Source organism: Chenopodium quinoa, unplaced genomic scaffold (assembly GCF_001683475.1).
Source record: "Chenopodium quinoa cultivar QQ74 unplaced genomic scaffold, ASM168347v1, whole genome shotgun sequence".
NCBI classification, from domain to species: domain Eukaryota; kingdom Viridiplantae; phylum Streptophyta; class Magnoliopsida; order Caryophyllales; family Amaranthaceae; genus Chenopodium; species Chenopodium quinoa.
The window spans coordinates 3,828,420-3,900,508 of record NW_018744026.1 but is presented as its reverse complement, the minus strand read 5'-3'; the positions used below and the strand labels follow the sequence as shown (position 1 = coordinate 3,900,508).

Below are 72,089 nucleotides of genomic sequence, written 5' to 3'. Positions count from 1 at the left end.
TCATTGTCATCACCCAATGAATCAATCCTCACAAAAAAAAACATGAGATACCACTTCTTATCAAACGCTTTCTCCAAATCCGTCACTAAGGGGTCAGTACCATCCTTCAAAAAAGCCCAAACCGACCTTTACCGCTAGTCCTAATTGTGTAAGGATAGCACAGATCCCTTACATCCAGTTCTATGCCTAACTTCGCACTCAGCAAATCAAGAATTCGCAAAACTCTCCATGTTTGGGGCAATAATTGACAACGCAAAACCCTAACCCTGGATAGAAATTGACGAACAAGATAAGAAAAAGGGAAAGTATGACCAATTATAAAATGGTACTGAAAGAAGAACACCCAACCAGGGGCAGTCCAGTCCGCCCTCTCCCTAGAAGATGGAATTTTCACCACCACACCATTAGGGAATTGCGCAACAGCGGCGATTTTTTGAACATCCTCCTTCGTCATATGAGAAGTGTAGACGTCCTTAGCAGGGAAAACATTACGGGCAACAAAAGTCGGCTTCTTTCCACCCTCATCAACCCCAGTAAACACTACTTTCACTGTATCACCCATCGCAAAAACACAAAGAAAGCAAAATAAAGAAATAGAGAAGAACAAAGAAGAGAGAGAAAAAACCTGAAGAAAATTCGAATTTGGGGCAAAGAAGTGAAGTGATTTGATGTAAGCCTGTACACCCAATAAATACTGCAAAGGAAATAAACCCGCCCTTCACAGTTATCGAGGCACTTGCCTTAAAACCGTCACCACGTCCCTTATTTTTATTAAACGTTGAAATAACTCCCAAAATTCGAATATCTTTCCAACGGATCCCTCTAGGTAATTTTCATCTTCAATGCTTGAACATAAAAATTAGGGGCAATTGTTGGGCCTATATTGCCAAGCAACCCATTACGTTTAGGGCATCACCCAATGATCAAAGGATACATTAAAACAAACAAGACGACCTGATTGGAATAAGTATGGCAAGCAAGATCAGAATATCAATCATGAAGATACTTGCCAAGAATACACCTACTAAACAGAAAATAGAATAAAATCAAAGAAGATCTTCTACGTTTGAATATATTCGATATCTTTGTAATCCTAATGGCTCCTAGGTATAAATAGCAAAATTAGACATGTTAACACTCATGTACACGCACATATACATCAATATAAACGGATTATTTTTCTTATGCTCTCGGAATCGTGTCTTTGCTGAACAAGGAAGCCTATCCTTACTCAGTATTGTATCTCTAATCTTATTCTCTTTTAGTTTAATTTTCTACTTATTGCTTTGTCATTGCTCTTGGTTATTGCAATCTATATTTGTGGTCTGATTATTATTACCCCCAAATCCTTAAGAAAATTCCTAGATGTCCTTACTAAGATTTGCCTAAACAAATATTCTATTAATCTAGCATTTAACAATCACTAGTAGAAAAATAGCAAAGGGCACCGGTTCAAACCCGGCTTAAGGCACCGGTTTGAACCGGTGCCTATGTGGGGGGTGCCAATTACCCCCCTTTTTGGCACCGGTTCAAAACCGGTGCCATAAACCGGTTTTGGCACCGGTTAACCGGTGCCTTAAATAGTTCCGCGAAATATTTTTTTTTTAGTGGAAGCTATTTTAGTCACCGGTTAACCGGTGCCTTTTTGGTTTTTTTTTTTTTTTACTTTTGTCTTGCAATAATAAAAAAAATAATATAAAAACAAGCCTCAGAAATACAACCCATACCAAAATAAATGGCAAAATACGGAGTCTTGAAATTGTTATATTCAAGATCAAAACGTAAATCACATTATATTCAACCAGTAAAATTTTATTGTACAATACAAAAAAAAAAAAAAAAATTACAATGAATTATAATGAAATTCAACTCAGAAATTGATATTGTAAAACAATTAAAAAAAAATTACAACATCAAAACAATATTCCAAAATCATAGTCTTTGAATCCTTGTTGCATGAATTAACACCTGCATCAATTAAAACCCAGAAATTATTAAAACTAAAAAAAATTGGCTAATGTAAGTAGAGATTATGATGAGCTGAGGGTCTGGATTGAGGAGTTCCCTCCTTCTGTTGCTGCTGATGTAGCATTTGATGTAACCTGATCTTTTGCTCCTTTTAAATAATACTAGCAGCTTTCGTCAAAAAATAAATAAATAAATAAAACCCATAAATTATTAAAACTAAAAAAAAAAAGACGAGAAACAATAATTTAACCCAGAAAACTCATGCATGAAAGAGAAAGAGAAATCAACCCAGAAAACCGCATAAACAATGAATTATAATTAAACCTAAATAAATCAATCAAAACCCAGCAAATCTACAAACTCCAATTACCCCCCGAAAATCAATCAAACCCAGCAATCAATTAAACCGAGCAAACCCAGAAAATCAATTAACCCCAAAACTTTCGAAAATCAATTAAACCCAAAAAATCAATTAATCCCAAAACTTTCGAAAATCAATTAAACCCAGAAATTTCGAATAATCAATTAAGTGCAAAAAATGACAAAATTAATTAACCCAAATAATTCCAAGATTAATTACACCAATCAATTTCGAACAATATTACAACAATATAACCCCAAAAAATTAAGGCATATAACATAAAAATTAAACCCAGAAACCCTTCCCCCGAATAATTAAACCCAAAAACATTCACTAACCTCATGCAACCTAGAAACCCAGAAAAATAAGCGGACTTGGTGGTGGCGGTGGTTAGTGGCGTCGGTGGTGGTGGGAAGAAGACAGAAGAGAGGTTGGAGTTTGAGACAGAAGAGGACAGAGAGGGGAGAGAAGACAGAGAAGAGAGGTCGCAGAGAGAAGAAAGGTCGGAGAGAGAAGGATGAGGAGCGCCGTCGAGATCAGAGGAGAGAAGGAGGAGCGCCGTCGAGAGATCAGAGGAGAGAGAAGGAGGTAGGTTAGCTTAGGGTTTATATATAGGAGAAGGCCGGTTTTTTTTTTAGGGGAACCGGTTCAGTGGCACCTTTTAATTTTTGGCACCGGTTTGAGATGAACCGGTGCCATTGTTCTTGGTCTAAATCCCCGCCCAGTTTTTGGCACCGGTTTGGTTTGAACCGGTGCCAATTGGGGGTTGCCTTTTTATATTTTTCTACTAGTGAAATAAAACAATGAAATAAGCTAATGTATTTGATAACATTCATATTTATTTCTTAGTTTGATTACACAACATTAACAACACAAGCTCTTCCATTATTTCCAAAGGAGGTTTTAGTAACCGTGATACTAAATTATCCTCGTCTTAAAAAACCACAAATACTAATCTCACCCAATGTCCCTTCAACATGCACTTTGTAACTTTCATTTATCTTACAGTTTCAACATTATATAATTTCATCTAACCACATTGCCTTTATAATTATACTAATAACAATTTATATATTATTTAATACACATCAAAATAAATATCGCAAAATTGAGAGGGCACCCGCGTGGCAGGTGCACTCATAACTAGTAGGGGCAAAAAATACTCAAAATTGATTTTTCAATTTTCCCGGTGACCTGTATTGCCAGAATCTTTCAATAACGGCGCGCTTTGCTACAACCACCATATTAGGTGGTGTTTTGGCTACTACGTAAAGTTCATAGTGTTGAGTGCAATTTTGCTATAATTCAGAGTGTTGAAGCCAATTTTTCCTATATTATATATAAAAATAAAGTAGGCATTTTTCAAGAGCACTTGGAGTACTTGGAGGGCCATGTAAACAATATATACTTATTTCGACCAATGATAAAAGAGATTTATATTTTAGTTTTGAATTAACAAATTATATCGCCACCTAAGTAAATAACGAAGTAAAATTGATGTATCTAAAATTTTAATGACACATAGATTCAAAATCACGAATAAAATTATTTTATAAATTAAACATGTGTAGCTTAACAAACCCGATTCATTTTTCGTTGACTGTCCGGGAGGCAATGGCAAGACATACCTTTACACTGCATTGTATGCTGCTTTTAGAAAAATGGGAAAAATAGTTCTTCCAACACTAGAATCGCTACCTCAAACATAGTCACTAGGAGGACAATCCATTCGGGTTTTAAAATCCCTCTAGATCATACGGCTTCCATGTCTTGCAATGTGTCTAAACAAAGCAACTTAGCTGGTCTTCTACGAGAAAGCTCCTTGATTATTTGGGATGAAGCATCAATGACAATCAAGGAAAATGTAGAGTCATTAGACTTGATGCTTAGGGATTTTATGTGATAGTCGTACAACTAAGGTTGTCATCTTTGGTGGGGACTTTCGGCAAGTATTGCCTGTGGTACCAAAAAAAATCACAAAAAGAAGTCGTACAAGCAAACTTAGTCTCTTCTTATCTATGGCCTAGTTTCAAACGAATACGCCTTAGTAAAAAATGCAAGCCCGGACTGATCCTACATTCTCTGATTTCTTGCTTGCTTTAGGGAACGGTTGTATGCAAACAGAAGAGATAGCTGACATTCATCTACCAAGACAACTGGTTGTGCCATTTGAGGATGAAAACTACTCTCTCGACTAGCTTCTCAGCCAAATATTTCAAGAACTAAGTGTAGGTGGTTTTTCCAACATCTTCGCTGAACATGTAATCTTGACTCCCCTGAATGATGATGTTGATGATATAAATACTCTGCTAATTGCAAAACACCCTAATGAGGTTGTAACCTAAAAGAGTTTTGATGTCTTGATGAAAATTGCAAAATTTACACAACCGAATTCCTAAACACTTTATGCCCCGGAAGAATGAGTCCACATGAATTGCTTCTCAAGGAAAATTGCCCCGTAATTCTGTTGAGGAACCTTGCCCTAGCCTCTGGCTTATACAATGGGACACGACTCATATGCAAAAGGTTCTACCCCAACATGATTGAGTGTGTAATTGCAACTGGCCATCATACTGATGACTATATATTTCTGCCACACATTGAATAACAGCCCTCAGCCTCAACTAATTACCCGTTCCAGTTCCAACGAAAACAATTCCCAATCAAGCTTTATTTTTCTATGACAATCAACAAGGCCCAGGGACAAACACTCACTCAAGTAGGGATATACCTTAGACAACCTTGCTTCTCTCATGAACAATTATATGTTACCCTTTCTCGGGCCCAGAATTCTAAACATGTAAGGGTACTCACAAAGCCTACAACTGAAAATCACCATGTGTACAGTGAAAAAAATGTTATTTCGTTTGAGATCTTACTACGAGCAGGTGTTACGCAGCAATCTCCTTCAAGGTCAGTATAATTTCAGCCTTTTGATTTATTCTATTTTCAATAATGTATGTCGTTCACCTAATGTATATTTGCTAAATTCAAACTCATTAATTTATGACGGAAACAGCTAAAACAAGAATTACAAAGCTTCGGTCTGCTTATCTGCACGATGTCCCCTAACAAAAATTTCAGTCGATTTTAAATTTTTAATGGAGGAGAATGTTTCAATAAACTTAGTTCAGCTTCAAATTAAACAAAATGTCTGAAAACAAGTCACTTTTTAGTTAAAATTTAACTTTTTATTTGGCTACTAATTTTGGTGAAATAGAATCATTGTGGTAGATAAGTGAGATCTTAATAGGGGTGGCTGAATTGCCACTCTTAAATGTGTATTAATAAAACGAAGATGAATTCTCTTTCATAAGCTGAACATCTAATAAAGGCGTTGTTAGAACAAAAAGATGGTTTGGCACGTAGAAATTAAACAAAAGATGGGCATGACAATTCATCAGTGTTGCAAGCTATAGATGACTTCATATCCAAGCAGCCAAGGATATGTTTTCATCAGCTAAATTGGTTATTTATCATACTATTTAAAATGAGTTGTTTTCTAGCTAAAAGACTTTCGATATTGCAGGTTGTAGGTGACACTAGCGGTCCTATTCTTGGCACAAATCTTGGAAACCTTTTAGACAGAGCCAGAAAACACAAGAAATGGTTGATGATTTTCCGTCTATATAGCATTTGGTTTTCGCATTTCATTCAAATTGAAGGTCTAGGAAGCAATTGTTTTAAATTTTCTAATTACTTGGCTCTTGTGGTTCAAGAAATTTCTATATCCGGATAATTATCTTGCGCATTGAAGGAAAGAGAAGCAGAATTAAAACAGAAAGAAATGAAGGATCTTGCCAAAACTGAACTAGTTGCAACGATTGCTCGAGGAAAGTCAGCGCAGATTGAAAAAATGGTTGAAGCAAATTTAAATGTATGTAACCGGATTTTTGCTGCTGTATTTATTCTGCTATATTATGTAAATTTATTGACACATGAAGATGTTTTAAGGTACTGATTCAATGATGTTAGTACATGTGCACAAAAAGTATGTCAGATGCGATTTTTTATAGCTATTACAGAGCATTATTTTATGTTAGTTACACTCATGACAGTACTTGATATGGATAAAAACCAACATACTATGTAATAAATTTACTGATAGACAATTTAATTACTTCTGAAAAAATGGAAGTTGTTCTTCAGTCTTATAAAGAATTTTTTGACCTAGTTTCTTCTTGCTCCGGTAAAAGGAAGATCTATTAGATTTATCTGTATGTTTTTTTAGTTGTAGATCTACATCTTCAGAAGACAAAGTTATCTTGGACTTCTAAATAATGGTGTTTATTACGATATTAATGTATTGGAGACTCCAAGAAAGTCCTATTTTGGCAGTTTTAAATTGTAAAATAGGCTTCGGAAACTCTTTTGTTAAGTTGTTAGTTTGTTATTGATGTGCATGTGGATGTATTTTTAGTATGTAGTAATTTCTGCATTAATTCAAAGTACTTCTGAAATGTGTAGTAATTTCTTCATGGAAGTCAAAAAGTTACAGATCAGAGTATATTCTTTTAATTGTTCTAAAATCAGAGCACTATAATTAACATGTTAATTTAACAAGTAGTGTGTCTCTTGTTAAGATTTGTCTTTGGAATGATATCTATATTATATGAATGTTGTCTTGCTACAAGATTACCCCTTTATTTCTTTCAAAATAATTTCAACATAACAGGAGTACAAGATTTTGGTGCAGGGCAGATGATATAAGAAAAGATTCCTCGCAGTTGGGTCGGGTTGGGACGTCCTTGCGGCCCATCATCTTACTAAACAGATCTGTCTCTCAAATATTCTACGGTCAGTGACAAACTTTTTTTGGGCAATGTCAGACAACCAGAATATAAGAATGCGAACAAAATAAACCATTAGGGTGTTAAATTCAGAGGTTATAATACATTTACTACACAACATCTTCCGTTAACAAACAGTCACAAGAAGCTTCAAACTATACCTAAGAATAATTAGCAATAATTATTCCTAATTACAAATAACTACAGCACTATTCTTTTCAAATTTTGTGCATTAAGTTCCTATTATAAATACAATTAAATTATAATTAAAACCAAGCTCAGGAAGTGGAAAAGTTTGAAACTGAAACATTGGTCTTAAACAGTAATATATATCTATATATATATATATGGTTTGTTCTTTGTCATTTCCACCAACACCATCCAAAGTCTCCTTCACTTTTAAAAAAAAAGGTTAGTATTGTTCAATAACCAATTATTATATCACATTGGTCATATCCATATAGTTTCTTAACTTATCCTTTCTGTTTTGCAATGTACATATATGTTGATGCAGAGTTTAATCATGAAGACTAAACAAACTTCACTCGGGAAACTAACTCCAAGCACCAAAGCTTACAAAGTACGAGCCAAAGTGATAGAAAAATCACAGCCACAACAATCACCAAACAAGAAGCGCTACCAACGCCTTGTATGTGAGGATACCGAGGTATGTTTACTTTCTTACTAGGCACTTAAAACACTGATATAAAATTTACAATTGCTTGTAATTCTGGTATTGTACATAAAGCAAAAAAAAAATGAGGAAATAAAATATCTCATTCACAGATTCAATCAACAAAAAAATTAAAAAAAATAGGCAAATAACAAGAATGTGTATAAAAAAATTTCTGTAAGCTGTGCAGGGTAATCATCTTGGAGGTACACTTTTTAGTGATGAAATAGACACTTTCAAGGACATCCTGCAACTAGGGAAAGAATATGAGATCGCAAATGCTCCACTCAAACCAATAGATTCAAAGTACCAAAAAAGAGAAGATGATTGCCGGATGACATTTGGCGGACAAACGATCATCGAAACCACAAGACCCAACTATAGGTCCTGTTCTGCTAAGTTATATCTCCATCAACTCAATTCCAAAAACCATCTTTAAGAATGAATGCTTTTGTAAGTACAGTGCTAACCCACTTCAACTTTATTTGTAACTACACTTTAATTATGTGGCAGTCACTAACCATGTGTAACCTGTGACACAGATTTTCTTGTTGTTGTCCTTTACATAGAAAAGGTCAGGAAAGTACCAACATCAGGAGGAAACTTGATGGAGTACGTGAAATCATAGTCACTGACCAAAGGTACATAAACAATGACAATAATAACCTAATGTAACAACGTATTCCACCATTTATACAAAAATTCCAAAACTAACCATGACTTAATATGCCATGATAAACAGAACTAAACAGCCGGTCACCATCTCAATGTGGGGAGGCCTTGCAGTTATTGATACTGAGAAGCTGGCAGGTTGGGTGCTAAGCCCAATAGTAGCAGCCTTTACACACTTACAACCAACCACATATAAAGGTAGCCTATTTGTAGACACCCGATTGTGTCTCCCCAAAACCAAACCAAGTGATGAATACCTTTCACGTCATTTGATTATCGAATGAAGTGAAAGTGTGAAAAGTCTAGTAATGTGGATGTTTTAAAAAATGTTTCTTCTATCACTATATTTATGAAAATAGCCAGTCCAATTTGGTTTGGTCCATGGTAAGGGTCCAATAATAGTGTAGTTGGATTGGGTTTGAAAAGAGCTTTCCAACGATATATTATAAGCCTAATTCCGATGAATAAAGAGGAATTTATGGATTAAATTAGATTTGGCCAAAAATGATTTTACATGTGGCCCAATGATCTAGAGGAGGGTCGTTTAATTATTATTCCTAAAGTTGTTAGGATTGATTTTAATCTTCTAGAAATATCTAGAAGGTTCTTTTAAATTCTAATGAGATTAGGATTGATAATTATATTTTAAAGAGTTTTATTTTGAATAAAATATGTGATTTAGCACGAATATGATTTTAATCTGCTTAACACGGAATTAGCTGCTTAATCGTATTAAGAAGATGATTCCACGTACAAAGCGTGTTTTAATTTTGACTTAGCTCGAGACGACAAAGCTGTTGCCTGGCACTACTCCTGTCGTCTAACGCTAACTCCTGTCGTTGGCAACATGAGGTATTTTATTCCGAATATGACTTGAATTGATTCCGAGTTATTTTTTCTATAAATAGGGGTTTTTTCTCCCTGTTTTTTATCATCAAAAATCATATAATTCTATTCTCTCCTCTCTTAAGCTAGAAGCTTATTCTCTCTCTATTCTTTTTCTAAAACTTCACTCAAACAAAATTCCACATTCACAATTTCTAGACACACCTAGCCAAGTTCGAAGTTGCCTTCGCCCTAGACGTGAAAGGTTGATAATTTATGAAGGTTTGGTCCCAAATCTCTATTTCATTTATTTAATTTAATTGTTTGATTTATTCTTTTCCTTGAAGTTACTAACGCGTGTATTTTTTTATTAGAAAGAGATACGAGGCATCCAAGAAAGTTATTTTAATTGCTCTTTTGATATAGAAATCATGCTTGTATTATCTTAATTCCTACTATCTTGTTAGGATGTCTTTATGATTCCTAGTATCATGTTTAGGGTAATAACTAATATTTCTAATATCATGTATGTTTATATGATGCTTCCTATTTTCTTTCTTCTATCATGTTAGTATAATGTTAGGGATGAAGCTTTGATCTTTAATGTTTAGTGACATGCTAGGATTTGTTATTAATCTTGTTAGTATCATGCCTAGGATCTTGCTATTATTATTACGCTTTATTGAAGATAATATTATGATTGTGTTGCTTGATATATTATTCTTATTGCTTGATCATGCCTTTTATGCATGTTTAAAGGGAATTTGTACTTGTATCACGCTTAATAAGATAATTAATAATCTTATTTAGGCTAATATGATTATAATTCAAGTGATCTCCAATAATATATTTGTTTGTGCATTAATGTTCAACCAACATAGATTAAACAAGTTTAGGATTAATCTAATGATTGTATGTTAATCAGAAAGCGCACATGAATACGAGAAGAATAAAGTAGAGGCCTATTATTAGGGCAGATTCAATCTCTTTTAGGTTGGATTTGTGTCTTCATCCCCAAACTTCCATTCATGGTTCCAGGCCTATTGGAGTTAACGATCTTTGTAAGGAGGGTGATCCCATCGTAAGGGGGCCTTCCTTAGATGCCCATGGCCGTTTAAAATCCTAGGACTTTACACTTGTTAAGGTGTAGTAGAATTTGAATTCTTGATTGTTTGGGGGGGGGCTTGAATTAGAATTGATTATGTCATTACGCTTTTTTATAAGAAACAAGGAGTCGCCAATGAGTTTTAGGAAAACTCATAAACCTCGTTCATGCCTTTCTTCCATGTGGAATTCATGGATTAATTAGCACGAATCGTAAGTTTATCCATTCCCTAATTGGTCTACATAAACCAGAAATGAGTTCGGGAGCGAGGGTACTAAAATAACGTCCCCTTTAGGTGGGAATCGCTACCCTAGCCCTAGTACGACCTCTACTAGCTCTTCCTTTTTTACAATTTCATCACCAAACAATATATGCAACGCGGTACCTAAAACTAAGTTAGTTTATTTTATTTACACACATTAACTCACGTAGGAATTACATTGCAACGTCGTTACTCTTTATTTAATCAATTTCGTGAAAAGAACAAGAAAAATAAACAATATTCGCCTTGGCTTAAGTGATCAACCAACAATTAATTATCCAATTCTAATCTTTATTTAACGCAAGATACTACGTGGAATTAATTAATTAGTCCTCTTAAGGTGATCAAACAACAATAATTAATTAATTAAAGTTCTTTTAAACAAGAAAAATTAATATTATTTATCTAAGTGCTTGGGAATTTACCACTTCTCTTTGCTAGATCTCTGTTTAGAACACTTATGGACACCTTCTTGTTGGGGAACCTCCACCGTAGTAACAAAATATCAAAGGGTGAGTGTTTAGGACAAGAGGAGTTAGATAGCACAAGTTCACAAGTATTCCGCCAGAGTTCTAGGTTATTTTTCTGTGTGTTTAAGCCTCGGATTAAGCCTCTATTTATAGGGAATAGGTAGGTTTAGGGTTTTGAACATTCTAGCGCAGCAAGTGTCGCGCGCAACAGAATTAGTTACGCACGGCATCCCAGCGCAAGTGATTGGGTTGCGCTGCTATGGGCAGCGCAACTAAGTGTCTTGCGCGCGGCATTATGGTAAGATTCGATTCTATGTTTTCATAAAATTCTGAATCTTCCGCGAGCGCACCTCTAGAGGTTGCGCTTAATGTCGAGCGAAACTGAATTAGTTGTGCGCGCCTGCCCAACGCAACTGATTGAGATGCGCGCGGATTTTCCTGCGGCAGCATTAAAATTTAACCTAGGCGCTCCTAAATTCGTCATTATTGGGTTTTAAGCACGGGCTTCAGCCTAATATTGATCAGATTTAGTTAATTGGACCTTGTTTAGCTTTGTTTTTTGGTTTGGGCTAGTTTTTTGTGTTTTGTGGCTTAACTAGTTATCCATAAGCATTCTCCACTTCAATCCAACACGAAGATGGTTTTATTTATCGTCATTGCACTACCTGTCGGGACAGGAGGCCAAAAGTAGATGTCTACAGTTAGCCCTCACTTTGATCTTGTTTAGAATAGACGATATCAAAGTAGTCAAGGAAATAAATTCGAGACTCATTCTGCGAATTTCTCAAGGAGTAGATAATCTTTCAGAAATGTTAAGGATGTGGAAACGATCCTTGGTTTGCTTAGTGTTCGAAACAAGTAGCTATTAAGGCTAGGAAAACTTTTTCCTAGTCTTAACGCGCTAAAGAATCTAGATTGATCCTTTGAAATTGTAGAACGCTTTTACAAGTAAAGGTGTTCGGGGTGATGTCAAGTCATGAGAAGAGATCGATTATAAAAAAGAATAAAAGGGGATGATTTCCTCTCAATCGTGTCATCGTTGGTCTAAAGTCCCTCGATATGTCATTGAAACTTTAGCCTGACTTTAACAAAGTAAAAAGATGAAAAAGGTGTTTTCGGCATTCGAGCCAAAATGGTCCGGTATTCGAGCCGGATGTCCACAAGATAGAAATACATGTTTTAGGACTGGAGACACATATCCAAATCCAGTGAGAGGGATGAAAGTCAACAACTCTCTCAGTAGTTTTGTCCACAAGATGAGTACACATGTCTCAGGACTAGGGGCACATGACTACATAGGCGCGACATCATCTCGTCTCTTCTTTATACAGGGGGTGGACGGACACCCTAGCTGTCCGGTAAGCTAGTAAGCTCACTACCTATCGTATTTGCTTCCAATCAAGAAGTGTTTGTTCCTGATGGTTCGGCGCGCCTATTGACTCGTGAGCAAACGCCTAAAGTAATCCTCTACCTTTTATTTCCGAGAGATAGATCTCGCAAAGCTTGGGATGAAGTGAAATTTTATGCAACACTTACGCCGTACAATTTTGCGCCGTTTGGTACGCCTTTTGCATTTTTATGCTGCATGACAACACCTTCCTTTTTGCTTCGGACGTGAAAAAAGAAGAAAAGCCGGACATTTGTAACGTCAGTACATTAAAATGACAAACCTATCTATGGGTGCTTTTACGTAAAGCACCGTCACATAACGTTTTAAGACACTCTTACGAAAAATGTTCAAAATGTATGCTTAACGAAGGCACAAAGAACGGTTTGCATGCAATAATGATGCAAAAAAAACTACCAAAGAAAAAAACAAACTACAAAATGCAAAGCAATTTAAAAGATTTTGATAATTTGTGCGCCATTACTTCTAATAACGAGCAAAAACCGTTGAAAAATGATCAAACGGATCAAAATCAGGATTCCGGCTGTTTTAGTGACCATTATCTGCGCACAACTTAGTGGGTCACGCTAGCCAGGTGCGCACATCGTTTTGAGTTGCGCTGTTCTATCACGCGCAACAGATTCAGTTGTGCGCGACATTTAAATCAGCAAAAAGAAATCGCTGAGCGCGATTTTCATTTCGCACTCTCTTTCTTCTTCCTTTGCCCTTTTTGCTCCTCTCTTTTTCTGTAGGAAGCTCGGATTTTCTTGTTTTTCGAAGCAAAAGGAAGTAGATCTCGCCCCTTATTCATATTTGCTATAATCCAATGTAAGTCTTTTGTTAAATTTCGTTTGATTTTGGCTTAATTGGGACGATTTTCAAATCGTTAAACCCAAATTTTGAATTTGGGGGTTTTTTATTTGGTCCATTATTCATGAAATTGTTTGTTCTATGTTTTTATGAGTGTTTTGCAACAAATTTCATGAAAAACGGTTAAATATTAAACCTTATATGAGCATTTCTTTGTTTAAGTTTGTTCTTGCTCTTTTCCTTCGAATTTTGCTCGAATCCATTGCTTTTTCCTGCTCATTTTGGTTACATTGGTTGATTATAAATTAGGTTGTAGTAATGGAACTAGTATTACTTTCATAATTCACATTTTGCGAACTATAAATTTTTGAAAAATGGCGCGAAGCATACTCTTAGCCTTTTTTTTACCATTTTTAAACCTCAAAATTGTTTGGTAGACGATAATCATGTTTTTTATTGTTGTTATTCGTCTAAGAGTAGTTAATTCTTTGGGATTTTGAAATACAATCCCTTAAATGCTAAGTTGAAACAGGTATAGGATAGCTTTTTTGGGTGTTAGAAGCCCCTATTTACTGAGTTGGACTGCAGATATCGTAGCCCCTAAGTATGAGTGGCATTCGATTTTCGTGTTTTGCCCTATTGACAGCCGTTATGCTGCCGAAATGGTTCTAGAATACGTATATTAGCTTAGTTTTACAAAAAAAAATAAACTAATAAATAAACTTTATCAATCATAGCATGGACTCGCCTCCATTCGTCGATGCTAAGGAGATTCTAGAGGGTCCTGACGAGGCGGTCCGCCCTCGAAAGAGGGTGACCCGTCCTCGAGAGGAGGTTCGAGAGCGACGCGTCGCAGCCGATTGACGTCGCCAGGAAGATGTGGTTTGGGAGGCTCCTCCCAACTGGGACCCTAGGGTCCTTAATTGGGACCCAGACCAACATGTCTCGATTAGAGAGTGGCGCGGCATCGTGAGTTCTTTGCACCTTCGTTTTTCTCTTTTTTCTTTGTTTTTTCTCCTTTTCAAACCATAACCGTTTTTTATTTCCTTAGAGTGAGCCTAGCATGAGTCTATACGGCTCTGGTGACCTGCGAGCCCGTTTTGCGAGTTTGCCCAAGGTAACAAAGGAGATTGTGGAGCTTTCGGGGATCAGCTCCCAGCTGGCTGCTCTTCGGGATTTATCGTGTCAGCCTGCGTTGTCAGCTTTCCTCCGTCGATTGCTGGAGTTTGGATCTCCGGATTCCACCAACACTTTCCACTTTCAATGGGGAGAGATGACAGTTACCCTTTTGATTTCTCTATGATTACGGGTTTTCCTTTTGGTGGCAAGCCCGTAGCCATAGATATCGTTAAGGGGTCAAACGAGAGACTGCGTGACCTTGTGGGGGACCGTCTCGCGGCGGCCCTTCACGTGTACGCCCAGTCTTGTCTGTACTCGGTTCTTGCTGACGAGTTGTCGGCTGACGAGTTTGATCGGCATTGTACACCTGAGCAGCTGGCTTGGATATACATTGCTCACGTCCTTTTCCGTCACTATCTTGAGTGATCGGGGAAAACATTTTGCTATTGGGTTACTTATTCGTCTCACTGATTTGAGGCAAGTAGGTAACCTGAGTTGGGCGGAGGTGTCGTATGCCAGTATGCTTATAGCTATGGCAAGGCGACCTGGGTGATGGATTCCGCGGCAGCTACAAAGGTGCCTCGGATCTCCCTTACATGGCATGGTCGTATCCTTAAGGTACGTACTTTAAGCTTCTTTCAATTATTATTTTTGCTTTTCTCCTTTAAGCTTATCATTTTTTGTAGGCTTGGGGATACTCGTACTTCCCCAAGGATGGTTGGGGCTGCTCGTTTTCCTATCGGCCATCGATTGGTCACGATTGAGAAGAGACGAGCCACTTCAGCCAGCGACTTTCGCCAGAGGATCCTTTCGGTGACTCGTGCGTCGGTGAGTATTCCAACTACATGTGCATCTTTTGATTTATTTTTTATTATTAATTTTCTGATGATTTTTCATGTGGTTGTGTTTATAGATTGATCTCCATCCTTGGAGTTTGATCGTTAGAGTCCCTGAGGCTATCCGGTCTGGCATGATTTGTTGCCGTTTCCGGGCCCTTTATCAGTTACTTCAGTCTTCCAGAGAACAGACGCTTTGTTTTTAGGCGAGCATGTTCTCTAGCAGTCTGCATTTGAGGAGCCTAGGGTTCCTGTGGATCCTCCGATCCGGATGTTATGTCTGGATTTGCTGTCTGCCGAGGATCAAGCTTAGGCAATCCTAGGTTATCCAGCGGAGCGGCTGGTGCTGCCGGATGCATCTTATCCGACTTTCATTGCATCCAGGCTGACTCCTTTCCCAGCTTTTGTTCCGGTTAGTACTTTAACTCTCTTTTGTTATTCATATATATTTTGGAACCTTAACCCTTTTATTGTATTTTTTTAGCGGGTTGAGCTAGGTGGTTGGGTGCCTCCTACAGCGGAGATCATGTATACCGATGATGTTGGGTTGGTAATTCGTGAGTTCCTTCCAGGAGCGAAGGATGAGGAGGGGATACCGTTTGTTCTTCAGACGATTATGCATATGTATTTATATATATATATTTTCATATACATTTTTTGCTAACTATCCTTGTATTTTGGAACAGGTTCTGCGAGAGACCGTGAACGGCACGGTGAGGACTTTGCGTGCTTCCCGAGCTGCTTATCGGAGGGCTCTCATCACTTTGTTATGCCGTGATCATCAGATGGTCGTGGTAAGTTTATTATATAATTATTTTTCTTTTAACGAAGTTATCACACATTTTATGTATTAATCTTTGTTTGGATTTTGCAGGATGTGCAGCAGCCGTTTAGGAGTCGCCAAGCATCCGGACCTACTATGAACACACATTTATTTTTATTAGGAAAAAGATGTATATTTTTTTTTGTCGTACATATGACACGTTTTTTTGTATATATGTCATTTTCTTTTGTTTCCATGTGTAAACTTTTTATTTTTTTTATTTTTTTATTATTTTTTTAGATATATAATTTTAGGATTTTTTTTATTTTAACCACCAAAAAAATCGCAAAATTGTTTTTTACTACCAAAAATTTTAAAATTTTTATTATACCACCAAAAAAAATTAAAATTTTTTTTTAGCACCTTCCGTCAAAAGCCTAACGGAATATTTTAAACTCTTCAATTTTTGTGCCAAACACAACATTGTTAGGGATTTTGGGGGGCATTATGGCCCTTTGGGTCCAATTTGAGGTCGGAATCGACAAAAAATGATCGAAAATGCTTCTTTTTGTGCATTTAAAAATACCTCGGTTTGCTTGAAACACACAAAACGAGGCACTTTCGATCATTTTTTGTCAATTCTAACTTCAAATTGAACCCAAAGGGCCAAAATGCCCCCCTAAACCTATGAACAACATGTTTTGTGCACGAAAAATCGAATTATTATACCATATTTTTTAGAATTTTTTTTTGTTCCTCCTGCTGGTGTGGAAGCAGGTCTCTTCTTTCCTGATTGAACAGGTTTTTCAGCAGGAGCACTTGGTTCCTTTTGAATAGGTATAATATGTGCAACAGTAGTCCTTTTCCCCCCTATATAAAAACAACATACATGATCATTTTTTAAAACATAAATGTTCATTTTCAAAAAGTATTATGTTCATTACTTTTTTACACTGGTGAAAATAATCTTATATAAAAGGAAAAATTAGAAAAAATAATCCCAACTTTTATAAATTTTGGTAGAATAATCCCAACTTTGGATTATTCTGGAATAATCCGAACTTTGGGGGGTGTTATTTTTCTTCAATCCCAAATACCGGTTACCGGTTGAATGGGTTAAATTTTAATTTTTTTTTAAGTGATACGTGTCACAAATTAATTGGCTAAAAATATTTATAAAAAAAAAAACAAAACAAATAATCTTTCAAAAAAAAAACAAAATAAATTAAAAAAGCCATCAACCAAAGCCCCAACCACCCAGCCAAGCCGGAAACCGCCCAGCCTACCCACCTCCCTCGCCGTATCGCCGGCCTTCCCCCACCCCTGGAGTCACCGTTCGAGCCAAACCACCACCCCAGGAGTCGTCGTTAGAGTCAAACCCCTAAAACATCAACCCCACTCTCGAAAACCCCAAAAACCGGCGAAATCCCTCAAAGCCACCAACCCACTCCCGAAAACTACCAAAAACCCCTCCCCAACCATCAAAAACCCTAGACGCTGGTTTCGAGATGAGGGAGGAGTGTTTTGCGGTTTCGTTGTTGCGATTTAGGGGTTACGGTGGTTCCGTGGTTTTGGGGTTGGTGATTTCGGTGGTTGTGTGGGGCAACGAGGAGAGGGGAAAACGGCAAACGGCGATTCAAGGGGTGGGGTGGATGCGGCGGCCTAAGCTGTGGTGATGGAGGTTAGCTTAGGTTGGTGGGTTAACGGGCTAGGCTGTGGTGGTGTGCATAAAAAAAATGGACCAATCAGGACTTGACACGTGTCAAGTGACCTGATATAATAGGTCATTGACTTTGATTGACCGGTTTGGGATTGAAGAAAAAGAACACCCCCAAAGTTCGGATTATTCCAGAATAATCCAAAGTTGGGATTATTCTACCAAAATTGACGAAAGTTGGGATTATTTTTTCTAATTTCTGCTATATAAAATATATTGAATATTTACCTTTTTTAACTATTTTTTCAGCAGGAGCACCTGGCATCTTCTTAATGGGACTAACACCTTTTGCTTACCCTTTTTTCTGACCTTTTACAGGAGTTCCAGATTGTTTTGCTTCTTTAAGAGCAGTTGCCTTTTTTTTTTGTTTTGGTGAAGCTTCCTTGACAGCAGGTTATGATTGTGAAGCTTGAGATTGGACTTTTGTAACATTTAGATAATGACAATTAGATAATGACATTTTTAAAACTTATTATGTACAGAAAACTATATAAAATATATACCTTTATCTTTGCTTCTTGCAATTCTTCCAATTGACAGCTCTTCTACTAAAGGGCTATTTTTTTTTCCTCCCCTTCTTGCAACCATTTTAAAATTATTTTTTTTATCTTTGTTGACCCTTCACTAGGATCAATTGAAGCATTATCCTCAAGATTATCTGTTTTATTTTCTTGATTAATGAGGTGAGTCTCATCCTCAATAAAGATCACATTCAATGATTTGTTTGCTGCATTTATTTTAGCACGTAGTTTAGTACTTAAGTCAAATGATCACAAACAGAACATAAAATGAACATTTATGTAAAAGCAGATAACATGTTCATTTTATGTGATACTATTGATCATTTTACATATTAAAGATGAGCATTTTACTTTGATTATTTTTAACATTTTCCTTTGGAGGGTCTTTTTCCTTTTCATGGATTTTTTTCTTTTTCAATCCCAATCTTTTTTGTTGTTGCATCTCCTACAATATATTAACATGATCACATATTAAAAGTAGACAAATAAACAATCCCATAAACAATGTTCATTTTACTTTCTATATATGAACATTTTACCTTGAATGTCTTTTTTTTTTCTTGCAGCTCCCTCTTTTTCTAGCTTCTCTTTATGTTGAGGTTTTTCTTTCTTTCCCTTTACTATTTCAGAAAATACATATATAATTATATGGTATTCATATAAAATATTCTACAAATTATAAATAAATATTATTTACATGTTTACCTTCCTCAATTGATTTCTTTCCATCATCAACCTTTTCATTTTTCTTTTTTGTTGTTTTAAACATCATATTCTTCTTTTGAGCTTTTGAAGAATTTTATGAGTTGTTTTTGCAAACTTTGGATTATTTCTTGCACTATGTTGCACTGTTTCCATTTTGTTGTATTATTTTCAAATAATATCACAAACATTAGAATTCAACAGCATAAAAATTGAAAAAGTTGATTATGATGTTGTAGAATGTATACCTCTGGATTGTTTTTTGTTCTGCTTCAGTAGTACTATGTACATTAATTGATGAATCTCTGAAATTAGGTTGTACATATATATATGTCAATATAAATAATATTGAAAAAGATTATATTATATAGTGATAATGAACATTTGTTCCTCTATGCATACTTACTCCTTATTCATGGGATTTTCTACATTTTGAGTAATAATAGTTGCTTCTGTCTTTTCCTCAACACAGAAAGGCAAAAATTTTTAATAATATTAAATCAATCATTTGTATTTATGTAATTGATTATTTAATAAGTTCAAAATGAACATTTACCTTTTCAGTGACTTATCAACAGCAGTTGACTCCTCAACAATTGTTTCTCTACATTGTTTTTAAATTCAATTGTTATAATTAAAATAGGTTGTAATAGAAAATTTATTGAGAACAATGGTTATATTTTATATGTTAAATTCTGAAAATAGTATTAAAATTTAATACCTCATTGGTTGATTTGTCTCTGGCCTTGATTTTGACATTATAAAAGTTACCTTGATTTTTTTTTTTTTCCACTAGAATTTTAAGAATTATTTTAGAAAAATGACATGTATACAATTATTGATATAAATAAATAAATTACATATACATTAACTTACTTGGGGTCTAACATGTTTCTTTCAAAATATGGTTCCCACCAACTACTATGGTCTTCTTTTTTTTCATTGGAAATAATTGATGGCATAATCTCTTGTTCAATTTTAGGTTCAGAATTTCCATCTCTAAATTTCATCATGTGTTTCACTTTACATGGTTCAACACTACAATATCAAAAGTTACCATCAATTTATTAGTTTGCATTCATTTTATTAAGTTTTATAGCATAAATTGTAATTGATCATTTTATCAAATATAAATGTTCATTATTCTTAATGAAAATGATTTGCATATTTATAGAAAAAAGGATCATATTAATATACTTCTTCATAAGGTTACAATAAAATGAACAAATCTATATATGTGATCATAAACGAATATGTAAACGTTCATAAGTTTACAGTAAAATGAACATTACAGTAAAATGAACATTTATATATGTATACATGTACAAGTTCAAACCTATATAATTATGTAAAATTAAAAATCAACAGTCAAAATGTACAACTTCACACAAGTATATGAACATTTAGTAATTCATAATTGATCAATATACCTTGGAATTGGAGACATTTCTTTTTCAACAGGACCACTGACATTATTATGTCTTTTAAAAGTTTAGGATCAACCAAAGGAGATACAGGTTGGCGCTTTATTTCATCTTTGTTTGCATATTTTTATTTTTATTTTTTCAATTTACAAATTTAATTAAAATGCATGATAAATAACTTCAGAAGTTAAACAAAATGCATGATAAATCACTTAAAAATTTCGAAAAGAAGTAAGGAATACTTACGAAACTGCGGCATCTTTATTTTCTAGAACCTCCTTCACCTTCTGTAGTCTACAAAAGACATTACACAAATTAATACTTTTCTTACTTGTTTTTGAACAAAATTTTAAAAAATTAAGTGTTTAATTCTTAAAATTGTTCACTTACAAAGCTTCAGTATCTTCTTTATTGTCCTTTGGATCTTCGTTTTGTGTTCTACAAAAGAAATTAAACAAATTAACTTACGATTGAATCAAAAACTTAGGGTTTAATTGCAAAAAATTGCTCAAAAGTACTTATGATTATGTTTTTTCAGTAGACTTTTGTTTTTGTAGTGCATGTTCTTCTTGTAGACTACTCATTTTTTATGAGATTGTAACTAATTTGCAGAAATTACTAGGAATAATGCTTGTTCATAGGTTTTTGAAATTGCGAATTGAGAGAAAATGGAGAGAGAAATTGCGAATGAACAATGTAGAAACTGATCAGTTTTTTGATTTTTTTTTTTAAATTTGTATATATATGAGTGGGTGAGTGGGTGGTAACTTGCAGTTACTTGCAGTTACCGTGGTATATTGGTGGTAACTGTACAGTAACTGCATGGAGTGTGGTTAGTGGGTTTATCGTGGTTATTGTGGTGTGGTTAGTGGGGGTAAGGGTTTTTCGGTAATTTCGTGGGGGGAGTAGGTATCACTAGCTAAAGTGGGGTGTAGTGAATAGGATTGTATTCATATTCACGTCATAATAGATCAATCTTTACGAAAGGCCCAAGTCGATCCGCCCCCTATTCGGATTCAGATCTATTTTAGTGGATTTGTATTCCGACTATTAATAAACGGATTCAAATTGATTATTTTCCTTCCAATTGAATCAAACTTGAATTGAATTGTCATCCCAAAAAGTTTGTAGTAGTATGCTCTCCATGTATCTCTCGATATTAGATGATGACGTTGTACGAATAATCCATTCATGAGGCTAAACCACATCTTAACATGAATAAAAGTCTTACAACCCGTCAACCAGTCCATGTAATAGTTTTTTTTTTTTTTTTTTTTTTTTTTTTTTTTTTTTTTTTTTTTTGAAAGGAGTCCATGTAGTAGTTTTAAAACTCCATACTTCTTCCTTTTTTTGCTAACTACTTGAAGCTGAAAAATCCAAGATACATTGTACGATTCTCCATCGACCTTGCCACTTTTCTTAGAGAACTCTTCCTTTGGACATAAAACACTCCACTACTTCCTACACGAGTTATAGACCCTCATAAAAACATATCAAGGGCGTTAGAGTGTGTCGCATATTTAAATTGAAAGGGAGAACAATCAACGCACAAGAGCTATGCCTTGCTACCAATTCTGCAAAGAGTTAGTGTAATTCTCTTAGGAAAGATATGGAAAGCTTTGTTCCAAGTTACACAGCTTATAAAACTACAAAACATATAGTCCGATATATAAATGTAACCAGTAACCTGTGAATCTGTGATACAATATATGTGGCCACACAACATTTATCAAGAACAAAAATGAGAGTTTTTCCACATAAGAATTTCTAATTGGAATGATCAAAGGACTCATACAAGGCTTAGACAAAGTAGTCAATATATGTACAAGTTTTTACAACACGACATAGTGATATAGATGCACACAGAGAACTTAATATATGTTACAGTATCTTTAATCAAATGGATCAATCCTTGGGTCATGCTCACTAGCCATTGCCATTCCTGTACAGAGACAAGTAGGGCACATGACCTACAAGCCAATTCACAGTTAGACTCCAAAAGTCACTATTGCAAAATCAAGGAAGTACAACATTATCAACATAACTGATATGGAGCAAAGTAAGCAAAATATAGTGGTAAAAAGATTGCTCAATTTCATGAGAGATGTTCATCAATTCTTTGAGTCAGCCAGAATACCCCGTTCTTGTACATTACCAAGCCAATCCATACTGATTGTACTCTTCTATTAAGTATCATCCGTCCAGACAATGATATGTTATCGTACTCAGCACAAGGCTAATAAACTATTCAAGTTAAGTCTTATGAGCTAGTCTTGGCTAAGATTGTCTCCCAATCCCCCTAAAAACTAAGGTGTCAAGTTGTCAACCCTACAACAAAATGAGTCAAACTAGTGATTCCAGTCTCACAACAAGATATCGCATGGCTGTTACACAAAACTTTTCCATAAATAATTAGCTTAGGTTTGTTACATAAACAGTATTAAACTCCAAATAAGACAGATAGCCAAAGTAAAATAAATTATATTTGAATTTTGATAGAGTTATTTCCATGGATATTATTCAAAGAATTCAAAATTCCTCAATTACTCTACATTTTATTAAAATTCCCTACATACCGTCCATGTCATCCAACCTCTTAAATTTTGAATTTTTTTTCCTAGTTAAGAGTAAAACCGCTAATTCAATTAGCGGTTTTACCTTGCATAAAAGCGCTAATTCAATTAGCGGTTATATGTTATATTAAACCCACACTTTTTGTAAGGTGATTTTTTTTACTAAGATAAACCGCCAATTGAATTAGCGGTTTTGTTCTCCCAGAAAAAAAAGGTAGATGACGTGGGCGGTATGTAGGAAAATTTTATAAAAAATAGTGTAATCGTGGAATTTTGATTTCTTTGAACAATATTCATGGAAATCACTCATTTTGATAGCCTATACGCATACAATGTCTTATTCTAAAACTAACCTTTCTGGATCCTGAACAATTTGAACATCTCTCAGTCTTTGGTGGTGAAAGAGGTTGATCACTGCCATAAACCGTAGCAACAGGCTCAATAAGAACAAGAGATCCAGTGTTCGAACAGCGAGCACATGCTAAGTAACCTTCATAAAGTAATCACAAATAGAAAATACAATATTAAAAACATTGGACATCATTTGCAGTGCAAGTTAAATTAAATAGCGTACACAATACAAGTATTATAACAACTAATTTCTCTATAATAGTTTTGTTCATACATTCAAACAAAGTAAAGTTTGATAAGATAATAAGTGGAAAAACATAAATATGCAGTCTTTTACTGACCTTGTAAAAAAAAGAACAATAACTTATACGTATATATTTTATACACTACTATATTACACAGGACACATCCCAAATAGAGAAAGACAGGTCTATTAACCGTCTATCATACTTCTGTCACAAAGCATAGCACACATGTTCATGCAAGCTTATACCTTCATTTCTGAAATTATAACTACATCATAATTTTATTTTTCTCATCAGAAATCTATATCATAATTCAAGAACAGAAATCCTAAGCCTTTTTCTAAATCTTCTCTCTTTGAACTGAAAGGCATATGGAGAATGGGAAAAGTTCAATAACTTGGACACTGTCTAGATCATAGGATGAGCACATGATGTGACACCTGAAAAATTAGTTCTCTTGAGATGAGCTTAACACTTACCACAGCGACCACCTTGAAGAAGAAATCAATAGTAATTACTTCCTCTATTTTGAAGATGCATCACTTTCTAAAAAACGGAAGTTTCAATTTAGATGCATCACTTTTCTTTTATAATTAAGATTAATTTGTTAAAAAAAAAAAAAAAAAACATATTAAATGCACCATTTTGCGAAAAAATACCTTTTAAAAGCTTTTTCGTAAAAGAAAACCCGAAGTTAAATTTTTTTGTTGAAGACAACCTATGCCTCTAATTCACTTAATTAAGCTCTAATTTTTTCCTAATTACCCATAAACTCTCACTTAGCCATTTTATAATTAAATTAATTTATAAACAAAATTAAAAATAAAAACCACCATCCCTACAACAACTCCACCAGCCAGCCACCTAGGCAGCAGCCCCCTCCCCCCAACCGAGCCACCACCCTAAACCGCCGGCCGGCCTCTGTCCCTTTCCCCTTACCCCCGCTGCAACTCTCACCCCCTTCCCTAAACCCTAACCCCGACCATTCACCTCAACTCCCCCCTTCCCTAAACCCCAACCCCGACCATTCACCTCCCCCCTTCTCTAAACCCTAACCCTGACCATTCATTTTCCCCCTTAAACAACGATGAGAAAATCAGCAGCCCCCCTCATAGATTTTGGCGACGCGGCGGCGAGAAAGAGAGAGAGAGAGTGTGAGTCAAGTAGAGAAAAGGAAGAGGGAGAAGAAGCGTGCCACCAGACCAGAAACACCCATTAATTGCTAGGTTTTAGGATTTAGGGAGGGGGAGGGTTGCAGTGGGGTAAGCGGGAAAGCTAGGAAGGTTGGTCGAGGAGGGTCGCCGGGAGTTGGGGGTTCAAGGCGGCGGCTCAATTGGGGGGAGGGGGTTGCTGCCATGGGAGAGGGAAAGGGAGGGAGTGGCTGGCTGGTGGTGGGGGTGGTGGTTTTTGGGGTTTTTTTTATTTTATAAATTAAGTTAATTAATAAATGGTTAAGTGAGAATTAGATGATAATTAGAAGAAATTAGAGCTTAATTGAGTGAATTAGAGGCATTAGGTTGTCTTCAACAAAAAAATTCCACAATCGGGTTTTCTTTTGCTAAAATATTAAAAATCGGGTTTTCTTTTGCCAAAAAGCTTTTAAAAGGTTTTTTTCGCAAAATGATGCATTTAAAAGGTTTTTTTTTGACAAATTTGCCTATAATTAATTAACTCTCCCTATCTCTCTCCAAACACATGGGTCTTACTTTTTTCTTTCTATGTATCTTTCTCATCTCCAAAAATTGCCTGGAGTCCATAATGTTTCAAGTGAAGCAACTAATAAGAAACGGAGGGAGTAGCTTTTTGTTGGTGTTAAGTCAAACAACAAAAGTTTCTAGACCTCAAAAATGAATACCAGCCAAAACCTTCTTCGTGAAACTGGCACTCCTGATATACAGCATATGTTGTCTGATATTGGCTTCATTAGCATTCAATCTAGACAGTGTCATTTGATATATTGGAAAGAAGTCTAAGCACAATAGTGGACAATACATTACACAATTCTACTCCGGCTTCATATCATATTACTTTTGCAACTATCATAACTCATATTTTTCCTCTGTAAAAGATGTGTCAAACACGTAACATAAAAGTACTACAGCATCAAACCAGCTTTAGTAAACCGTAGACCACTTCTTTACCACCAAAACATTTTATTGATTGACTAACCTTCTAGGAATACACTAGTTCAAGGTGGCTGTTTTGTTTCCAAATAGATCACCAACCAGAAAGCAATTTAGGCCCATTGCCATGGTTCATGTCTCATGGCTGGGAATTGAAACACTACTATAACAGTTTGGAATGTCTAACAGATATTATAAGAGTCAAACAGCCAACAAAAAAAAAATAATTACAAAACCCTGCTTAGAACTTTACCTCTTAAAGCAAACTGTACTTTCCATTCACCCTTGTGGAAAAAAGAAGCAGTCTCATATACCTGAAGTTGAGAGCCTTTCTCAACTCTAGTTTCTTTTAGAAGTATCCTTTACAGTTCCAAATACAACCCACAAACCAAATGGGGTTTAGCACTCCTCCTATGATTTATTTCTCACTATATATTTATTGTTTGGTTTTTATTCAATGTCATCACACTTGAAACACTATCTGGATTTGAAAATTGTCAAAAATTCCCACTGCGACTGGAATTTACCTGTGATGATCATCACTTTCCGTTCCTCTACTTATACTTTTTTGACCTTACCGAAAAGGACAAAAATAACTTATGCTTAATTTATATTTATATTTCTTTTCATGTACCAAAAGTCAAAACATCAGTAAAGAAAAAAATGGACAAAAACAAATGTTATATTATATTTCAGAATTTTGATTCAACTAGAACAAAAGAATAAGATACAGAACCTATTTCAAGAATATAGCAACACAAGGCATTCTCATTCGTACCTCCTTGGTACAGGTTCTCTTTCATACAATTCCAGGTTGTTGTACCAAAAATGTGCCTTTTGTTGTGATAGCACTCACAGCTCTCCATAAAAAAGTTAAACTTCTGGTTAGATTTCTATGATATATTTCCTTACAAATGAATTTTAGGTTTTACTACTTTGATCTCTGTAGAGTGTATTACACTTAAATTCATTCCACACCCTGTTTTGTTGGAGTCTGAAATTAGATTGTTTTTATTATTATATCAGCCACCAACAAGATTCTTGGAATGCATTACAAATACACAAACAGAAAAATATCAGAAGAATGTCTAGCAGACTAGCACAGATCAATATTTAGCATTTGCAAGAAACTTTTGAGTTTTGAAACAACAAAAAATTTAAGTCAACGACATGATGACATATAGAAAAGAAAATACCCACCAGTTCCAAGGCAGTATTTACATCTCTTATGTTCTTGTTGCTTTACATTGTTTATTTCAACTACCATTAGTGCTGAGATCACACCGACAGCTCCCCCTGAAAATGAAGCTACTATGGGGTCTACCTGACTGCATTTTGCAAGATAACAGTAACAAGATAATTACATCTCCAGCTTAACCATGCTATACTACAGAAACGTGTTTAGAAACTAATAGAAGCAAGGCCATTTGACTACAGAAATTTTAAAAAAATAATAATAAATATAAAAGAGAGAGAGAGAATAAATCAATTATATGACAAGCGGTAAAGCCTTAGAAAAATATATCATGATTAAACAAAAACAGATGAAAATTCTTTTGTACACTGTTGTTTGGGACTTTCAACGAAGCCAAGAAGTGCACCATCCATCCTAGACGTACCCAGAATAGTGTCAATCATTGTTTATCTAATATTTCTCAAGGTTTATACCCAGTTATCCAGTAGCAAAGTATAAATGAAGTTATAAGGACAATGTGCAATTACAAGTTAACTGACGACGAAAAGCAATTTAGGAGACGCTGATGAAGCTGAACTTTTGTGTTAAGAGGTCAGGTAGGTAAAGCAAGACACCTGCACAAGTTTAAGTCTCTTGGTTGAAATTTTAATGAAAAGTGGAATGACAGTTAGTTTGGTATGACATCAGAATAATACTCAAATACATCTATCATGATCACAACAAAGTATAAACCTATGATCTACTAGCCTGAAACAATCCTTAAGGCAGGTAAAACATTTACACGATTGGATTTTGAAATTGCAACTCCATTAATCTTGCTACTTGGAGTAGCTAACAGGAGAGGTAGAGGATGGCAAATTTTGGAAAAACAGTACTGTTTTTGCAAACTATTCTTTATTATAACATATTTACATTAGAATCAATATTTTTTTTGGAAGAAGAAAGGGGGGGGGGTGGGGGGGAAGATTCACGTCCTAGTGATTTTGACACTTTGTGGTGATTAAATCCGCAAACTCCCCACTTTGTCCATGTCTTATTAAGTTTCAACTAGGAAAACTCGCAAATAACTGAATAGCTTCACTAGCAGACATTAACAATAATTTTGATTCACTCTCTAACAAAGATTACAAGATTTAACATTTCTCTTTCCCTCAATTGTTCACGGCCTGATTATTAGATACTTTTAGAACTCCAATTGGACACCTTGCCAAGCAACGAAGGATTTAAAACAAAGGGGAGGTGAAAGAAGAGAACTGCAGGACAAAGCAGAGGGATAGAACAAAAAAAAAAGGGACTATAAAGAACGAGAAGAAGATCAAAGTAAATTTGTGAGCTAGCAGTAGATAGGAAGTGGCAGAATAACTTCCGTGTTTTTTTTTAAGGTAGGCCAGAACTTTTTTCACTATTAATCATTCTTTGGTTGGAGCGCAATCTAAGGTATAGATTTGTTACAACCCTATGTAAATTAAGACTGATATTTGAAAAAAATAATATGTAAAAAACAATCAAGGTTGTTCAATAACACAATCTTGTTACAACCACTGTATAAATTCAAGCTAATCATACACTTGAAGACATCAAATAGTTAAAAATGATGGTTAAAAACAGTAAGATGAAAGTAGAGGGGCATGATTGATCTTAGAGATCAGTCACTGGTGAGTTGTACAATATTGAGCATTCTCTCTTCCTTCGTTTTCTGTTGCAACTAAGGAGATATATCTGCTTCTGTACCATTGTCTACAAGGTGGTAAAGGCATAGTGTCTCACACCCGCTTGGAACTAGCTTGAGGCATATCCCTCATTGTGCTTTTATACCTTCTTTGTGCATTTATTAACTCATCCTTTATTACAAAGTGTATGTGTGATGGATCCGAATTTGGGCCAGCCCATTAAGGTTTATCACCGTAGGGCCAAAAGGGGTCACGTGGCACAAATGGGTCAAGCTCCCAGGCAAATCGAATTCAACGGTAACCAAGAGGAAGCTGGGACTGAATTAAAGAAACGGGGGAAGCAGTAGCTTTTGTCAAGCAAGCCAATTCAGGAAAGAGACAAGCTTGAAATGGAGGAGACAAAAGGATTGAGGATTCCAATTTGTAGAAGTCAACCGTAATTAGTTAGGGCAAATTGTAGTGCTTGAGTATAAATTGTAAGGCTTATAGTAGTAGCCACTTATTCAGAAAATTTGTGAGAACTCATTGGAGAGTAGAAGCCCAAAGCTGTCACCTATCATAGTAGTTGTAATTTCCTTCTTAATTTAATCAATCAAAACTCAAGCTTGCCGTTAAACTTGCCTTAATTATTAATTAATCATTGTGTGAAACTCGGTTCCTTACAACTTGGTATCAGAGCGGACGATCATGGCGGGGGACCATCACCGTCGTAACGTGCCGACGCGGTGGACAAAAAATGGGAGGACGTCGAATAACGGCTTAAATCGATAGAAGAGAAAATCACCGGCAAGGACATCTCCATTGGGCGTGCAGTTGCCGAAACGGTGAGTAAGGCCATGGCAGAAACTCAAAAGGCCATCACCGACAATTTCGCAGCCTTGTTTGAGACGGAGAAGAAAAGGCAGGAAGAAGATCGAGTGAGCATGGAAGGGAGGATTGACCGTTTCCGGAGGGACTAGGAAGTACAGGCCAATATAGTAGCAAGGGAACTGGAGAAGTTCCGGGACGAGCTACGCGTCGCCCTGGCCGCGGCCACACAAACCTAACCGGTGCAACCACCACCCGAACGGCCGGTAGACGGCAAGAACAGTCAGAATTGAGGTTCAATCGCCCATTGGAGGTGGGTATGGAATGCCTTATTAGAGAAGAAGGGAGCCACGAGGGTGGAACGACACGGCGGTGGCGACGGGAATCGGTGGAAACACAAGAAGTTGGACATGCCGGTTTGAGGGGAAGGATCAAGATAATTGGGTAATGAGGGCCAAAATGTACTTTGATTTCTACCGAATTTCCGACGAAGATCGAGTCACGACGACCGTGGTGGCGATGGATGGTCTAGCCCTCCAATGGTATCATTGGGAAAATCGGCGACGCCCTTTTGTTCACTGGACTGATTTGAAGAGCCGTGCGTTGAAGGGGCCGACGAATTCGGGGTCGTTACAAAAGCAGTGGCTGGCCGTGCAACAAACGGCAACTGTAGAGGAGTATAGGAGGAGGTTTATCAAAATGTCTTTTCCCCTTGAAGATATCCCGAGGAGATAATGAGAGGCCAATTTATTAATGGCTTGAAGGATGACATTAAGATCGAGCTAAGATTGTTGGATCCGGCCACGTTGGAGCGGGCCATGGACCTGGCAGAAAAATAGAGGAGAGAAACCGGGTTAGTAAGGGCAAGTCTAGTGTAGGCCCTTGGCGGAGCGGGCCCAGTCCGACAGGCCCAAGTACGGGCGGGTCCAACAATTAAAGAGGGGGGCTCATATCTAGTTATGGGCTGCCCACATAGAGTTTGGCCAAGGCCGATGAGTCATAAGGTTCAGTAAGTCTCAACAGCCAGGCCAGCCAAAGCTCAAGGTCCATAAATGAACCCTGAAGGCTTACTGAAGTAGAGCTGCTAGATTGTAGAGCGAAAGGCTTATGCTTTCGTTGTGACAAGTGTTGGGGAGTTGGGCATTGGTGTAAAAGGAAAGAGTTTAGTGTGTTGATGTTGGCCATGGAAACAGAGGAGGGTGAAACTGAGAGTGAAGGGGAAGAGGAGGCAATGCAAGTCTCATTATGTTGCGTTGTGGGTCTAACGAACCTGAAAACAATGAAGCTCAAGGGTCTAGTACAAGGCAAGGAAGTAATAGTAATGATAGACCCCGAAGCTACTCACAATTTTTTGTCACTCCGAGTGATCGAAGAAGCCAAGATACCTCTAGAAAAAGGAGGCGAGTTCGAGGTGTCCCTTGGCATTGGTGAAACCGTAAGGGGGAGCGATGTATGTAGGGGGTGAGAATCAAACTAAGTGGGGGCGTGATGTTGATCGAGGATTTTCTTCCCTTGGGACTAGGCAATGCCGACGTTATCTTGGGTGTGCAATGGCTTGAGAAGTTAGGAGTGGTAACCACGAATTAGAAAACTCATGTTATGAGTTTTAATGATGCGGGGGTGCCAATTACTTTGGTGGGGGATTCCTCCCTCGACAAAACTCAAGTGTCCCTTAAGGCCATGATATGTAACCTTTGTAAAAATAGAGGAGGGTTGCTTGTGGAGATAGAGAGTGGGCTGAAAGAGGAGGTTGTGGTTCCGAAATTCTTAAGGGAGGTGATTGATAATGTTGAGGGGGTGTTTAATATGCCCAACAGCTTGCCACTAGGCCGAAATCATGAGCATGCCATCACTCTAAAAGGGGGTAGCAGTTAGTGCAAGGCCATACCGCTATCCCTAAGCTCAAAAGGATGAGATTAAAAAACTCATCCAAGAGATGTTGGAAGCTGGTATCATTAGACCATCTACTAGTCCTTTAGTAGTCTGGTCTTAATTGTGAAGAAGAAATATGGTTCTAAGAGGTTTTGTGTGGATTACCGTGCCTTGAACAAGGAGACGGTGCCAGATAAATATCCGATTCCGGTGATTTGAAGTCCGACTATCACCAAATTCGGGTGAAACCCGAAGATACTCACAAAACGGCATTTAAGACTCATGAAGGGAACTATGAGTTCCTTGTAATGCCCTTTGGGTTAACTAATGCTCCAGCTACGTTCCAATCCTTAATGAATGATGTATTTCGGCCTTTCTTGAGGAAATTTGTGTTGGTATTTTTTGATGATATCTTGATCTAGTGAGGAAGAGCATGTAAGGCATGTGAAGCTTGTGCTTGAAAAGTTAGCCGAAAATAGCGTGTATGCCTGAAGAAAGGCGACTTTGGGCGTGCCGAGGTAGCCTACCTTGGACATGTAATCTCGGTACATGGAGTTGCCAAGGATGGAGAAAAGGTAGAAGCGATTATGAGGTGGGAGCCGGCCGGGAATTACGGGGATTCCTTGGGCTAATGGGGTATTACTGCAAGTTTGTTGCAAAGTATGCTCAGCGGCACCCCTTACCTCCCAACTTAAGAAAGATTGCTTACTTTAGCAAGCTACTAGGGGTAATGATGCAAGGTGGGAGGCCCATAGCTTACTTTAGCAAGCTACTAGGGGTAAGAGCAAGGGAGAAATCAATTTATGAGAAGGAGCTCATGGCTATATTTTTGGCCATTTTGAGGTGGAAGCACTACCTTCTCGGGAGGACTTTTATAGTGAGGACCGACCAACAAAGTCTTTGTTATATCACATAACAACGAGAGGTGGGCGATGAATACCAAAAATGGATGAGAAAGTGGGGTTCGATTTTGAGGTGCAATATCGATCGGGAGCGTCAAACTGGTCGATGCCCTTTCTCGTATGGACCAAGCAAGAGTGCAATTGAGTGCACTGATTCATTCTCAAGCTGTGGATTGGAAGGAGTTGGAAAAAGAAATTAAAGCGGACGGGTGGCTAGCCCAAATCAGATTGGGCCTTGAGAAGGGAGAGGAAAGCCCAGTAGGCTTTCACTTAGAAGGCCAAAGGGTGATGTTTAAAGGTAGAATTGTTCTACCTAAGGGGTCCAAATTTATTCAGATCTTACTCCATGAATACCACAACACCACAACTGACGGACATGACGGAGAGGTCAAGACGTACATCCGCCTGGCCAATTGGTTTTAGGTCGGAATGCGGCGGGTCGTGGGGGATTATGTCCAGAAATGCGATATGTGTCAGCGGAATAAGGCGGAATAAGGTGAGTCAGAGGAGTCCGTTGGGGTTATTGCAGCCGTTGCTGATTCTGGTGGCCAGGACATTTCCATAAATTTTGTGGAGGAGCTGCCATTATCGAAGGGAATTGACTCGGTGCTTGTGGTGGTAGACCGACTATCTAAATATAGCCATTTCATTGGGCTAAAACACCCAATCAATGCGCTCAAAGTGGCTGACTATTTTGTGCGAGAGATCGTACGTTTGCACGGGTTTCCTTCAACCATTGTTTCGGACCGAGATCGGGTTTTTATGAGTATCTTTTAGCGTGAGCTTTTCCGGTTGCAAGGTACTCACTTAAAACGGAGTACGGCGTACCACCCGCGATCGACGGTCAAACCAAGATCGTCAACAAGGGTTTAGAGACTTACCTCCGATGTTTCATCGCTGAGAGCCAAAGAAGTGGGAGAATCGGTTACATTCGACTGAGTACGCCTATAACACATCCCCCCATTCCGCTTTCAAGCTCACACCTTTCAAGGTGGTGTACGGCCATGACCCTCCAAAGTTGTGGCGGATTGGGAATGGGCATACACTGGTCGACCGATTAGAGGAGGTGTTGAAGGAACAAGATGAAATGCTAGATGAGTTAAGGGTGAACATGTTAAAAGCTCAGCAAGTCATGAAGGAATATGCGGACAAGAAACGTCAAGACGACCAGTTCGACGTTAGGGATGATGTGTTCTTGAAGCTTCAACCGTACCACCAACGTTCCCTGGCGCCCAAATGAAAAGCTAGGGGCACGGTTTTATGGGCCATTTCGAGTGCTTGAGAAGGTGGGGAAGGTAGCCTATAGGTTGGACCTTCCTCCAACTTGTAAGATCCATCCCGTGTTCCACTCTCAGAAGCATGTGGTGGGGTTGGCGTCGGTGAACCCTACTATTCCGACTCAATTGTCCGCATAAATGGAGCTAATGGTGGAACCCGAAGAGGTGTTAGGAGGTTCGACCACCGGCAGCCGCCACCACGGGCGCTCAACCGGAGGTCCTAATTAAGTGGCAAGGACTGCCTCCTTCGAAGTTACATGGGAGGACAACGCCACCATTACACAACGATTCCCAGCTTTCCACCTTGAGGATAAGGTGAATCTCGAGGCGACAGGTAATGTGATGGATCCGAATTTGGGCCAAAAGGGTCACGTGGCACAAGTGGCCCAAGCTCCCATGCAAATCGAATTCAACAGTAAACAAGAGGAAGCTAGGACTAAATTAAAGAAACAGGGGAAGCAAGCAGTACCTTTTGTCAAGCAAGCCAATTCGGGAAAGAGACAAGCTTGAAGAGGAGACACCACTTTAGCAACTATGACAAAAGGATTGAGGATTCTAAGTTGTAGAAGTCAACCGTAATTAGTTAGGGCAAATTGTAGTGCTTGAGTATAAATTGTAAGGTTTATAGTAGTAGCCACTTATTCAGAAAATTTGTGAGAACTCATTAAAGAGTAGTAGCCTCAAAGCTACCCTTGAGATTGATAGCCCAAAGTTGTCACCTATCTTAGTAGTTGTAATTTCCTTCTTAATTTGATCAATCAAAACTCAAGCTTGCCGTCAAACTTGCCTTAATTATTAATTAATTATTGTGTGAAACTTGGTTCCTTACAGTATGTGATCCATACACTTTCATGCATGATAACCCACAAGCCGCCGTGGCATATTTCATTTGCTGGTTTCTTTTACATCTTTACCAGGATCACTATTTACACTTGTTGCAAAAATAATATATATATGGATTTTGTAGACCACTAAATACATATTATTGACGGGTAACTAGTACTTGGGTCAAGCAAAGCCCCCGGTCATTACATGGATATAGCAATTATACTTTAGTTCATGACTAAACCTTATCTTAGTTAATTATTATTCGTCATATTGTCCTTCATTACCTTTTAATCTTTTGTTTGCCAAAAAAAAGAAAGAAAAACAACAACATGAAATATGACATTAGTAGTAAGACATCTAGTTTTAAAACATTAGATTACATGTTCGAATCTTGTATAGACCAGGGGCGGTTTTGGCTGGAGCGAGGTGGTCGACGGAACAAGGCCCTCAAATTTAAGGGGCCCCAAAATTCAGATATATATAATTAAGTTGGGTATAATATCATAAGATTATAGTTAGAGTAGTGGTTAGAGCACTTTTGCTTTGAATATGAGTTCCGGTTTCAAGCCTTAGGGCCAGCATTTTTTTTTTTTTTTTGGGAAATAAAGTGTACAGCTGTATGTCGGTTGTGAGTGTCAGTCAAATACAATGAACTAAATTTCTCTAGAATCCTCCGCCCAAACCTTTCCTCTTCTCAAATATTTTTCTTCAAAAAAAATTTCAATCTATCATTTTAATTCCCAAAAAAACTTTATATTTCAAAAATTAATTTCACACTTATATTAAAACATCTTGTTTTCAATATTTCTAATTTACTTTTTATTAGTATCTTCAATTATTCAATTAACCTACAAACTTTTCATCTTCCAAAATAATTTTGCCCATATTAATTCATAATAAATCTTCAATTTTAAGATGAAATTAATTATTAAACCGTTGTTAATCCCCCAAATTTTTCTATATATGCATTTTACTCGGTTTTTTCAATTTTACAAATAAAAAAGAAATCTTTAAGATAATATTAATTCCAAAATTATTTGCAAGTACTGTGAATACTGAGTATAGCTAGTAATTGGAAAAAATTTCATCACAAACCTCTTTGGAATCGACATTGGATATGTATACGCCTACGGAGTACGGTATGTGTTAAATCTGTGTTTTTTTCTGTTAAATCTGTTAATGTTAGATAATATTATGCTTTTTAATTTTTTATTTTTTTTTGTCAAATTTTGGCAATTATTATGTATAAGTTATTGATATGGTTTTATTTTTATTTTTATTTTTTTATACTGATTACAGCGGTTAATGAATGGTTTTGATGGAGTATTGGAATATACATAGCAATTAGCGATCTCGGATTTGTTGAATTCAATCATTGGCTTGTTACAAGCTTTTTCCGGTGATATTTTTCCTCTCTATCAAATATTTTGTGTAATTGTGTTTAATATGTTTTGAAAGTATCCATCTCTGCATGAAAAACGCAATTAAAAAAAAAAAAAAAAAAGGAAGATCAATTCTTTCAATCACAAAAAGGTGTTTTAGATAAAAAAATTTTAAAAGTGCCACAATCAAGTGAAAATCCTACTGATTCAGAGTTAAAAGAAAATAATGATAATGATAATGTAGATGTGATTAATGACAATGTTAATGTTGATGATAATAATATTAGTGTTGAGCAAGAAGATGTGAATCTAAATAATGTTGATGATTTTGAACAAAATGTGGAGGAAAATTCACACCATAATATTCACAATGTTCAAGAAAATGATTTTGTTTCTCGTGATATATATGATCCAAGGATATGGGAAGCTCTTTATCAGAAGTCGATTGATATTTTGGCTCTCAATGGCCCTAAAAGAGACTTAACCATAGTGAAAGGCCCTAAAGACAAAGTATCTAGGAGATTTACTTCAAATTTATATACTAGGTATTTGCCTAATGGTGAAACTTGTGATAGAGATTGGCTTGTTTATTTTAAATATATTGACAAAGTATTTTATTTTGTTTTTGCTGTAGGGAAAAGGCAATTTGGTAAATGAAGGGTATAATGATTGGTTACATGTTAGTCATAGACTTAAAAGAACATGAAACGAGTGTTGATCACGTTTTGAACATGGGTGCTTGGTGTGAACTAAGAAATAGATTGAAAAATAATGAAACAATAGACAAAGTTGCCAAAGACCAATTTCAAAAATAACCTTGCATTTCGTAGGAAACACGAAAGGTTATATCAAAGTAGTAATGGAATTTTTTTAGGTTTGATTGAAATGTTTGATCCTGTGATTATTGAGCATGTTCATCGTATTGAGAATAAGATTATTCATCATCATTATCTTAGCCATGATATTCAAAATGAATTGATACTCTTACTTGCTTCTAAAATCAATAATGCTATCATGAAGAAAATAAAAGCAAAATATTCTTTTGTGATGTTGGATTGTACACCTGATAGCATCAAGAACAAATGACTTTAATTTTAAAGTGTGTTGACAAATGTTCAAATTCTTATAAAGTGAAAGAATTTTTTATTGAGTTCTTACAAGTTAATGATACTACTGGTCTAGGATTGTTTAAAGTGTTAGAAAATGTGTTAATATCTCATGATCTTGACATAGATAATATCAAGGGGCAAGGATATGATAATGGTTCTAACATGAAAGGTAAACATAAAGGTGTGCAAAATAGACTATTGGATTTGAATCCTAGAGCTTTTTATTCTCCATGTGGTTGTCATAATCTTAATTTAGTTTTGTGTGACATTACAAATGCTTCTCCTAAAGCAAGGGAATTCTTTGGTATAGTCCAACGTATTTATACTATATTTGTTGGTTCTACCAAGAGATGGCATATTTTAAAAGAAAATGTTAAAGGTTTAACTCTTAAATCATTATCTACCACTCGATGGGAAAGTCGTGTTGAAAGTATCAAAGCAATCAAATTTCAAATACCAGAGATACGTGAAGCATTACTTAAAGTAGTTGACAATGATCATAAACTTCAAAGTGAAGCTAGATCTTTGGCAAATACTGAACTTGGTAGTTTTGAATTTTTGCTTGCTACAATCATTTGGTATGAAATTTTATGTGCTGTAAACTTTGTTAGTAAACAATTACAATCCCGATTGATATCGCCATTGGTGAGATTAAAGGGTTGATTTCCTTTTTTAAAAAATATAGGGAGAATGGTTTTTCAAAGGCCATGGATATTGCAAAAAAATTAGCTATTGAAATTGGCATTGATCTTGTATTTCCTCAAAGACGTATAATACGTAGAAAAAGACAATTTGATGAGATAGATGGTGATGAAACACTATTATCTCTTAAGGAATCATTTAGAATCCAATATTTTATATACATTGTGGATCAAACTATTGCATCATTGGAAAAAAGGTTTGAACAATACGAATCGCATGAGAATATCTTTGGCTTTTTGTTCAATCTGATAAGTTGCATTCAATGGATGATGAGAAACTTTTAGCTTCTTGTTTAGCTTTTGAAAATGCTCTTAAGAAAGGTGTGGTTTCTAATGTAGATGGAGAGGATTTATTTGCTAAGTTAACATGGTTTAGAGAGTTTTTACCCAAGGAGAAAATGGGAGCAATTGATTTTTTGAATTTTTTAAAACGGTACTTGCTTCCCAAAAGCAAATTACTAACAATTCCTAATATTGTTGCTTCTGCGGAACAGAGGTTTTCAAAGTTAAAATTGCTGAAGTCGTACTTAAGGACGACAATGTCACAAGAAAGATCAAATGGACTCGCTTTGATGACTATTGAATCTGATCTTTTAGATGAAGTCGATATGGAGAATGTCATCGATGACTTTGCTACAAAACATAAAAGAAGAGCTACTCTTTTTAAGTTATTTCTAGGAATTTTTAGGATTTCACTTTACTTTTAACGAATTTTCTAATGTAATGAATTTTTTTATCAAATAAAAATTAGGTATTAAATTTATGAAGTAGAAGCCCCATTTTAAAAAGTTGAATAGGGCCCCAAAAATAATTTGCAATTTTAGCCCCAACACTGGTATAGACAAGATTTGCAAATTATTATATGCAAGTTGATAACATAGAATGAGAACCAATGAGTGATGGAGAGTGCCATATAGCACGTAGACTTCCTTTGGTACCATTTTTTTTAATATAAAAGTATAGATATAAATATAGATGAAAATAATAACAATAACAATAACAATAAAGAGTATAATAATAATAATAAAGAGTAATAAAAAGACACCAAAAATGTCATTCATTGTAACGGATACAATGCTCAACAAAGGGCAGTGACTTGATTACTTATGCAAGAAGGAGGAAGAGAGGTCAACAAATGGGAATGTCAGGAATGGACAGCAGGGCAGTCACCAAGCAGAGCAGTCACCAAGCAATCAGGGAGGAGCCTTGACAGCTGCAGTAACAACTTTAGTTGTTTTCCTTCTTTTGGCATATTATGTATATATAAGAAAGGGAGGGTAGGATGTGCTAGTTAGGCAAGATCATTGTAATTCCTTAGAGCTAGAGAGTGGTGCCCTAAAGGTGCTAAATCTGAGATTAGTAGCCTCAAGCTACTCTTGTGCTTGTTATTCCATTTTCGAATTAATCAAATAGCTGCCTTTCTCCCCAAGATTGAATCTTTATTGCTTGAACTTATTCTATTACATATAAATACTCACTAGAGTGTTACAAGTGGTATCAGAGCGGCGGTCCTGCGCCTGTCGGTACCGGAAACCACCACTCCATACTCTGCTTTCAAAAAAAAAAAAAGAGAGAGAGAAACATGGTGGCCTCTGCAACTCAGAGATGCGATAACTTGGATGAGCAAATGGCCGGAGTACAGACGCGGTTGGAGGCAATGGAAGCGGCGATGAAAACACAAGAAGAAACACTCAAGAAGTCGTTGAGTGAGGCCAGCCAAAAGCTCGATAACCTGTTCGAGCTGCTAAGACAGCAACAAGAAGCCCAGACGGCAGCAAACGCCACTAATCAAACCCAGTTCTTCGAGGAGCTGCGGAACTTGGTTAACCAGAGGAACCATGAACAAGGGCTAGGCTATACACCCAGAGCCCGCAACTGGAACGATCAGAACGGCGGTGGTGACCACCGTTGGAAGCCAAGGAAACTAGATATGCCCTTATTCGAAGGAACGGACCCTGATGGCTGGATACTTAAGGGAGAGAAGTATTTTCTCCATTACCGCCTCATGGAGGAACAAAAACTGCAAGCGGCGGTTTCGGCGTTGGAGGGCGATGCGCTGCGGTGGTTTCAATGGGAGAATAGGAGGAGGCCGATTGCTAACTGGGAAGGCATGAAAGCTCGAATCTTGCGGCAATTCCGACCAACCCACGCCGGAAGCCTCCATGAGCAGTGGCTGGCCGCCAAGCAGGAAACCGAATATCGCAAAAAATTCACCGAGCTCTCAGCACCATTAGAGGATGTTCCTGAAACCATTATGATAGGCCATTTTATAAATGGGCTCAAGGATAACATCAAGGCTGATGTCAGACTCATGAATCCATTCAATCTTGAACAGGCCATGGAAATTGCGGGTCGGGTCGAAGAATGAACCAGGTCGGTGGGTTAAGAAAACCACTCGGATATTACGGGTCGGGTAAAAATCTTTCCAGCACATCTAGGACCATCCGGATCCAGAACCTCAGTCGGGTCGGGTCTTATTAGCACTTTTGGAACCCCGAATCAGCAAGCCACGACATCCAAGGGGTGGCCAAAGGCACCAGGCACCACCTTCGAATCGCAGGCCTCGGTTAACTTCCCAAAATCAGCCACCCAATCCACGGCGAAGTCCGGTGAACCGCGGCGGCTAACCGACTTCGAGCACAAAGAAAGAAAGGCCAAGGGCCTGTGTTTTAGATGTGATGAACGGTGGAGCGTTGGCCACCGATGCAAGAACCGGGAGATGAGTGTCCTCTTAGGCGGTGCGGCCGACGACGAGGCTGGGCCATCCAAACCACCTGAATTCAAGTCGAGCGACGATGAGACTTTCACCACCACCCCTGGAGCGAGCTTTGCTCGGTGGTGGGAATTTCTAACCCCCGTACTATGAAGCTAGAAGGAAGGGTAGGGCCGAGGGAGGTGGTTGTCCTGGTAGATTCGGGGGCCACGCACAATTTTATTTCCGATGTGCTAGTGGCAAAGGTGGGAGTGCCGGTGTCAGGGGACCGCGAATTTGGGGTTTCCTTGGGCAATGGCGATCAAATCTGGGGCAGAGGGCGGTGTAAAGGAGTGAGGTTAGTTCTCAACGGTGGATATGTGGTGGTGGACAATTTTTTGCCGCTACGACTTGGGAACGCCGATTTGATTCTTGGAATCGAATGGTCGGAGAAGTTGGGTACGGTCACTCACAATTGGATAACTCATAAAATGAGTTTCATGGATGGCGAGGGGAGCATCACCCTTGTTGGAAATCCGACATTGGAGCGCACCAAGGTGTCACTCAAAGCCATGATTCGAACCTTGAGGCACGAATGAGGAGGTCTTTAGGTAGAAATCAATCGGGTGGAGCAAGAAAAGGGGGAAGGGAGTTGGCAGGAAGGGCTCTCAATCAAAGTGGTTAAAAGGGGTGCTGGAACAATTCTTTGAGGTGTTTTCCGAACCTAAGGGTCTGCCACCCAAACGAGGCCACGAGCACGCAATTGTTTTGAGGGGAGGGAGTAACCCGGTGAGTGTTAGACCGTACCGTTACCCCCAATTCCAGAAGGACGAGATAAAGAAGATGATTAGGGAGATGATGGCAGCCGGGATTATTAAGCCCTCCGTTAGCCCTTTTTAAAGCCCGGTCTTGTTGGTGAAAAAAAAAAAGACGGCTCGTGGCGGTTTTGCGTGGATTACCACGCCCTCAATCGGGAAACCATTCCGGATAAATACCCCATTCCCATCATTGACGAGCTACTAGATGAGCTCCATGGAGCTTCCATTTTTTCGAAGCTTGATCTAAAATCGGGCTACCATCATATTTTGGTGAAGGAAGAGGACACACACAAGACGGCCTTTCGTACCCACAAAGGGCATTATGAATTCTTGGTGAGTCCATTTCGGACTCACCAACGCCCCCGCAACCTTCCGATGAATGAAGTGTTTCGACCGTACCTAAGGAAGTTTGTCTTGGTCTTCTTCGATGATATCTTCATATATAGTCCAAGTAAGGAGAGTCATGTGGAGCACATGAAGCTAGTCTTGAATGTGCTCAAGGAGCAAAGCTTGGTGGTGAATTTTAAGAAGTGCGAATTTGGGGCAGCCTAGAGTAGCATATTTGGGACACGTCGTGTCGAGTGAGGGAGTGTCCGTTGATATGGAAAAGGTTAAGGCCATGGTGGAGTGGCTGGTGCCTAAAAATTTAAAGGAGTCGAGGGGATTTTTGGGATTGACCGGGTACTATCGCAAGTTTATAAGGGGGTACGCTCAAATTGCTAAGCCCTTAACCGAGCAACTCAAGAAAGACAACTTTGGGTGGACTATGGAAGCCACGGCAGCCATAGAGCAGCTCAAAACTGCTAGAGCACAGCCCCCTGATGATGCCTGATTTTCGCAAGTTGTTTGTTGTTGAAGCTGGTTTGGCTTAGGAGCCGTGTTGATGCAAGATTCACGGCCCATTGCTTTTTTCAGCAAGTTGTTGGGCCCAAGATCACAAGCGAAGGCCACTTACAAAAAGGAGTTGATGGCTATTTGTCTCGCCGTAGTCAAGTGGAGGCATTACCTACTCGGGAGGCACTTTGTGGTTAGAACGGACCAACAAAGCCTTAAATATATCATGGAGCAACGTGAAGTAGGAGGTGACTACCAAAAATGGGTGAGAAAATTGTTGGGCTTTGACTTTGAGATTCAATTTAAGCCGGGAGCTAGTAACCGAGTGGCCAATGTGCTATCTCGAAGAGGCGGTTGTGAAGGGGAGTTGGCTGCCATGGTCACGATTCAAGGAGTGGAGTGGGAAGAGCTTGACAAAGAGGTGAGGGAGGATCCCTTAATGAGCAGAATTGTCACTGCCATAGCAGCGGGACAAGGGGGCTATGTGGGATATTCACTTGAGAGGAGAGATTGATGTTTAAGGGAAGAGTAGCCATCCCTAAGGGCTCCAAATTAATTCCCAAGCTCTTAAGGGAATATCATGACAAACCCATAGGAGGACACCAAGGGGAAACGAAGACATACTTGCGTATTGCGGCGGAGTGGTATTGGCTTGGGATGAGAAAGGATATTGGAGCTCATGTAAGGCAATGTCCGATGTGCCAACAAGCAAAAAATTCTCAATTGCAACCAGCAGGGCTATTACAACCCTTGCCAATACCCGAGGCAATATGGGAAGAGATATCCATGGACTTTATAAAAGGTCTTCCCATGTCCAAGGGTATGAATTCGATCTTGGTGGTGGTCGATCGACTTTCCAAGTATGCTCACTTCGTGGGTTTGAGGCACCCTTTTAGTGCAGCCACGGTGGCAGCAACGTTTGTGAAGGAGGTAGTGAAATTACATGGATTTCCTACATCTATTGTGTCGGATCGAGACCGCATATTTATGAGCATCTTTTGGCGTGAATTATTCAAGTTACAAGGCACAAAATTGAGGAGGAGCACGGCATACCATCCTCAAACCGATGGTCAAACGGAAGTGGTAAACAAGACCTTGGAAACATATTTGAGGTGCTTTGTCAATTGGCAGCCTAAAACTTGGGGAGCATGGCTTCATTGGGTTGAATATTCGTACAACACAGCCTCACATGAGTCAACCGGGTTCACTCCTTTTAAAGTGGTCTATGGAAGGGACCCTACAAAGTTGATCAAAGTGGGTAAGGGTCAAACCCCGGTGGATAGCTTGGACGAGTGGTTGCAAGAAAGGGATTGGATCTTGGAGGATTTACGCATGAACTTATTAAGGGCTCAACAAAGAATGAAGACCAACGCTGATTTGAAGAGAAGAGAGGAGGAGTTCCAAGTGGGGGATTTGGTGTACTTAAAACTGCAGCCATATAGGCAGAGGTCTCTCGCAAAAAGGCCTCATGAGAAGCTTTCACCACGATTCTATGGCCCATACAAGATAGTGCAGCGGATTGGGAAGGTGGCCTACAAGTTAGAGCTACCCGATTCATGCCGTGTTCACCCTGTTTTCCACGTTTCCCAATTAAAAAGAGCATTAGGAAATCAGGTGGCTACAGAGGAGTTGGAATTAACCGTGGAACCGAAGTTGGTATTAGATGTGAGGGCATCTAAGAACAATCCGCAAGGGAAGGAGGTGCTAATTCAATGGGTGGGACTGCCTACACTCGAGGCAACTTGGGAGGATGCATCCTTGATCAACGAGCGCTTCCCTTCCTTTCACCTTGAGGACAAGGTGAGTCTTCTAGGGGGAGGGAATGTAACGGATACAATGCTCAACAAGGGCAGTGGCTTGATTACTTATGCAAGAAGGAGGAAGAGAGGTCAACAAATGGGGATGTCAGGAATGGACAGCAGGGCAGTACCAAGCAATCAGGGAGGAGCCTTAACACCTGCAGTAACAACTTTTGTTGTTTTCCTTCTTTTGGCATATTATGTATATATAAGAAAGGGAGAGTAGGATGTGCTAGTTAGGCAAGATCATTGTAATTCCTTGGAGCTAGAGAGTGGTGCCCTAAAGGTGCTAAATCTGGATTAGTAGCCTCAAGCTACTCTTGTGCTTGTTACTCCATTTTCGAATTAATCAAATAGCTGCCTTTCTCCCCAAGATTGAATATTTATTGCTTGAACTTATTCTATTACATATAAATACTCACTAGAGTGTTACATTCATACACAACACGATGGTTAAGGACAAAAAAATCTCATGGCTTCAAGCCGTAATCTTAATTAGATAAGTGTTCTTACTTCTTAGTCACATGACAAAATTAATAAACAAGCATTTTCAAGCTGTCATATTTGGACTACTTAAGTGCTTGCTTACAAATTTGTAACGTTATTATAATCAGTGTTGCTGTTATTTTTATGTATGTATTTAGTTGGTTCATATGGGTTGTCTTTTCTCATTTAAGACATGAAACTAAAGAAGATATGGCTGGTGGTGCTTTATGAAATTCAAGAGTTTCTCATTGGGATTCATTGAACAGGTTGAAAAGTTGAAGACTTTTGAATTCCCCCCTCCCCCCCCCCCCCCCCCCCCCCCCCCCGCGTGAAGTTGTAATGATAGTCGGCTTGAAAAGTTGAAGACTTAACATTTCTTTGAACAAATCACTCTTAGTTTCCTTTTCTATAATTGATGAAATAGTTGTGAAGGGAATGTATGGGGTTTTATTTAAGAATCTTACATGAAATGTAAGCATGCCTAAGGCCTATATTAAAGTGTATTATGAACAAATTCAGATTTGGTTAATTTAAAAGTGAGTTCTTACTTTAGGGGTTTTGATAAACCCAAACAACACTTTGGCGACTTGTGTTCATCATCTAGTCGTGGCTAGGAAAGACCTTCTCTATTTTTGGGCAACACTCTATATTACTATGAACTATCCATAAATTATTCCACCCTTTCCTTTTTTAAAATCACGTCCATCTACCAAGATTTTAGTCCTTATATTTCTTTAAAACCTGTGCTTGTTTACTGTTTACGATTCAAGAATGCAAAAGCTTGATCTCTTCTTAAAAGAAATAATTAATAATGAGAAGAAATCAAACAATTAATACATAAGCAATTTTCTATCAACGGATAAGCATATTGCATATCTAAGTAAGAAAGCAAAGATATGTAAAGGAGCTAATGTACTATAAAGAGGCAAGAAAGGTGACACTCATACCTCAACTGCATTGGCAAATGCATACTCTTGATGAAATCTTCATATGATGTTCCCCCCAATCCTAATTTAAGCTCTAACTGCAGCAAAACTGTAGAATTAGGGGTTTGCCTCAGTTCAAAAACAAGAATATTGTATAAGAGATTTTTAGAACACTCCCATGTGTTGTCTAGTGCAAACTTAATTTATACATTCGAAGTATGACTCAGTCAAGCAATAAAAAACTTGATCGTGATAGTATTATGTTAAGTTATTAACTAAATCCATAAGGATTTAGAAATATGCCTCGGTATTGGTGATGAGTGGTATTTATGCCACGATTAAGGTTCATTTTGATGGTCATTTTCCCACATTTGCGGCTTGTTTGCATCCTTTTCTTTGCACTTAGTTCCCTTTCCCTTTATGCATCTTCTTTCCTAGGTTTTTCCCTTTTTCCTACTCTTTCCTTTGATTTCCATGCTTATGCTTTGTAGGAACCATCGGGGTTTTCAAGAGGAGGAAGCTAAGCTCAAGGAAAGCCGAAGGAAGCAAGATTCAGAAGAGATTCAGCCGAACCTCCTAAAGGTGTGGCCGAACCAGGGTGTGGCCGAACCTGCTGAGTGGTCCGGCCGAACGTCGAGGCAGAGTCAAGAAGCAATTTGGCAATTTTGCAGGAGTGGTCGAACCTCAGAAGTTCGACCAGACCAGGATCAGGGAGGTTCGACCGAACCTACCCATGGTTCGGGGGAACCTGTAGTCCGGCCGAACCTACCCAGTGTTCGGTCGGACCACTCTTTATTTCAGCTGGCTCTGTACGGACTATATAAGTCCTATTTTAGAACGTTTTGATGTAATTAGATTAACTTAGTTTTAATTTTCTGCACATTTTTAGATTAATCTAGAGAGAGAAACACTAATGCTTTTTTCAACTAGCCATCATCCACAAACGGATGGTCAAACTGAGGTGGTGAATAGAGTTCTTGGAACATTGCTGAGTGCCTTAGTGAACAAAGGAGGGAAAGATTGGGATCTAAAGCTAGCTCATGCTGAATTTGCTTACAATAGAACTCCAAGTAAAACCACGAAATACTCACCATTCGAAATTGTTTATGGGGTCAATCCTTATGTTCCTATTGATTACATTGCAATTCTTAAGGAAAAATTTGTTCATGGGACAGCCAAGGAGCATGTTGAGTTCATGATTAATGTTCATAAAGAAGTTAGGAAGAACATTGAGAAAGCTAACGAGTCCTACAAATAGTCTTCATTTGGTACAGAGAGAAAGTGTGGATTTCTTCATTGATGAACTTGGATTTTGAAGAAGAAGCTTGTTTAATCTTTTGTAGATCTTTAACTTCAATTAATGAGCAATCTCTTACTCTTTCTCTTTACTTTTGCATTTAGTTTTGCTTGTTTACTTTGATTTTCATTCTTTGCTTATTAATCATGTTGATGCTTATTGATTTGATGATTGATATTGTTCTCAACATGATTTGTGAGTAGTCTCTTAGCCAAGGGTGTGGGGATGGTGTAGTTGCTAACTGTTCATGCTTATAATATTGGGATTAAGTTAATTGTGATTAAAATCTTTGCATGCTTGATATTCTTTGATCTTCTTGCAAGTGCACATTGTTAGTTGATTAAAGGTGAATCTTTGATAACAAGAAACGGAAGTTGACTTAGTTAGGATTCATTACTATCGATTGTTCTTTGATTGCACCTCCCAATATATGATTCTAGTGTGGAAACATAGAGGCTATGTTAGGATAAACCGATTAACCCCGGAAGGCGGTTAGATTGAACCTTATATCGATATTCATGCATGTTTAGTTCAATATTGATTTGCTTTTATGTTATTGCATGATCAAGCGGCATCTACATTTACCCATCTCCCTTGGTGTTTAGCTATATTGATTTTAACTCGTTTTATCTTTAGTTTAATCTCTTAGTCATTCCTATCCTTTGTCCCGAGATAGCTTAAAGTCTAGTGATGAATGCGGTGTTTATGTGCTTCTCCCTGTGGTTCGACCCCTCTTCTTACCATATACTTGTATTAGGATAAGTCGAGTGTTAAAAATTGTATTTGATTTAGGTGTAGTTGTCTAACGACGCAATTATTCCTCTATCAATTGGAATATAAACTTTTTGGTTGTGGTTATACGAAAATACTAAGATTCACTTATAACAGCATTTTATAGAAGATTATGAAGGAACCGGTCCAACAATCAGTCCAGGCCTTCTATACAATTTACATATGCTCGCAAGAAGGTTAAACCCTCGGTCTTGATGGATGAGCTGGAATATTCGGATATGGAGTTTGTTAACATCTTGGTCAATTTAGTAATTTACTGCTAGTTTATTATTTCCCTAACTCTGTTACTTTGTTGATAGGAATCTTGTAATAAATAGAAGGAATGCTAGGTGGGAAGTTATGTGAAAATATTGTAGTATACACTTTGGGAGATTGTATTGTTGATTAGACAAATAGGAAAAATTGCCCGGAATAATCCCACCTTTAAGCCATCCGCTAAAAATAATCCCACCTTTGTATTATTTTCAAATAATCCCTCCTTTGACCCCCGATCTTTTTTAGTGGTCCCATTTTACCTGGAACCGGTTGTGTAGGTAATTTTTTTTTAAAAAAAGTTTAATTGACACAGGTAGCTAATTGATTGGTCAAAATTTAAAAAAAAAATAGATAAAGAAAGTAGATAAAAAAATAAAAAAACCAGCACCACCTAAGCCCCGCCAACCCTAACCCAAACCCAAACCCTAACCCTAGAATTGAACCACCATCCTACCCAGACCCAAAACCACCGCCGCAGCGCTGACCGGAATCCCCAGCCAACCCAACTCCAAACCCATTAATCCATTAACTCATGACCCTTTGAAAACCACCAAACCAATTCCGAAATTGGGCTCGACGTGGAATCAAGCAGGGGAGTTCGACGAGGCTGGAATCAGGGGATGTCAACATGGACGGAGGGAGACGGGGAGGTCGGCGCGGCGGAGGGGGATGGGGGATGTCAGTCTGAAATTGGGGGACGGGAGATGGAGGTGGTCAGCGAGCTTGAATAGGGGGATGGGGTGGTCAGCAAGCTTGAATAGGGGATGGTTGGATTTGTAGGACAACCAGCTTCCTGGGTCAAGGGCGGTCGGCGCACGGGATCAGCGCGTGGCAGGGGAGGTCGGGGCGCGAGATCGGTGCGTGGCAAGGGTGGTCGGGGCGCGCGGGATCGGTTGCAGCCTGCAGGGGAGGTGGTTTGGCTGGTTATGGTTTATAAAATTAATTAATGTTTTTTTTTTACTTTTTTTTAATTTAAATTATTGGACTAATTGGGTGCCGACACGTGTCAAGTAACTTGCTATTACAAGTCAACTGACTGGTTAAGACCATTAAAAAAGAAGGGGGGTTAAAGGTGGGATTATTTAAAAATAATCCATAGGTGGGATTATTTTTAGCGTACGGCCCAAAGGTGGGATTATTCCGGACAATTTTTCCATACAAATATCGGTTACTTAGATATATTCTTCTCTGTTTTTCTCTGGTATTCTCTGTTTTATTTCAAGTCCTAGCAGATTCAACCTTTATTTGAAAGTCAACTACCAGGATCTCTGGATGAAACTTGGCTACTGTCTCCATATCCTCAAGAATTAAGTGATATCTGAGTAGTGGAGGGAGATTGTAAAGGGGAAAACTGAGGAATGATACCAGTGTTTCAGCAAAACTAAATTGGAGTTTGGGATTCCTAACACAATACCTAGGGAGTTTTCAAGAGGGACCACCTTGCCCATAAGCCCGTTCCTTAGCAGACAAGAAATAGGGGACTCCCAAAAGAAAAAAATAAATAAATTTTAAAAAAAAAAATACAATGTGCACAAAATGCATTTAGCCACAGATTTTTTTTTTTAAATGTATTCACAGGTCTGATGACAAAAAACCATTCAACTGAGAAATCTATAGCCAATTGTAGACCTGACAAAGCTTAAACAATAGGGACAAAAACAGTCCAATAAAAATTATGTTGCTGCAGTAGAAGTCACAATTGAGCTAGAATACTTACTGTAGGTGCCAGAAGGCCTCCGAAAATCATAATGCCAGCGATAAGGGAGAAACAAGTGGCATAGTATTGTTTGAGGTTAGTTGAGCTCTGAAAGTGGATGAATGATATTAAGTAGACAATAATGATAACTGGAAACAAGGATTAATCACAAACCAAATCAAGGAACCAACAGATGTCATATACAAAGAAACAAGTATGCAGTAATGACATGATTGAAAATATGCTCCAAATCACCAGAAAGCTTACCAGAGGAGGCAAAAATGGGATAAATGACGGGAAGCTTGGTAGTTCATTTTCTTGTTCCTCCTTTGAGATACCTAGCTCAGCACTTTTGATCCGCTGTTGTATCCGTAGCCTACGAAGCTATAAGACAAAGATTTTGAAGAAGTGAGATACTTTCATAGAACAAAAATGGTACAAAATAACTGTATTAATTAGTTTTTTTTTTCCTTTTTTTTTTTTTTTTGTTGTTTACAAAGCCACAAGGATGGGTCATGATTTTAGATCACATGAGCCCTGGAATTGGGAGGGAAGCTCTTACTAACTGAGCTATCCCTCACTCTCTTATTAATGAAATATTGTGAGTACAACAGTTGAGGACAAGGATATAATGCACCGAACACAATACCACATAGCAATTCAGGATATTGATCCTCTAAAAAATCCAAAAACTATCTAGACTATGAAGAAGACAATACTTCATACTTCAGAATTTTACTAAGTTAGAAAACTTTTTGGTCCTTTTTAGCTTTATCACTACTTCTAGATTGAACCTAAACTTGAAGAATAAACGATATCCTTGTATTTCACACTGAACTATAATTTGAAAAAAAAAAAAAAAAAAAAAAAAAAAAACACTTGTGAACCATGTACTCAAAGTTGTTGTAAGTTGAAACTAAACAATGAACTATTTTTATACTAACCTCTTCCATAAGCAAGAAGATTTTATTACGGCGACTCCGAATATTATCTTGAATTTCTTGCATTTCCATTTTAGCAAAGTCTTGAACGGTTTCAGGACCTTCTATAATACAAAATCTGCAAAAGAGCATAACTATTAAAATCTACCTATCCTCAAAATATAACAATAAGAAACCTATTTGTTAGTTAAGTGCTGCTTATCACCAATTCATTATCTACATAAAACTACGCGTTAGACAGGAAGTATAGAAACATAGCAAATCAAACCGAGGGATTCCATTTTACAAGCACGTAAAACTAATTATTTGTTTGCTTCTCCGCTAGACTCCTGCCAGTGTAGCCAAACCCAGTGATCTCCTACACATAAGGTCGATAATGCATACAATACTTAATAGAATGCATGAAATATCCTTATTTAAGCAAGGTAAGCATATAGACTATAATTGTTTAGGGTAAAAATACCCCCAACACGTGGCCCGATTCCATAGTGACACGTGTCCCAAATTTTAGGGCGACAAGTGTACCTATAAAAAGATGACACGTGGCCAATACAAAGAACACCTAAATGAGATAAGGTCTCCTTACATCACTGGGCCCAATTCCCGTGAAAACCGCAAAACGGCGCCCCAAGGGGATACGTGTCCTCTCCTGATTGAGCCAGAGCACGCCATCTTATGTCACTAACTCTAAAGGGGCAGAACTTCTCACCCTTATAAGTACCCCAATCATTTATGGTGGGATGGATGGATTGTGACATGACATTAAAAAGAGCATTAAGAGCTTCAACTTCTCACTACTTTCTCTCTCTAATTTTTCCGTTTCCGATGACTAACTTAATCGTCGGAGGCGAATATTCCTATAAATGGAATATTCGTTGTTTTGCGGGTGTTTGAGCCCATCTGTCCGAGAGCGCGACCAGTATCTGGAGGTAATCACAAAAAACCCCGAAAGAATAACCATAAATCAAGCAACATCAAAGTTTCTCCCGTTCCATTTTGCAGTGCCAACTTATTATGGTGTTAATACTGTCATAGTTCAGCAAACTAGTTACTTCCATTTTCATACAAATATGTCTGAAGTCTAAACCCTGTGGCTTGTCATCTTGAACATTATAGGCGGAGGATTCATATAAAGATTGATTAATACACCAAAATCTAAGGATTTTCTTTCTTTTTCCTGATTATTAGGGGAAGAATTTAGCCATCACTACTAGGAAGATATTTCAGAATACATTTTGGTGCATAGTCTTCCTCCAAGTGCATAAATTAAAAATACCTGTATTTCAGAAAATTTCAACACTTCTTTCAGTGAGGGAAATCACCATAATGGCAATTTGACATAAGAACTTCTAGCTCCCCAAAAAAAAGCAACATAGTAGCTACTTACAATGCAAAATGCAGATTTCTCCCCTGTCATTGCTATTTAAAATTTGTTGACATACAGCACTTTAAGCATGGTGGTGTAACTGATCCTACAGTTAATCACAGCATTGAGTTTATCAGGATACACAGTTCGTACTAATATTTCACCCACTTTAGGATCATTGGATACCATTTGGATACAAAATATACCTGGGTGTGAAGTTTTAAAGTGTTTACAACCATAAAGTTGCTCGGACAAAAAGAGTACAGACACATTTAACACCAAGATATGTTTGTAGAAATTTCAATATGTCAAGTTGTCAACAAGTCCATGTAAATTCAGCATTTTGTTTGTCCTAGGACAGGCTCGTTTTTCTTGCATCTCATACTATAGGACTTCTTGACTATCAAGTGCTTCAACAAGAATAAGGCACTATTATCATTCAGTGATATCTACAAATATGTGTAGACATTATAACTTCGTCTTCATACATCTTGGGACAATTTTTTTAAAAAAATCACATGTTTTGACCACTAATATCAAGTGAAAGTTGTATATTGACATGGAAGTAATATATCGGATTTTCGGTAACTCTACATCTTATGACCTTTTTACCTAATTTCAGCCTTGATATCCTTACACAATACAATCAGCGTAGTCCTAAAGTACGAAACAAATCAACTATGTTACTCAGATTCAGCTAGAAGTGTACAACACAGCCATCATCTTATGATAATAAATAAATACATAAATAAATAAATAACATTTGCATGATTTTAATCTGAAGTGTCTAAGTTTCCCACCCATATCTGAGTCTCAAGTATCCAATTGAGGCAAAATGAAGAGTAAGAGTAATATTATAGCAAGTCAATACACCCCAACCCTGCTATTATCATAAATATAAATATATATATATATATATATATATATATATATATATATATATATATATATATATATATATATATATATATATAATAAGCTAAGCAAGCTCTTTGATTCCTAATGAAACAGAATTACCTAATTCAAAAATCAAACAGCTTCAAACTAAACTCTAACTCACGAAAACACGAGCAGAAGTCAATTAGCTTAGTTGGTTAAAGTCTACCACTATCATTTGCCATGTCTATTTTACAACAAAAATTAACAAAACACAAAAACAAATCAATCTATACTATCAATTATGATCTAATATTGCACACAAATTAACACTATACTATTGAAAACACAAGCAAACTATTTATTATCAGTTGCTCAACTTCAAAATTAGAACTTGGTAACGCCCGGACTACTCACTAGTTAGTAAATTAAAACACGAGACGAAAAAAGAGAATTACGCAGAGCTAGAAGGGTCGGTGGAATCAGGGGATGCGGAAGAAGGACTGGATTCGGAAGCCATAGACGACGATGATGAACAGCGCCATGTCGAAGTGAAATGGAGGTTTCTGCGATTGAATCTTAAGGAAGAAGATGAAGAGTAATTGTAGTAATAAATCAAGGGTTTAGAAGTTGGCTGAGAAAAAGCCAATATCCGACCTGAACAAAGCATATTTTTGTGGCGCCCAGTTTCGTTTCGTTTCTTTCTCCGATCACCACTCCATGTTAAAAGGTTAGCTGTGGTGGTTGTTCCATTTCTCTTCAATAATATTACGAAGTAGTACATATGTTGGTTTGTTTGCGAGTGTGCTGATTGTACCATAAGAGTTAATCCCTTTGTCTTATATTATAGTTCCATGATTCTATGGTATCAAAGAAACATAAGTAATTTCAAGTGGCACTCTTTAGGCCACAAAAAATAATGTGGTCCCTCTGTTTTTTTTTTTTTTTTTTTTTACCAAAATTCAATTAATTGATTTTTTAAATTGCTAAAAATCATTTATGAAAATTAGAAAATAATTTTAGAAATTAAAAAAATCCCAGCCACCTTCTCCACCACCCCACCCTGCCGCAACCACCACCGCCACGGCTTCTGGCTGCCGGCGACCACCACGACTACCTCAAACTGCCGTCGACCAAACCCAAACCCAAATCCGCCGTCGACCAAACCCAAACCTAAACCCGCCGGCGACCACAAAATCCCAAACACCCTCACACGTCGGCGATGCCCCAACCCAAACCCTTTCTGACGCCTACAAAACCCCTCAAAATCATCCCCACCACCGCCGCCTAGCCCCACCACTAACCTAGCACCACCACTAACTTAGCACCTCAACACACCGGCGTCACAGTTCTTCCTTTCCCCTTGCCGCAAAATTGCCGACGACGCCCAGCCCATGTTAAACCCGAAATCAGCCCATACCCTATGTCAAACCCGAAACTTGGTAGGGTTTCGGGCTACTGCTACGGTCGCCGGCCTTCGTGGTTGGGGAGAGAGATTGATGGGGTTTTGGGCTACTGCTGCGGTCGCTGGCTAATGGTTGGCCTGGTCCGGTGATGGTGGTTTATGGTTTTTTTTTTAATTTTATTTTATTTTTTAAAATTTATTATTATTATATTTTTGGTATTAGATTTATTATTATTATTATTATTATTATTATTATTATTATTGTTGTTGTTGTTGTTGTTGTTGTTGTTAAATGCATTATTATTATTATTATTATTATTATTATTATTATTATTATTATTATTATTATTATTATTATTATTGTTGTTGTTGTTGTTGTTGTTAAATGCATTATTATTATTATTATTATTATTATTATTATTATGACTCGTAGACGGTTATTTTAATTACTCCATGTTATCTTTTAATAAATTTATTTATTTAGAGCAAGGGAAATAAAAATTGTTTATATTATTTTTGAACAAAATCAAAGTAACGTGAAATATTACATTAAATTATCTTAATATTTTATGTTTCAAATGCATAAGAATTTTACCTTAATAGGGAAGGGATTGAATCATTACATTACTCTTCGGTTTATTACAATGAAGAAAAGAACAAATTCCATAAGACTTATATTTCAAGAAAATTGAATAAGAAAAGTATTGTGCATTTTCGTAATTGAGTAACTCGAGATCGACTCGGTCAACACTTGGTCAAAACACGACTCGGGTTGTATGTATTTTGGGTGTTTTTGTCCCTCGGGAGAGTTACAGCTCAGAAACTGGTTGCACACGGCCTGTACTTGCAAAACAACGGAAACTCCGGGTGTTTGGAGCTCCGCCTCCGACGATCAAGTTAGTACTTGAATATACATGGGCGAAAGCACGGAAAAAGAGATGAGATCTTCTCGGATTCCGAGATTAGGTGATTCTCTGATATAAGAGAGTGTGGGGTATGCTGTAATAATTGTAGATGCCCCCAAATTGGGGGAAATCTCCTTCTTTAAGGGGTCATTGGAAAATGTGCCCCTTATTAGGTCACTCTGATCTAATTATTCTGGGCTGCGCCGAATTACGACTTTCTCGGAATTCGGGCCATTAAAGGCCGCCTTTTTCTCCTGAGTTCTATGAAGGACATATGTCGAATAGAGATTGGTCCAATTCGAACCAACCAGGGTATGACACGTGTCAAGATATGATTGGTCCACGTGGCATGGGTAAAATAACCCAAAACATTTGCCCCTCACATATATGACACTGCGCGCCACATGGCATCTGTGACACATGTCACTCAACAATAAGCGATAATTTTTTTTTACTGTAAATATTTTAACTTTTCTCATTCCAGGGAAATTACAGAATTACCCTCAATTTTACCCCTCTATAAATACTAACTTTACCCCCTAGTTTTGGACGTTTCCAAAACATTCTAGAGAGATAAAGTCAAAAGTTAGAGAGAGAGTTTGCCTTCCGTCTGTGTTTGTGAACACAAACTCTGCTATTTTCCCGCCTGCATCAGCCGGTTCTCAACTGTCTATACCCCAAGCAAGCAAGGTTAACTTCTACAGCAACCTCAATCGGTCATCTCCGCTTGCCCCCCTTTCAGAGACAAACGTAAGGTAACGCCTCTACCCCTTTCAGCTCATTTTCATCTGTTTCAATTCATTTAGTAAATGGACTCATCACCAACATACACGGCACGACCTAGGTCAGTAGTCAGCCGGTCACCGGGGATGGCTGAGTCTGGGGCTGGGAGTGTCGGCTCTGGGTGCATGGAGCAAGTTTGTACTCCTCAATCAACCATCTATGTGTCTGTGCAGGACATGATGGCTAGAACCAAATAGACAGCCACAAGACAGCGTCAAAGAGACAGTACTTTGGAAGTGTCATTCAATGATATATCCCTAGTTTAGGGGTCTGAAAGCAATGAAGGCTCAGGGGAATATTCCCCGTCTAGGATTCCTAGAACCCCTAGCGACACAATCTTTTATGAGGGTAGAGACGGTGAGGGGGCTGTTTCCCAAATGAACATTGACGAAGCTGGCCCTGTACACAGAGACGGGGAAAAGTCCACATAGGGGTCAGCCGGTGATGAGGGAGATGGCGAGGACTCCGCTTTAGGGTCTGGCTCTGAGGATGATAGTGACACCCCCTCTCCCCGCTTGAGGATAGTGAGGTTGAGGAGAGAAAGAAGTGGGAAGATAAAGATGATCCTTTAAAACTCACATCTCCGCTAAAGACAAGCGGGTAATGTCAAATGGAATTGAAAACTTTATAGCAAAACGGCCCCTGGGAAAGGGATATACTATCCGGGTGCCGCCTGAGCTAGGCACGATCTCATGGAAGGATGACAAAGAGAATGCTGATGCTTATTTTTGGTGCTATGAGGTGCATTCCTGGTAGGCCTCCGTTTCCCGCTTCATCATGCAGTGAGGGCCATACTTAGGGCTTATGGCCTTGGAGTCTGGCAGCTCTCCCAAAATTCATGGGCTAACATTCTTGGATATGTTGCCGCTTGTGAAATGCAAAACTTGAACCTCAGCTGGGAGGATTTTACTCACATGCACTATCTAAGCCGCAACATAGGCAGTTGGAGGGCGTGTTACACCCTGACCACCCTCCCTCAATATCAGTTGACTTTGGACAAGGTGTCCAAATATGACGGTTGAAAGACTCGCTTTTATTTGTTGTCTGCCCCAACCCGCAGAGAGAACCGGGAGCTGCGCCGGTATAATAAAAAAACCCGACCTTCTAGGTTACAAATGTGCCCTCCCCCGGATACCGGGAGATGACTACGATGCAATCATGGAAACCAAGCTTTTTGAGCTCCATCCGGTGACTCACTCAACCGAGGACGTTATCAAGGCCCCCAATAATTGGATTCCCATGTGTGCATGGTTAAAGGATGAGACGTTCTTATCCGCCTGTGGGCTTAGCACCATGTTTCCAAAGCGTACGTCTGACATGCATCCGGTTTAATGTCGCTTGTACCTCTGCTATTCAATCATGATTCTGTATTTAATATATTGGTTATTTTTACAGAAGAAGCTTTGAACATGGTGGCTGAGGAGAAGACCCCCAAGCGGTCCTCTACACAAATAAGGAGAAACCTGGTGGAGGCTAGGGCCGCCAAGCTGAAGGCGGAGGTAAATACTTTTGCTCCTTAGCCTAACTTTTTATCAAGCGTCACCGGTTGCTCATTTAATACTTTCTTAAATTGCAGGGTGGAGAACTTCCCAGGTCCTTCACCAAGAATCTTTTCAAACGGAGCCTGGAGGAGACCGCCTACACTCCAATCAAGCCTGCTAAGTCTGCAAAAGCAACTCTAGGTAAGACGGGCTCTGAAGGGTCTTCTGGGAAGCACCGCCTTTGCATCGGGGGGAAAAATACCACCGTGGGAGGCTTAGGAGTGGGCTTTGATTTGGTCTCATTCAGTCTTTTTGCGCCTGTGAGTGGAGTAATCCCACAAGCTTCTGAAGGTAAATATAATCCCTTCGAATCCCTGCTTGAGCTGGGCTGGCCGTTGCGAGTGAAATCTCACTCTCAACAAACTTCCTCGTTAGATAGCCAACATCAAACTGGTGCCGCCTATATAGCTCACTCACTTTTCACATTTGGTGCAGATCAATCCCCCCGATGGTCGTACATCCAGGCGCATGCCCGGGCCATGCTAGCGGCCGTTCACAAGAAGGAGAAGGATTCTATTCCAGGCATTGAGACGTTCAATGTTGAACGAATCCTTGCACTCCTGTCTGAGGTATACCTAATTTCCTTTTTTTGAAATAAGTATAAAATATCACGCATGACTGACACCATTTGTGTCTACAGACCATGCATAGGGGTGAGGGACTCAAGCGCCCATATGCTTGAAAGAGGGAGGAGATAAAAAGAGCCATTAGATCAGCTAGGGATTCCCAAGATGTTCCTGAATATCAATGTACAATTAATGAACTTGAAACTAAAGCCAAATTGATGCAACAGGAGGATGAGATTAGGGGTCTTAAGCAGGCCCTGGAGGAGGCAAAGGAGAAGGCCAACACGGCTGAGACCAACCTCAGGAAGGCGGAGGAAGACCTTAAGACCTTGCAGGGTGCCTCCCAGGAGAATACTAATCTCAAGAGGAGGTTGAGAGGCTGAAAAAGGATGCAGAGCAAGTCCAAAAGAATCTCAAGGCAATAATCGAGGCGGAGCAAGAGCACCTGATTTATGAGAATGAAGAAGACTCCGACACCCGAATGAAGATCGCCTGGGCTGCTCTTCACCCCAACAAAGACTATGGCATGTGGGCTCTGACTTTCCAATATGCTGAACACGTGGTTTATTTGAGAGAAAAAGGAAAGCTGGAGCCTGAGTCCTTCGTTGCCTGGGCAAAAAGAGAGCTTGAGGAGCCTGCTAAGGACCTCCCTGAAGAAGGGGAAGCCATTGAGCTTCAATATGATGAGGATATTCCCAAGGAGAGTCAGGCGGTTCAAAACCAAGCAGCTCGTACCAGGGTGTCCAGCATCAGGTTAACCAGGCGGCCCAACCTCAACCTTGATTTTTCAGCGGCAGCATGCCAAATTTAGATCTTTCTGGCCTGCGTGCCGAGTATTTGTCTGTTTTTACCGACTATAGAGTTGGATAACAATTTAACTTCTTTTCTCCTAGAGGTTTATCCGGTTAACAATATTTATCTGGTTTTAGCCGGTTTTGAATGAAATATGCCGACTAAGTCGGCTTGATGAAATTATATGGTTTTGATTCAATTTTTGCATGTGAATTCTGCAATTTTTTATTTCAAAAATTTTACCTAACTTTTTAAAGCATGCGGCAATTCAGACAGTATACAGGCTACTCTTGCCCTTAGCGGCTGTGTAATTGGTTTCAGTACTTCTATGATTGATTGACTTTGGAATGTTTGATACTTTAAAGAGTATGAAATGTTCTTAAGTCAATCAATCACAGTAGTGATTGCCCCAAATCAAGTACGTAGCCGTCAAGAACAGCCATTTTGCCCAAACGAGTATTCTTATATAATTTCTTTGTGAGCCAGGCGGGTTGTCGCCTGACAGTCAATGGGACAAGGGACATATAGTCCGCCTGTCTGGTGGATCCCAGACAACTTAAAGGCCATCTAGGATATCTGCTGACAGGCTAAAATCGTATCGCCCAATCAAAAGTAATTCCGAAATCCTCTAACTAATGCAGATAGGGAAGTAGGGTCGAATCCACAGGGAAACTGGTCTTTTTATTCCTAATTAATTAGAGCAATCTAAATTATTAAGAAACAAATTAATAATATGGAAAGGAAACTAAACTACGAATATTAAGGGTAAAGAGAAATCAATGAATAAAGGCCTAGGGCATAGGTTCACCAATAAATAACATTCCAGGGTAAGACATAATAATCAATCATAATGCATCAATTAATTAGATCATAAAGGGCTTTCTCTACGTATTACAATAAAAAAAACTAATCTACCGGTATTAAATCTCATCTCTCGAATCTCGACTTAACCATTTATAAATTAACCTACCTATTGAAATTAAGCCTAAATATCAATTCTCATCTCTCGAATCTCGAATCAATAATGCTAAACTCATACATAAAAGACCAGCGCTAATCTATTTGTAGAGCATTAAATCAATCAATAGGAAATTAATCAAGCATTGACAATCAACAACAATAAAGTACCCCTTCATATTATTTATGGATCCCCATAAACCCTAGAAAGAAAACTACTCAAATATAATTAAATATAAACTAAACAAAGCAATTAACCAAGTCATGATGAAAGAAATAAAAATAAATAAATGAAATTAAAGTAGAAGAAATCGTTACCAAAGTAATTGGAACTAAAGAGTTGAATTCAGAATAAAGTTGTAGAGAGAGAAAATAATCTAAAAACTAAGTAGAGAGAGAAAATCTAAGAGAAAGAATAATAGAAGTGAAATAAGAGAGATCTTGTCTAAAAAACTCTAAAAAGTATTTATATTAAACACTTAATTAATCCTAATTAAAACTAACAAAAATCGCCAAAGTCAGCTCCTCAGAAACACGCGCTTGGTCGGGCGCCACACCGCCCAATCGGGCCCGCCTTTTTTCTATCATGGGCGTCTCTCTCGCTCGGCCGGGCGCGAGACAGGGCGAAAGGTCTTCTTCCCCGCCCGGCCAGGCGCGCCTTCGAGCGGAGCCTTTTTTGGCCGAGCCACAATCCTTTGCAACTTGGACTTCTCGATTGGGCTCCGATTCTTCGACCCAATCCGGATTTCCTCTTCGATTCTTGAATACTCGGTCCAAATGCCTTGGTATCACATGAACCAAGCCCTTAATCACCGGTTTGACAACTCTAACCGGCCCTAGGCTATGAAAACTGGTCGTGCTCCTCCAATGCTCGTAGTTGCTCCATAAAAATCTCAGGAAAATGCTCCAAAGGTGCAAATCCCTACAAAACTCAACCAAAACTAAGAAAGCACTACGAAACACCAATTAGTTATAAAAGTGGCTCTAAAGAGCCAAAAACACTACCAATTATGACCAAGAAACGGGGGTAAAACACTATATAAAATAGACATATCACCTGCAGTCCATTGTACCTTGCTCGTCTGCCTCATTGGGGTGGCTGGTACAACTTCGTGGAATAATCTAACAGAGAACTTCAGTAATTCACCGGCTGATGTCACTTGACATCCGATTTTAAGCTTAATCATTCTTTTAGACTATTTTGGTCAAACAACTATGAGTTGACCAATTTGGTGCAATCTTTGTTGTCTGCATATGCTAGTAGAACAAACGATAGAATGCCCTCTGTGACGATAACACCCGCAGGGGCGTCGCCGGGCACCATGCTCAAATAGGAGCAGACAAATTTATAAAAATAATATTGAATCCGGCCATTGGCCTCGGTTTAATTTTTATTTAAGACACTAAGTCTTTTTACTTAGTTTATTTTCACTTATTTTGGGGTTCGCCTCTGTATTGCACAGTCGGGGGTTCAACTTAAATATCAAGTTAGCCGCTAAGTTTTAACCTAGCTTATTCATTTGATGGTCCGTCTGTGTTTTCGACAGACGGTAACTTTTAGTTGCGCATGTATATATACAAAGCAATTAGAGCAATATTGAAAACAAAAAACAACTTTTTCATTGATGGGCTTTTTATTTACAAAAATTTACAAGTCTTAGAAGTAGTACTTTTTCAAGTTATGTACATTCCAAGTTCTGCGCAGTCGCCTGCCATCTGGAGTTTCTAGCCGGTAGGTGCCGTTTCTTACATCTTCATAAATCTGGTAGGGGCCTTCCCAATTAGGAGTTAGCTTTCCTTGCTCATTGGCCCTACTGGTTGCCTCCATTTTTTGTAACACAAAGTCCCCAACTTTCAAGGGCCATTTGTGAACTCTCTTGTTGTAAGCACGAGTCATTTTCAGACGGTAAAACTCATGACGTAAGGCAGCATTGCCCATGCGCTTTGGGAGTGAGTCCAATGCTAGCCGCATGGCCTCCCAGTTTGCCTCTTCATTGTATAGCATGACTCGTAGAGTCGGCTCATAATGCTCGATGGGCAAGACGGCTTCAGCACCGTAAACCATGAGAAATGGGGTTTCACTAGTTTCCCCTTTTTCAGCTGTCCGGATGGCCCATAGGACATGAATTAACTCTTCAGCCCATAAACCACCGGCTCTCTTAATTTTCTTTTTAATACCGTCTGAGATAAGTTTGTTGAAGGCTTTAACTTGGCCGTTTGCTTAGGGTCAACCGACTGATGCAACACAGTCTGAGATCCCTTGATCTCCCAACCAAGTTTTGAGCCGAGGCGTCTCAACTTGAGGTCCATTATCTAATACCATAGACATAAGTACCCCGAACCGGGTGATAATGTTCTTCCAGATGAAGGAGATGACATCTTTTGTCTTGATGTCTTTGACCGCCTCTGCTTCCACCCACTTGGTGAAATAGTCCACAACCACAAGAATATATATAGCGCTTTTCCGGCTAGTGTAGGCATATACAGACCTAGAATATCCATGCCCCATTTAGCAAACGGGACTGGGCTGTGGATTGCCGTTAGGTCAGTAGCCGGACGATGGATAATCTTGCCAAATCTTTGACACTTGTCACATTTCTTAACAAATTCCATGGCATCTAACTCTAGAGTGGGCCAGAAATAATGCCGTCTGGCTCTGACGGCTAACGATCTGCCGTCTGAATGAGAGGCGTAGTATCTCTGACACTTCTATTTTATATAGTATTTTACCCCCGTCCCTTGGTCGTAATTAGTAGTGTTTTTGGCTCTTTAGAGCCACTTTTATTACTAATTGGTGTTTTCTAGTGTTTTCGTAGATTTGGTTGACTTTTGCAGGGAATTACGCTTTTGGAGTATTTTCCCGAGTTATTTTGGAGCAATCACGAGCATTGGAGAAACACGACCAGATTCTATAGCCCAAGGCCGGTTAGAGCCATCGAACCGGTGATTAAGGGCTTGGTATAGGTGATACCGGGGCATTTGGACCGAGTATTCAAGACCGGAAGAGGAAACCCAGATTGGCCTGAAGAATTGGAGCCCAATCGTATTCCAAATAGTGGCCCAAGTGAGCCGCCCGGCCAAAGAGGCTGGCGCCCGGAGGCGCGCCCGGCTGGGCGCGAGATTAGTATTAGGGAGCAAAAAGGCGCGCCCGATCGGGCGGTGCCTCGCCCGATCGGGCACGTGTATTTATTAGTTGACGATTAGCGTCGTTTTAGTTTGTTTTAGTTTAGGATTTGTACGGAGTATAAATACTCCTCTGTAATACGATTTTAGCACTTTCTCACTCTCTCTCTTTCCTTTACACTTTCTTTACTCCCTTAATTGTTTTCTTAGATTTTCTCTCTCTCTAAACCTTTGTTCTTAATCTACTCTTAATTCCAGATTTGTTTGGTAACGATTTCTCTTCTCTTAATCTTTGTTGTTTATTTTATACCTTTCATCATGACTTGTTTTATTGCTTTTATTAGTTTAGTTTTTATTATGTGTGAGTAGTTCTATTTCTAAGGTTTGTGGGGATCCATAAATAATATGAAGGGGTAATTTATTGTTGTTGATTGTCAATGCTAAGTTAATTTCCTATTGATTGATTTAATGCTCTGTGACTAGATTAGGCCTGATCTTTTATGCATGAGTTTGACAACATTGATTCGAGATTCGAGAGATGAGAATTGATGTTTAGGTTTAGTTTCAATAGGCAGGTTAATTTATAAATGGTTAAGTCGAGATTCGAGAAATGAGATTTAATACCGGTAGATTAATTCTGTGATTGTAATACGTAGTGAAATCCCTTTACAATCTGGTTAATTGATGCATTGATGATTGACTATTATTGATTATTGGTATTGCATGATAATTTCTTATTGAATTGTTTTAACGCTTTACAGTTATGGCTTGTAAAAGTATAGCTATATTGAATTGATGAATCGAGCAGATGTTAATTTGATATTAAAGGCTATTTTCAATAGGAACTTAGATCTAGTAAATTGCGAGAGCCTGTTAGATCTATGTTGATTAATAAATTGCGAGAGCCTGTTAAGCATGTTATTTATGCAATGTCAATGATTGATTATTATGTTTTACCTGGAGTATTATTTATTGGTGAACCTATCCCCTAGATCCTTATTATATTATTTTCTCCCTATTCTTGATCTTCGTAGTTTAGTTTATTATTCAATCATAAATATTGGTTACTTAGATAATTTAGATTATAATAATTAATTAGGACTAGAAAGACTCGTTTCCCTGTGGAGTTCGACCCTACCTATCTACTTTAGTTAAAGGACTTAGGTAATTATTTTTGATTAGGGGATACGACTTTACCTTGTCAATCTCGCATGCAACTCTTCGAGAACTTCTCTCCCCTTTTCCGGGGTAACACACTTCAGTAAGGGCTTCAGAAACCCCGCCTTGAAGAGCTCTCCTTCTCTCATCTCGAAGTTTGCTACATGCTTTTACAGCACGGCTGCCTCCTGGGGTGAATCAGGGAGCATGCCTCTTGTGAGATACGCCCGGATGCCATCCATCCAAGTAGAACTTCGGTCTAGAATTCCAATGTCCTCGTCATCAGATATACTTCGCTTTTCCATTACTTCCCAAAAGACCGACCGAGGCGTATCACAGGAGGCGGAGGATGCCAATTTTGACAGAGCATCCGCCTTGTTGTTCTCAAACCGGGGCACTTTACTTAGATGAAATTGTTCAAGTGTCCCTGCCTCAGCCTTGACCGCATGCAAATACTTGATCATAGCCAGATGAGTGGCTTCATACTCACCATATATTAGCTAATGACAAACTGAGAATCATAGCAGGCGTCAATTTTTGTTGCCCCTGTCGCGTTACACTTGCGGATACCGGCTAGCAGGGCTTCATATTCCGACTCATTGTTTGAGGCTTGGAACTTGAACCGTAGTGCATACTCATATTTTTCTCCTTCCGGAGATTGACAGATTATGCCTGCACCACAACCGTTTATAGTAGAGCTCCCGTCTACATGCACCTTCCAAATCTGATCAAGATTGTCCGGAGCAACCGACCTTGTCATTTCAACAATGAAGTCAGCAAATTCCTGACCCTTCATTGCCTTTCTCGGTTCGTAGGTGCTTTCAAGACTTTGCATTTCAATAGCCCACTTGAGCATTCTGCCGGATGAGTCCAGAATTGTCATTGGCCGCTTGAGGGGCTGATCTGTATAGATCACCACCGGATGTGCCAAGAAGTATGGTTTCAACTTCCTAACAGCCATGTAGAGAGTAAGGCCAAAATTTTCAACCATGGGATACCGAAGTTCAGCATTTCTGAGCACATGGCTAATGAAATTGACCGGGAGTTGTTTGCCATCTCTCTCAGTAGGGAGTACAGTACTAAGGGCATGATCTTAAATGGCTAAGTACATATACAACATCTTCTTTGGAAGAGGGCTAACAAGCCTCGGCAAGGAGTGTAAATGTTCTTTCAATTTTTGAAAGGCCGCCTCAGCATCATCACCCCATTCAAACCTAGTCTTCTTCCTGATTGCTTGGAAGAAGTAAAGGCATTTGTCACCTGACCGGCTGAGGAATCTCCCAAGCGCAGCCTTGCAACCGGTAAGCCTCTGGACTTCCTCGACAGTGCGGGTGAATTCATGTCAATCACCGCCGGTATCTTCTTGGCGTTAGCCTCTATCCCCCTTTGATCAATTAGGAATCCGAGAAACTTTCTAGACTCAACACTAAAAACACACTTTTTGGGATTTAACATGACCTTATGTCGCCTGAGTGTTGTGAAGGTTTCTTGGAGATCAGCAAGGTGATTCGTTTGTAGCTTGGATTTGACTACCATGTCATCAATGTACGCCTCTACATTCCTCCAAATCTGATTAATGAAGACTGTATTAATTAATCATCCGTTGGAAAGTAACCAGCGCATTTTTCAAGATAAACGACATCACCGTATAACAGAATAGCCCCTGATCAATGACGAAGGCCATCTTCTCTTAATCTTTTTTCCACAGGGGAATCTGATGGAAGCTTAGGCATCCATAAGGATGATCAAGGCATGTCCGACTGTAGAATTAACAAGGTTGTCGATCTTTACAAGCACCACATTCACAACCCAATCAGGGAAGTTACCCTTTGGACATGCCTTGTTCAAGTCAGTGTAGTCTATACAAATGCGCCAAGTACCATTCGACTTCTTTACAAGCACCACATTCGCAACCCAATCAGGGAAGTTACAAGGCGAATGAACTTGGCGTCTAATAGCTTTTTGACCTCGGTAGCTGCCGCCTTACTTCTTTCCTCGCCATGATTTCTTTTCTTTTGCCGGATGGGCTTCTTTTTAGGATCCACGGCGAGTTTGTGGACAGCAAGATCCGGGCTTATGCCTGGCATCTCCTCCACTTCAAAGGCAAAGATGTCTTTGAATTTTTTCAGCAGAAGGTGCAAGTCTGCACCAAGCCTTTCAAAGGTTGTCGTCATCACCTTAACAGTTCACTCTGGACGGCTGTCGTCCAGAGGAATATTAATGTGCCCACCAGCCGGCTGGGGACGGAGATCATTTGATCGTTCCTCAGTCAGTGATTGCTATTTCTTCTCTTTCTTCACCTCCACCAGCTTTTCAGTTTTTCTCTTCTTTGCAGCTTCTGGAGAGGGTTAATCAGGGTCCTTGACATTGTCAAGGTCTATTGGCTCCTTTGGCTAACCGGCTGCAACATCAGCAGTCGGGTTGACGTTTGAGAGATATCACTCCTTTGCTGTCTTCTGATCCTCGTTTAGGGAGCCAACAGTGCCATCATCCATTTCATACTTGAGAAGCATGAGAGCTGGGATAATGACGACCTTGCACTCGTTCAGGGTGGGTCGGCCAAGAATGATGTTGTAGGCGATCAACTCCTTAACCACCAGGAACAGGACAACCATGTGTCGCCCTTGTCCCTTCTCAGCTAGTCGGACGGGAATGTCAATTTGTCCGACTGGGTGCACGACCCCTCCCCTAAAGCCAACTAATGGATGGGAGACGTCGCGCAAGCCATCCCGCTTGTAATTAAGCTGGGCTAGACACTTGTAGATTATAAGATCAGAGGAGCTACCCGTGTCTATGGGGATCCGGCCAACCAGCTGGTTGGCGACCTTGCATTCAATGACGACTGGGTCGTTAAGCGGTCGGCGAACCTTGCCCCGATCCTTCTGAGTGATGAGGATGGTTCCGCTTGAGGATGCTTGTCCATCATCAATTGAGTGGATCATCCTCTTCAAATGATCCTTGGTTCCCCCGATTGTCGGGCCACCGCTTGTGAATCCGCCTATTATAGTGTAGACCGAATCCTTGTCGGTATCCGAGCTACTATAACGTTGGACAGTTTTTGACGACTGCCCTAGATTCATCTTAGAAGTCCTTTGGACTTCAAGACATAAGACTTCAGCAAGCCCTTGTCAGCTAGACGGTCTATCCTCCGCTTGAGACTGTATCGGTCGTTGGTGTCATGGACCACCTCTTGATGAAAGTGGCAGTATTTATTCTTGTTCCGCGACCGAACGGAACTCTTCATAGGATTCAGCTTCTTAATAGTCAGTCGATCCTTCACCTCTGTAATGATGGTGTAACAGTCTTTATTGAATTCATATCGTGAGACATACGCTTGAATTCTTTCTTCTTCTTCTTGGACGGCTGATCAGGTTCCTAAACTGCCCAAACTTCTTTTCTCTTTTTGTTCTCTTCAACTTTCTGAGCCGGCTAAGCAGACCGACTCTCTTTTTGTTTGTTGGACTTCTTGGAGTCCGACTGATGGCAATACGAGCAAAGGTCGGTAGCCTGAATAAATCTCTGTGCTTCTATTAGCGCCTCTTGAAGGGTGAATATCCTTTTTCGAACAAGGTCAAACTTAAAGGTCGACCCATCCTTCAGACCCTTAAAGAAGTCTGTATAAGCTACCTCATCAGACAACCCCTGGATTTGAATTCTCACCAGGTTGAACCGCCTGACATAGTAGAGAAGCCCTTCTCTATCTCCTTACCAAATGGTGCTCAAGTCGAGACTTGTCTTTTTGGCAAGGATGTTCATCGAGAAGTTGGAGGCAAACAGAAAGGCGAGCATCCTGAAGCTGTCGATGAATCCGGCTGGCAAGTTGCCAAACCATTGTTGGGCAATGCCCTTCAATGTAGCCGGGAAACACTGGCACCACATAACATCCTACCCCTCGCTCCCGAACTCATTTCTGGTACACGTAGACCAAATTGGGCATGGGTAAACTTATGATTCATGCTAATTATCCCTTGAACTCTACTTGGTAGAAAGGCATGAACGAGGTTTATAAGTTTTCCTAAAACTCATTGGCGACTCCAACTTGTTTTCTTACAAAAAAAGTGTGATGATAGGATCAATTCTAATTCAAGGTCCCCCAAATAGTGAGGAATTCAAATCCTAATACACCATAACAAGTGTAAAGTCATAGGCTTTTAAAGGGCCATGGGCATTTAAGGAGAAAGATCCCCTACAATGGGAACACCCTCTTTACAGTGTGTAGGGAATATTTCAAGCATTATCCCTAGCTTGAACCCCACTTTGATCATACACTAAAGTACAGTGGCGTCCAAAAGGAAAGAAGATAGAGCAAAAGAGTCGCCAACAAGTTTTAGGAACTTGTAAACCGTTCAAAGGGTGAAGGTTACACCCCTTAACGATCCAAGAGATCGTCAACTCCAATAGGTCTTGAACCATGACTGGTAGTTCTGGGATGAAGATACAAATCCAACCTAAAAGAGATTGAACCTGCCCTAATAATAGGCCTATACTTTTTTCTGGTCGTATTCATGTTCGCTTTCTGACTAACATGTGGTCGGTGGACAATAGGTCGTTGGTCTACTATCCTAGATCAAATTTACAATTTATATTCCTAACCTAACTCTATCAAGTTCACACTAGATAGTGGCAAGCTAGGGTCGAACCACAAGGACTAAGTGTATTAATTTGAGCTAATTAAACTAGTAGGAAGGTTGTGAGAAAGAGAGAGAAACAACTAAAACACTACTTAAAGCAATGAACAAGGTACTAGGGAAAGGGGAATCCAATTATGTTAATCAATTCAATAACAAGTTGCAATAGATGATCATTATCTCAATTAGGAACGAATAACACACTCAACTCACTCTCGCGCAATTAAGCATGCTAATTATCCTACTAAGCTAACTCACTCCCGTGCAAATAGCCTAGAAAAGGTATGGAAGAATCTATACTCTCAATCAACTCACTTCCGCACAATTGATTGCAAGCACAATGAAGAACCTAGAATCAATTAGCTAAAAAGATTCTAGTCAATGTAAGCATCATCCAAACACAATAATCAAGAATCAATTGCATACTAATCATAACCAATCACTCAATCCATCAACCTAACCTTCATCCATTTCCCTAGAACAAAAACTAAGCAAACGTAATGAAGATGAACATGGAAAACAAGATAAAACTAGAATTAAAGAAAGAATCAAACAACCAAACTAATTAACTACTCTAATCAACAATGAATTAAACCAAAACAAGAATTAAACAAAGCAATAAAGGTGAGAGAAAGTTAGAAAAGCTCATTGAATAGATGAGAAGAGGATCCACAAAGTTGCTTCTTCAACCTCCCAAATCTCCATTGAAATCCAAGATTTCTCTCTCTAAAACTACTCCTAAACTAGAGAGAGAAAATCCTAATCTAACCCTAATCCTAATTAGAGGAGAGGAAAATGTAAAACTCCCCCTTAAGAAATCTAGGAAGTCTTCTATTTATATTACAAGAAAATAAAGAAGGAAATCCGGAATTAAAGCTCGAAAAAGACCCAGAATGCCGCGCCCGCGGGCCTATGAGCCGCGCCCGCGGCAAGGCATCTCCAGAGAGTTGCAAATCCGAGAAAACAGAGTGCCGCGCCCGCGGCACCACTGTCCGCGCCCGCGGGTGTTATGGCCGCGCCCGCGGAGGCTGCGTAGCTTGGCAGTATCTTGCAGATTCAAACGATCATAACTTCTGTTCTAGAAAGTCTCTTGGGGTGTGCGACCTACCGTTGGAAAGCTCTTCAAGTCTAGTTTCCAACGCAATTTGAATCGCTTCAATCCAATGTGTAGATCAAAAGTTATGGATAAAAGAGTGAACAAGACTTGGTTTAAGGCCTTCTACGAGCTTCAAGCTTTCTTGTCTCAAGCTTCTTAGCTTCTTCCTTAGCTTCAAGCTTCTTCTATTGAACTTTCTTTCCTTTTCTCGGGTCATAAGCATCGAAGAAAGCTTCAAGCACCTACACAAATAGACCAAGAGAGAAAAGAGTGAAAGAACACATAGAAAAACATGCAAATCAAGCTAGAAAGCGAGGAAAAAGCATATTATTCACAACTAAGGCCTAAAACCATAAACTAAGACAAATATAACTAAAACGAGAGTAAAAGGAATAGAAATAACAAAGAAACACCGAAATAAACCTAAAACTAAGGGAGGAAAACGCCCTAATATGTGTCATAAATGACACTTATCAAATTCCCCCAAGCTTAACTCTTGCTCGTCCTCGAGCAAGACAAAACCAAAAGAAAAAAAAAGAAGAAGGATTTATTCAAGCAAGAGTAGCACAGTAAGGGAGATGAGAACGTACACTAACTCACTTTCGTAGGAATCACGGTCAATTTTAGCAACTAAAGACAAGCCCTTTAAACCCCTAGATCGCTCTAGAGGACGAGTGTGCTCTCATGAGGGTTTCCTAAGAGTTTAACCCACAACTCTTGAAAAAAACCAAGAAAAACAAGGCAAAGAAAAAAGGAAATCAAAAGAAAAGGAAGGAAAACAAATGTTCATGAATGGAGTTTTGCAAATGAACAAGTACAAATGAATACAAGTCTTTCTAAACATTAGAGGAATGCACGCTTCAAGATATCCAAGGTTGATTGAAACATAAAAGATGCTAAGCATAGAGAACTAATAAGACACAATTCACCTTCATCCCAAACAATCTTACCGCGTTCTCCCTACTAGTTTCAAATTCACCTCTAGTGAGCATCTCAATGATTCCACTAGGGAACCGGAAAAGAAGAGATTTTAGGGTTACTCGACATCTTGACTATGCAAACCGCTCCATAAGCTTGACTCCCATCTCCCTCCACCGACTTGTGACTCAACCACAAAGGTTAAAAGGTCTTTGAAGGGTTGTAACGTATGGGCAAAAAAAAAGGGGAAAGGTAGGTTAAAAAATTTGAAAATTGGTTGTATACCTAATTGTGAAGCATAAGAATGGCCAATTCTCAACACCATAACCAAGTTATCACCAAAACTCAAACAAAAATATTAACACCCCCAAGCTTATTCAAAGCAAAATCATGAACATATGTACAAAAAGCGTAGACACGCTTCCCCCAAGCTTAAATGGAGCATTTTCCTCAATGCTCTAAACTAGGGAAATCATAACTACAACAAAATAATTTAGTGCTTTTTTTTTTTTTTTTTGCTTTGTCCTCGCCTCTTTTGACTATGGACGGCTTTTTCAACTTTACATTTGCTTTTATTCACAAACTTATACACAATACATAATTGCTATACAAAATGAGCTCATAACTCAAACTATTGCACTTATAATCACCAAACAAACTCATCACCACTAGCTTCACAAAAACAAAAGGTGAAAAGAATGAAACAAATGGTATGAAGTCTAATAATATGGCTAGAAAAGAAGGTATAAGGCTCAAATGGCTAGCAAGGAGGCAAATGTAAACCCAAAACCAAAAATATAGAAACGAAACTTAGAAAAGCGAAAATAACCACCCTGAAAAGATGCCTTCGTCCTTCCTAAATGGTTCGGTCGCGATCTCGGGAGATAAAAGACAAGTTCTAAATAAAGTAAGCGATAGTCAAGGATCCATGTGCCACTCATGCAAAATAGGTAGAAATCTAGAGAAATGAAACCTCACATGGTTGTAGCAAAAACTCACTATTGGCTTCAAATTCACTATAGGAAGCAACTCCTTCTTACCACAAACAAGTAGACTAGGGCTTCAAGGTCCCAAAGTTCTTAACATACTACCTTATCATACTCTATCCTAAAATCAACACAAGATATCTCAAAGCGTGCAAACCACTACTATTTAGGAAGAAAAACATTCAAGAACACACATCCAAAAGTATTATGTCCAAATCAAGAATAAAACAAAACACATTGAAAAATATAAGAAAACACATGGAAATGCATATACTCAAGTTCATGGCAAAAATGGACCACCATTCTACCCAAGCATGATAGAATACCCTCCCCCAAGCTTGAATGAGACAATACACTCAAATCATAAATCATAGAGTCCATGGGGAGGGGAAAAGAAAGGAAACAAACCAACACATGTCCACCAACCAAGCCACAAAAAGTTAGAGAGAGGGAAAAAGAAGGATATTACCGGATTTGAGAAGAAATTGCAAAAGCATTCAAAAAGACTCGAAATAACTATATATGAGCCACAATCTCCAAAATTGCGTCTTGAAATCCACATGCTAGGAAAGAAGGGGTAGATCTTCCTTGATTCTTGACCCAAGCAAATGCATAAGAGTATATCAAGTTGTGTACCTAGCAAGAAACACAAACACGTCCATGAGACAAAAACTATACAAAAAGAAAAGAAAAAGAAAGCAATAAAACACGGGTTACTTCCCGAGAAAGGCTTGTTTAACGTCTAAGCAAGACCGCTCTAGGAAATAATAATTCAACGATCTCAAGAGCTTGTCAAATGCACTACTAAACATTTCATAGAATAAACGGTAGGCAAATGACGGGAGGAGGACGTGCAACAAGATTATTGCACGCAAATGAGGAGGGAGATGCCAAAAGAAAGAAGAAAAATCAAGAAAATAAGAAGAAGAAGAAGAAGAAGAAGAAGAAGAAGAAGAAGAAGAAGAAGAAGAAGAAGAAGAAGATGAAAAAGAAGAAAAAGGCAAAACCTCCTC

General features: G+C 38.7%; 1 protein-coding gene across 1 annotated transcript; it reads right to left on the bottom strand.

The window, feature by feature from the left end:
• Positions 1 to 22,034: 22,034 nt before the first annotated feature.
• LOC110690294 (protein ORANGE, chloroplastic-like) lies at positions 22,035 to 53,053 on the bottom strand. The gene is made up of 8 exons (XM_021867118.1): positions 52,677 to 53,053; positions 49,980 to 50,094; positions 49,303 to 49,419; positions 49,057 to 49,143; positions 45,017 to 45,093; positions 26,898 to 27,025; positions 23,332 to 23,468; positions 22,035 to 22,375 (listed from the first exon to the last, which is right to left on the bottom strand). Exons 1-8 carry the CDS (start codon positions 53,036 to 53,038, stop codon positions 22,298 to 22,300), a joined length of 1,101 nt encoding a protein of 366 aa, XP_021722810.1. The 5' UTR covers positions 53,039 to 53,053; the 3' UTR covers positions 22,035 to 22,297.
• Between the last annotated feature and the right edge of the window lie 19,036 nt (positions 53,054 to 72,089).

Bases quoted from the DNA above. Each gene is read 5' to 3' on its own strand.
- LOC110690294 (XM_021867118.1), bottom strand. From the start codon at position 53,038: ATGGTACAATCAGCACACTCGCAAACAAACCAACATATGTACTACTTC. The intron at 49,420-49,979 runs GTTAGTATAAAA...TTTGTCTTATAG, and splicing joins TCTTCTTGCTTATGGAAGAG to CTTCGTAGGCTACGGATACA. The intron at 27,026-45,016 runs GTATGAGTGTCA...TGCAAAATGCAG, and splicing joins CATTTGCCAATGCAGTTGAG to TCAGGTAGACCCCATAGTAG.